Raw genomic sequence first — 72,089 nt, forward strand, 5'->3', positions numbered from 1 at the left:
TAACAAGCAAATTTTGAGGCTTTTTCTTAAGAGGTGACATCAAAATTAAAGGCAATACACTTAATTGGATCCTTCTTATAGAAAGATGATACGGGTATGACTACGTATCTAGTGTAGAAGAACTAGATAAAAACCATGAACGGAAAAGGGATTTCTAAAATTTCCTTAAACACCACTGAGAACCATCTCTTGCTAAAACCCAATTGAGATAAGGAGGCCATATCTTAACTAAATCATTGGAGATTCAAGGAAGAAGCCACTTTGTAAGATATTGATAGTAATGAAAATATTGTTCAAAGATAATTTGTGGTGTTGCAAAGAACTACATGATCAAATAAAATTGAAATTAAGATTTTGTCATGTGATTGGGTATGATGAATATTAGCTGGGTTACCAAATTCAATTCCCTACAAATAACATAATAATGAAAATTATTGTTATAAAAAAGACATGCCTATAAATACTTTTATATTAATACTCACAAAATTTTTCTATTAATTCCCATTTTTTTAAATTAAAAATATTCGTATTTACTAATAAACTTAAAACATAATAATAAAATTTTATAATTACTCAAAAAAAATTTAAAAACCACTATTGTATTATTATTATTACTATATTTTATAATTAAAATTTAATAATATTTGTCCACATGGGGTAGCTCAAGCGGCAAGGGCCGTGGAAATGAAGTCTCACCGAACCAGAAGTTTTGGGTTCAAATCTTGGGCTACCCCTCCCCCGTAGAGGGGTACATAATGGACACGTAAATCAGAGAGTCTCGCCCCAGCTTACAAAAAAAAATTTAATAATATTTGGATCCCTTCTTTCTTCTTCGACAGAATCCTTTTCACTGGTTCCCGAAACCATGGGGTTTTCATTGGAAATAATGTAAACCCGGTCTTACTTGGTCAACGTTGTTAACAAAGATTGAGGAGTCAGGGTGCATTCTCTGCTTCTTTATATCCCCTTCCACTCTTTTGAAACCATAATGAAACAAAGGAATATGGATGAGGATAGCAGCGCAGGGCTTTCTCTAAGCCTGGGGCTCTCAAATGTGAATGGGCCTCCTCTGCAGTTAGTTTTGGGGCTTTCTGAAGGAAGTAGCAAGAGATCAGCCGGAGAACCGAGCGCTCCGAACCATCTGGTTGTAGATGCAAACATTTTGACTCTTCGTAGTGCCGAGGGGTTGGGTAATGGCTGAGCAGAAGAAGAGGGTGGTTCAAAGAAGCTTAGACTGTCCAGAGAGTAGTGTGCTCTTCTGGAAGAAAGTTTCCAAAAGAACAGGGCACCCGAACCGGTAAGTCTCTCTTCACAGTATTCACTTACATCTTGGTGCTCTATCGTTTCATGATTTCGGGTGCGGTGACTTCTTGGTGCTCTATCGTTGTTTGTGGTTGTGCAGGTGCAAAACGTAGAGTTAGCGCAGGAGCTAAATCTCCGTACTCGTCAAGTTGACGTGTGGTTCTCTCTTTGGAATTAACAGGTACATAATTTGGCCTGGAAAGTTGGAAATTAAAATTCCAGCAAATTATAATTCGAAAAAGTTTTCATCCGATCGAGATCCTATTGTATTGACAGATTTCTGTTCTGAACACTATTTTATTGACATTTTTTTGTTTTTAGGTCGAAGCTGAAGCAAACCGAAGTGGACTGCGAGGTTCTGAGGAGAGATAATGAGGCACTTGCAGACGACAAGAGAAAACTGCACATAGAGGTGGAGAAACTGAAAACTAGGATTGCGATGTGCCCCTCCTGCGCAAGAGTTTCAGCAGCTAACAATAGCAGCAGCTAATACATTCACGGCTCGACATTCATCGCCCGAAAGTAATGGCAAAGCATTAGTTGTTTAAACCGCAAGCTATGAACGAAACATTATACCATTGACTTGTTTAAACCAGTTTTGATGTGGTTGTTTAAACTAGTTTTGATATGGTTATTTTGACATAATTTAATGGTTTGAAAGTTAAAATTATTATGGTTCTTGAATTTCTATGCGCACTATAAGTAAATTTATTTATTTTGAGATAATTTAATGGTTTGAAAGTTAAGAATATTATATTCTGAAGTAGTTAAAAGTTACAAAGATTTTTGTGGAAGCTACCCGGTATTCCTCTGTATTGTTGAAATATTAATTTCAACCGCACATTTATTGCAGCGTGGTTTTGGCAAAACCACCCAGACTTCCCCGCACCACCTATTGGCAAAAGTGGTATCCGTAAGAAGGGCTCCGAACACCCCGATCAATTGACACGCGTCCAGTGTACAACTCCGAAACCACCAATTCCCCAGACATTAAACATTGTTTGGCTTGTGTGAATTTGGTGTGTGAAATGCGTCCGATCAGGTCAACGGACATAGATCTTATTCAACCTGCCAGAACATTAGTTTTTGTTTTTATCGCCGTTTTTATGTAATCTATTTAATGCAATGTCATAGTCATAGGTAAAATTTGGTAAACGTTTTTAATTTTATTGTTTTTTAAATTTACGGAAGTATGGGTAAGGTATCGTATGTGATATGTTTTGTTTTGAGGCGTTGACCTTTTAATGTAATTGCACACGGGGATGAAAAAAATATAGAGCACTGCAGTGCGAAAGAGTGTGTATTGTAACAGGGGATGAAAAGAGGGCTCGCGGCAACAAAGAAAAGAACAAGAAATCCAACGCACAACAGTGCGAATAAAATTGTGGAGCATATGCATTGAAATGCATTGAAACGAAATGTATGGTGTGGTGCATTGAAATGAAATGTATGGTGTGGCACAGTAGCGCAAATGTAATTGTTTTTTTTAATTGAATATGTAATGTGAATGATCAGCCGCTTGAATGTAATGAAAATTTCACACAGGGGTGAATGTGAAGGATTTCTTTTACAGCAGTAAATCCATGTAAATTTTTATTCTACAGCAGTAAATGTAAAAGCCCTTTTTTACAGCAGTAAAATGTGAATGAAGATTTTACACAGCAGTGTAAAAATCATTTGTAAAAGAGAGACAGAGTATTTTGTTTTTGGTGAAAATTTTTGGTGAATCCCTCTGAGAAAGAGGAAGAAATTTGTATCAGGCCTTTTATAAATTAATACAAGTTTATTATGGGTGTGAAAAATCTCTGTTCTCAGAAATTTTATTAGCTTCCGTGCGTTAAAAATCATGTGGCAGAAAAACAGAGCATTGCTCTGTGTTCAGTTAATTTGTGTTTGAAATTACCAGAAATTTCCAACATGGTGTCAGAGCAAATCCAGGCTCTTTGAAGGTGTAAAGAAGCTGAAGGAAGGTTCCTTTTGTTGCAGCAGTAAATCCTCTCCAGCAAAGTGAAGTCTCAGGCAAAAGGATCCAGGTATTTCTCAGACCAGTTTTTGTGTTACTGCTGAAGAAACAGTCAGTTTTTTTTAATATACAGTCAAGGATTTAGAAGCATAGCTGAGAATGCAAGGAATGGCTAGCACAAGCATTAGCATGGGCATGTTTAATACTCAACTCCCACAGTTTAATGGGAAAAACTATGATTACTGGGCAATAACCATGAGAGCCCTGTTTGTCTCACAAGATCTATGGGAACTTGTTGAAGATGGTTTTGAAGAACCAGTAGATGAAAATTAGTTTAATAGATTAACTCAGGCAAAGAAGGATCTATTGAAGAGAAATAGGAAGAAGGATTCAAAAACCCGTGTGTTTTTGTATCAAGCAGTGGACCAGAGTGTGTTTCCAAGGATAGCAGCAGCTAAGACATCCAAAGAAGCATGGAAAACCCTCAAGACAGCCTATCAAGGCATGGAGAAAGTGAAGATAGCAAAACTACAGTTGCTGAGCAAAGATTTTGAGAATCTAAACATGAAGGAGTCAGACAATATTGAATCATTCTTCACACATGTGATTGGTCTGGTCACACAGATCAGGACTCATGGAGAAACTCTTGAAGACAGGAGGATTGTAGAGAAAATATTAAGGGTCCTACCCTCAAAGTTTGATGTGATTGTCACCACCATAGAAGAGACAAAGGATCTCTCAAACTTTTCAGTTGATGAACTCCATGCATCATTGATAACACATGAGTAGAGGTTGAGCAGAAATGAAAACTCATCTCTAGAGCAAGCCTTCAAGACCCAGATGTCCTTTGGAAGAGGAAGAGGTCAAGGCAGAGGAAACAAGAGAGGAAGAGGCAGAAGCCAGAACAGAGGTGGAAGGAATAGTTCAGCAAATGCTCAAGGAAGAAGCAGCAATCCAAATCAGAACCAAGGCCAAGGCAGCAGCCAACAAAGAGGACAATATCATGCTTAAGGACAAAGGTATGAAAAATCCAATGTCCAATGTTATTATTGTAAAAAATATGGGCATTATGCAAATGAATGTAGGAAAAAGCAGCATGATATGAGTAATAGACCAAATGAAAATATTACTAGAGAAAACATCAGTCAAGATAATGCGTTGTTAGCTTGTAACATGGCTGAAACAAACAGTGAAGACATATGGTTTTTAGACTCAGGTTGCAGCAACCATATGACAGGAAACTTAGCCCTGTTTTCTTCTTTAGATCAGAATGTAAAATCATAAGTCACACTAGGAACTGATAGAAAACTTTCTGTTATGGGAAAAGGATAAGTTAAAATATTTACAAAGAAAGGTGAAAGGAAAACCATAGCAGATGTCTATTATGTTCCTCGAATGAGATGTAACCTCTTGAGTATTGGACAGCTTGTTCAAAAGGGTTACAATGTTTTCTTTGAGAATGATGTATGCACCATCATGGATAGAGCACCCAGCAAAAGATGTATTGCTAAAGTGAAGATGACAAGGAACAGGATGTTCCCTCTCAGAATAAGGGCAGATTTGAAAAACAAAGAAGTAATTGCAACAGTTACCCAAGAGGCTTTCCAAAGTGTACCAAAGGATGAAAATTGGTTATGGCACTTGAGATTTGGACATCTCAACTTTGGAGGCCTTAACCTGTTGAGTAGGAAAGGAATGGTAAGAGGATTACCATTGATAGAGAAACCGGACAGCCTTTGTGAAGGTTGCATATTGGGGAAACAACACAGAGAAAGTTTTCCATCAGGGAAAAGCATAAGGGCAAAGGCACCCTTAGAGATTGTCCACTCAGATTTATGTGGACCGATGCAAACTCCATCACTAGCAGGCAGCCAATATTTTCTAACATTCATTGATGATTTCACCAGAAAGACTTGGGCTTATTTTCTAAAGAACAAAAGTGAAGTGTTTGAAAAATTCCGAAATTTTAAAGAACTTGTAGAAAACCAAAGTGGGCTGCATATCAAAGTTCTAAGAACTGACAGAGGAGGTGAGTATATCTCCAAGGAGTTTCTACGTTTTTGTAGAGAAAATGGAATACACAAGCAGTTTACAGCTAGGTACAACCCGTAGCAAAATGGAGTTGCTGAAAGGAAGAACAGGACAATTATGGATATGGCGAGGAGCATGTTGAAGGCAAAGCATTTTCCAAATGATTATTGGGCTAAAGCTATACATTGTGCAGTATATATCTTGAATAGGTGTCCTACAAAAGCAGTGATGAACAAAGTGCCGGAAGAAGCATGGAGTGGGAGAAGGCAAGGAGTCACCCACATGAAAATTTTTGGATGTGTGGCCTACACACACATTCCAGATCAGCTAAGGAGGAAGTTGGACAGCAAAGGGGAGAAATGTACTTTCATTGGATACAGTGAGGAATCCAAAGCCTACAAGTTGTATATCCCATCCACCAAGAAGTTTTTTGTGAGCAGAGATGTTCAGTTCATTGAGGAGGAAGCTTAGGATGGAAGCATAGAGAAAACAGTGAACATTAAAAGCTGTTTGTCTCATGATGAAGATGATGAGGAGATAGCTGAAATACATCCCCAAACAGCAGCGCCAACACAAGGACAGCAAGAGACACCCTTGAGGAGAAATGAGAGTGCTTCTCCAAGCACACCACAAGGAGGAAATTCAAGTGCATCTTCAAGCACTTGCACACCAAATGAAAGAGGTAAGAAATTCAGAAATTTAAGTGATATTTATGATGAAGGAATGAATTCCTTGTTTGTTTTGTATTGTCATGTTGATGACCCTATTCATTTCGAGGATGAAATTAAAAATAGGAAATGGATAGAAGCTATGGATGAGGAGATGAATGCCATAGAGAGAAACAAGACATGGAATTTGGTTGAGCTACCAAAAGGTAAAGAAGTCATTGGAGTCAAATGGGTCTACAAGACCAAGAGTAATGCTAAAGGAAAAATAGAAAGGCACAAGGCAAGACTTGTTGTCAAAGGGTACAAGCAGCAGTATGGGAGAGATTATGAGGAGACTTTCACACCGGTTGCAAGAATGGAAACCGTGAGAGAAGTGCTGTCTATAGCAGCACAAAACAAGTGGAAAGTTTACCAAATGGACGTGAAGTCAGCATTCCTAAATGGAGTGTTAATGGAAGAGGTTTACATTGAACAACCTCTAGGCTATGAGAAGAAAGGCCAAGAGCACAAAGTGTGCCGATTGAAGAAAGCTCTTTATGGGCTGAAGCAAGCACCAAGAGCGTGGTACAGTAGGATAGATTCCTATCTACTGGAGAATGGATTTGACAAATGTGAGGGAGAACCCACTGTCTACGTCAAAGAAAAGGATGGTAAATTGCTAATTGTTGTGTTATATGTTGATGATGTGATTTTTACAGGTAATGATGACTACCTCATTGAACAATTCAAAACAGTCATGAAAGAAGAATTTGAAATGACTGACATGGGTTTGCTGAGATACTTCTTAGGAATAGAAGTAGATCAAAATAAAAATGGAATTTTTATCTCACAGGCAAAATATGTAAATGAAGTGTTGGAAAGATTCCATATGCAAGAGTGCAAGGCAGCAATCACTCCCACAATAATGGGATTAAAACTCAGCAAAGAGGACAACAGCAAGGATTTTGATCCTAGCTTGTACAAGAGCATAGTTGGCAGCCTTATGTATTTAACTGCAACTAGGCTTGACATAATGTATGCTGTTAGTTTAATTTCCAGATTCATGGAGAGGCCAAAGGAAGCACATTGGCAGGCAGCAAAAAGAATTCTGAGGTATGTTAAAGGTACTAAAAGATTTGGGATTTTATATACTACTTCAGAATGTTCAAATTTGGTTGGATACATTGATAGTGATTGGGCTGGAAGTGTAGATGATCGGAAAAGCACTTCCGGTTATGTTTTTCACATGGGTTCAGGAGCCATTTCATGGGCTTCTAAGAAGCAGTCCATTGTAGCATTGTCTACAGTAGAGGCAGAATATGTGGCAGCTACAGCAGCAGCATGTCAAGCAGTTTGGATGAGAAGAATGTTGAGGAGCTTAGGCCAAGAGCAGACAAAAGCAACAGTGATTTTTTGTGACAATAGCTCAGCTATTGCATTATCCAAGAATTCGGTGTTTCATAAGAGAACGAAACACATCGACACAAGGTTTCACTACATCAAAGAATTGGTGAGCAATGGAGAAATTGTTCTACAACATTGCAGGACTCAGGAACAGGTTGCAGACATTTTGACAAAGCCATTGGACCAGAAAAGCTTTGAATTTTTGAGGAAATGTCTGGGTATGACTGATAACCCAACAGTTGAAATTAAAGGGGAGTGTTGAAATATTAATTTCAACCGCACATTTATTGCAGCGTGGTTTTGGCAAAACCACCCAGACTTCCCCGCACCACCTATTGGCAAAAGCGGTATCCGTAAGAAGGGCTCCGAACACCCCGATCAATTGACACGCGTCCAGTGTACAACTCCGAAACCACCAATTCCCCGGACATTAAACATCGTTTGGCTTGTGTGAGTTTGGTGTGCGAAATGCGTCCGATCAGGTCAACGGACATAGATCTTATTCAACCTGCCAGAACATTAGTTTTTGTTTTTACCGCCATTTTTATTTAATGTATTTAATGCACTGTCATAGTCATAGGTAAAAGTTGGTAAACGTTTTTAATTTTATTGTTTTTTAAATTTACGGAAGTATGGGTAAGGTATCGTATGTGATATGTTTTGTTTTGAGGCGTTGACCTTTTAATGTAATTGCACACGGGGATGAAAAAAATATAGAGCAATGCAGTGCAAAAGAGTGTGTATTGTAACAGGGGATGAAAAGAGGGCTCGCGACAACAAAGAAAAGAACAAGAAATCCAACGCACAGCAGTGCGAATAAAATTGTGGAGCATATGCATTGAAATGCATTGAAACGAAATGTATGGTGTGGCGCAGTAGCGCAAATGTAATTGTTTTTTTTAATTGAATATGTAATGTGAATGATCAGCCGCTTGAATGTAATGAAAATTTCACACAGGGGTGAATGTGAAGGATTTCTTTTACAACAGTAAATCCATGTAAATTTTTATTCTACAGCAATAAATGTAAAATCCGTTTTTTACAGTAGTAAAATGTGAATGAAGATTTTACACAGCAGTGTAAAAATCATTTGTAAAAGAGAGACAGAGTATTTTGTTTTGGTGAAAGTTCTTGGTGAATCCCTCTAGAAGAGGAAGAAATTTGTATCAGGTCTTTTATAAATTAATACAAGTTTATTATGGGTGTGAAAAATCTCTGTTCTCAGAAATTTTATTAGCTTCCCTGTGTTAAAGATCCTATGGCAGAAAAACAGAGCATTGCTCTATGTTCAGTTAATTTGTGTTTGAAATTACCAGAAATTTCCAACATGTATGGCGGTGAAAATATCAATGCTTGGATTTAGTACCGCAGACTCTGTATGACTATGTTTTAGGGCTGTTTGTTTGAAACGTGCACAAAGAGATTCAGAGTGACAATAGAATAGCGATGCGTTCAACTTATACACAAATTTTGTAAAAGAAAACCCATTTTCGACGTAATGGCCATCTATTTTCACCCCGCATGGTTGGGCCACATATTCTGTTTGAAAGCCATCTTCGTCCCTAAGAAGCCTAAGGATCTCATATTGAATGGAGTGCACATCCCGCTGAGGGACCCATATCCACGCCACAAGGCTAAGGAAATTAGGGACATAAGGCCGTCTATGAAAGGAAACCGGCATTGGATAAATTATTGATTGGATCAAAGACAATGTGTGCAATGTAATGAGCCGCTCTCGGTGGAACATTTGGAACAAACTGACTTGAACGCGCTGAGGTGTTGAGCCAAAACGCATTGGTGGATTGTCACAACCGTCTGAACTGCTCCCAGTCGCTCAACCAGAATGGTCTGTGTGAGGGGCTTTGAGAGCATTTCTATGTACCATTGAATCAGGCGGCCACCATTTCCACAGAAAACGTACAACATGACTATGAGTAACAAATGAACCTAGAGGGATTGATTAAGACGCAAATTTTTGAAGGATGTAAAAATTGAAGAAAGACTTGCACCATAATAGGTTTGATCCGTTTGGGTCCTTGATAGATCTCTAGTTAAGGTGGATCTACGCAATTCAATATATTGCATTTTTTAATAGTTTCAAATCCTTAAAAATTTCATGGTTACTTGGATTGCCTAGCCTAGATGGCTTAAAATCGTAATTCTAATTCCAAGAAATATTTGTTGGATTTTCAGGCAGTTGTTATAATGGCTACTACAAAACCGTTGAAAATTTTTTCTTTTGTTTCTAGATTAGAAAAAAAAAAAAAAAAACAATAGCAGCAGCTAATACATTCACAGCTCGACCTTCATTGCCCGAATGTAATGGCAAAGCATTAGTTGTTTAAACCACAAGCTATGAACGAAACATTATACCATTGACTTGTTTAAACCAGTTTTGAACCAGTTTTGATGTGGCTGTTTAAACCAGTTTTGAACCAGTTTTTAAACAACTTTTGATATGGTTATTTTGAGATAATTTAATGGTTTAAAAGTTAAAATTATTATTGTTCTTGAATTCCTATGCGCACTATAAGTAAATTTATTTATTTTGAGATAATTTAATGGTTTGAAAATTAAAATTATTATATTTTGAAGTAGTTAAAAGTTACGAAGATTTTTGTGGAAGCTACCCGGTATTCCTCTGTATGGCGGTGAAAATATCAATGTTTGGATTTAGTACTGCAAACTCTATATGACTATATTTTAGGGTTGTTTGTTTGAAACATGAACAAAGCGATTCAGAGTGATAGATTTTCGACATAATAGCCATCTATTTTCACCCCGCATGGTTGGGCCACATATTGTTGGATCTCATATTGAATGGAGTGCACATCCCGCAGAGGGTCCCATATCTATGAAAGGAAATAAACACTTTGCAACCCCTTAAGCGACTGAACAGCACAATCCTATCAAATAGACAATGATTGACCAAGTGAATGACACAATCCTTCACTGACAGCCAAACTGCATAATCCACTTAGCGAGTGAACTACCCAATCCTTTGTCAGTAGGAATTTTACAGTCCTTTCCCCTAGTGGACTGCATAGTCTCCCACAATAAATAAATTACACAGCCCTAGAAAATAGGGAGTATGCATTTCTCTTTGAACATGTGGCACAAGTTTCTACTTTTTTTATCTATGGATTGTTCTGAGGCTTTAGAAACGTACTCCCATTGTTCCTTGGATAAACTTTGTTGAGTTTACCTCCTTCGACACATAAAAGAAAAAGACAAAACAGACGTACAAATCCATGCAAATCACTCCGACACAGCTCTGCACTAATTTGTATACAAAAAAATAAAATTTGGCATCTCTTCCATCTTATTGGGTCTTTTCTTGGGCACTTTCTTGAGGGCGTTAGAGTTAAGTCTATATGGGCTCTCATACAAACAAGAAATACAAACAAGAAAAATAGATGGACGAACAGACATGCTTACTCAAATATCAATTAGTATGTTTTCACAAAAACAAATTACAAGGCACATAAAAAGTGGTTATGCGATCGGACAGTTTTTAAGACATGAGAATATGGTTGAGAAAATCTCTCAAAAGACTTTAAAGAGTAACAAACAAAAATTTTCTACATTCTAATGTAAGCATTATTCCAGGTTCATCTACACTATTTTCAAAAACAATGTCTACGTTCTCAATATCATTAAAGCTACTACAGGACTAGAATTTTAAGTTCTATGGAACATTTTTTTGCTTTCTAAAAGTATTTGACGTTAAACAAAAATTTTGACTTTTCAAACTATAGATTTTAATTTTAATTATTTAGGGTTCCCATCATAAATATGTAGAAATATTGTCATTCTTTAGATCCACATTGTTGATATACATTTCATAAATTATTTACCTTTTTAACAACAATTATAGAATTGCGAAAGTGCTCCCTATTCATTTTTATTAAAAATAAGAATTTATTGTATATGTGTACCTTCAATAACAATAGTTGATTTCTCTCCAACCATTATATCCCGAGTAAGAACATTCACAACTTGTAAGTGAAAGAGTTATGGGTGATCCTAGATTGCATTCTTAAGGTTTAGAAAAATTATTTCCCATTTAGGAATTGATAGTTGTATATGTGAAATAAACAATTATACATAACCAACCTTGCGGAAAATGGCATCCAAATATGCAAAAATTAAGTTATATAATTACATATTTTTAAGATAGACATTACTTAAGCGTTTAACATATGTTTGATGTTACTCTATAGTGTTTAGCTGCAAATGAAGCCTTGATGTAAAATAAAATCTCATTCATCATATTTTTATTTTTACGTGTTGTTCTCTAATTTAGAAAACATTGTATTCGGAGAGTCACTTTTACTTAGTTGTGCTTTTCAAGAATTACTTGAATCACTATATATATATTTAATTCTATAGAGCCTTACTATTGAGTTATTATTATTTCTTCTTTATAAGGTGACTACCATAAGTGTAGCTCTCAATGGTTATACAAGATTTGCTTATAACAAAAAAAATTAATACTCACAAACTACTTAAAACATAAAAGGACCGACACAAAAAATAAATAGTCGTCATCAAATTTCCAATCGACACTTAATATAAATTTCAAATTCCTTTCTTGAGAAAGTATACACAGTACTTTATGTATAGTGTTTGTCCAATATAGAGTGTATTTCAAATTCCTTTCTTGAGTAAGTACACACAGTACTTTGTATATAGTGCTTGTCCAATATAGAGTATAGTGTAATCATCGATGCTCAATATCATCAAGGCTATAAAATGAAGAGCCAAAAAAAAAATTGGAGTGAATATTTGGATGTAATTTGATTGTAGATTTAAGAATATTTTGGAAATATAATTAACAAATATGGACAAATGTTATAAAATTTATTTGATTTGGATTTATAAGTATTTTAAAAATCTCATAATAAATCTTTGTCATAAATTTTTGGATATTTACTTCGACATGACCAAAATAAATAGTTTTATCAAAGCATTTCCACAAAGACATAACCAAATTCAATACAATTGATGGAAGAATCTCCACAAGAATCATAATCTGATTTCTTATAAAGGAACCTTTATTGTCACAAGAAAATTAAGCATAAGAAGGTTTGTAGATGTATGTTACAAGCTCATTGATAACAATTTGCTTGCAAAAGTAATGAATAGTTTTTGTTATGAGCATAATATTAAGAAAATTGTACATCTTATGTATTGTGAAAGAAATAGTTATGATGAATGTATTAAAAAAATATTTTAGTTACAGTATTAGTTATTATTAAATCCTACAAGCGGTAATAGTTTATCCATAGAACTATGGGATATAATGACTAACATAAATTTATCTTAATCATGGATCTAATAAGAACCTAGAGGGATTGATTAAGACACAAATTTTTTAAGGATGTAAAAATTGAAGAAAGACTTACACCATAAGAGGTTTGATCCATTTTGGTCCTTGATAGATCTATCGTGAAGGTGGATCTACACAATTCAATATATTGCATTTTTTAATGCATAAATGGTTTCAAATCTTTGAAAATTTCATGGTTACTTGGATTGCATAGCCTAGACAACTTAAAATTGTAATTCTAATTCCAAGAAATATTTTTTGGATTTTCAGACAATTGTTATAATGGCTACTAGAAAACCCCTCCAAAATTTTTCCTATGATTCAATTTTGGAGCCTAACTTTTATCTATAAGAAATATTATTTTCAATGTCATCAACTATTCCTCATGATTACAATGACTTATGCTTTTATGAAATTCTTATGTGATGTCTTAATTAGGTTGTTTTGATGATGATTGAGTCTTGTCAATGACAGTTGAACAACTCCTGATGAAAATTAAACTCCCTTTTCAACACAAGCCAACTCCTGTAATAATCTAGCATTTATTGATGGCCTTGCCTCTAGGAACTACACAGTCCTCTACCACTAGACACTGTGCAACCCCTTAAGGCACTAAACAACACAATCCTATTAGATAGACAATGATTAAACAAGTGAATGACAAAATGTTAAATTATGATATGTTCTATGCTTAGAGCAATTTACTTATTTTTCATTTTATTAGCCCCAGATTAGCAATCACATATACATTAAGTAAAGTGCAGATAGAACATTAAATGATCAATCGAAAACAAGCAAAGACAAGAGACATAAGATGCAGTAGCTAGCCATGGACAAACCCCAAATTGGGGAAACCCTTCGATCAAATCTTCTTTTATCTTCAATAGTTCAGTAGAGAGAAATAATACAAAATTTGCATTCTATAATTTTATATCAGAAACAACAAAACCTGGATCAACAAAGTCAAACTTGTGCAAACTAGATGAAACTGACCTCTAAAATACTTGGTCAATCTCTGGTCAACTTGTCCTTGAACAACCTAAAGAAACAACCCTACAACAACCTTAAAAATTAAGTCAAAGTGCAAATTTCTGAAGTCAACTGTAGCCCTAAACTAGGGCAGTCAATACCGGTGAAACTAGAGGTCAGATCACCTCAATTTTTGTGTCAAAAATTGCAACCTACCTAGGAGAGGTAACCACACCCAATCTGCACTTCTTGAAAGGTCAACATTGGTCAATGCTAGTCAAAGATGATTTGTTGTTCTTTTTCTGCGTCCTCTTTGCCCTAGGACATCTTCCTTTTAGCCGCACGCCTGAGAGAGAGAGACTCTTTCTGCGTAGGAGAGAGAGCAAGATGTGTGTGAGAGTGAAGTGTCCAAATGGGAGAATGCTCCTTGCATTAATATGCAAAACGTTGAGGTTGAATAGACATGACTGTTGGGCCTCTGAGCTTACATAAGTTGCTGGCCAACTTGGCAATTTATCCATAATCAAAATAAATTCATATCTTCATAAATACTTATCAGAATCAGATGATATTTAGATTAATCCTACACCTCTCGATGAGGAGAATCTAGGAAAAATATCAGCAGCCATAAATAAGGTGACCCACATGGAGTTTGGCCCTAGTTGCCAATTTTAACATTCCCTCTCAAGTAGGGAGAACTTCATCTGCAATCTGTCAGACCGTCATTGCTATCCATCCATCAAATGCATTCTCCTGTATAGTTTGACCCCACTCTCTCTGCTCTACCTGAACTATGAAGAAGAAGAAATGATCAAGGATGTATCATACCATCCTGCACTAACCCGAATTCAGTCTTAGAGTGTGTACCACTCTAACTAATCCCAGAACAGTATCATTGATCCCAGATAAATGGAGGTCATCCTAGCATAGGGAGTACAGTAGATACAATAATGCGTCCATCGATAGAACTATTATGGTCCCTATCCTCATTTCCCTTCTCATTGATTAGATGAGAGGTAATTCCCATGAGTCCCATACTGTATGGGTAAGATGCCTCGACAACAGAACTAATCATCCTGTCCACAAGAGAACGTCATCCTTTCCAGTGGATGCCATGGAGAACTAATCATCCTATCCTATAGAAGAATGAATCATCCTGCTTCACAGTTGCCACGGAGAACGAATCATCTTGGCCCAAAGGAGAACTAATCATCTTGTTCCACAGTCACCACGGTGTGTCACAAGGGAAGGTTGAACCTTTAGCTTGTACATAGTGCACCACCAGGGGATGGTGAGTCACCCTGTGGTTACATGTCACTCCAAGAAGTACCCCGCGCCCCTCTCGAGCTCCCAGAGCTCAATACATCATAATCGACTCTCATAAGAGGGTCTCTGAATGACACCAAGTCGTTCTCAGAAAGTCAGGAATTTGACCTTTCCTAGTGGCTTTGTTAGAATGTCAGCGACCTGTTCATCTGTATCAATATGTTGGAGCCTTATTGGTCCTCGGTGCACCATATCTTGAATATAGTGGTACCTGATATAGATATGCTTGGAGCGATCATGAAATATGGGATTTTCTGATAAACAGATCCCGCTCTGGTTGTCACATAGAACCACAATTGTATCTAATGTAAATCCAAGTAGCTCATTGAAGAGCTTTCGCAACTAGGCTGCCTCACAGGAGGCCATGCTAGCAGCAATGTACTCTACCTCCATGGTGTTTAAAGCCATGGACTTCTGCTTCCTTCTCATCCAGTATATCGAGGCAGATCCCAAAGACAAACAACACCGCGAAGTGCTCTTTTGGTCCACCACAATGCCTGCCCAATCAGCATCAGTATACCCAAGTAGTCTCACATCTCCGGTAGTGTATCTCAACCCATGAGTGATTATGCCACGAAGATACCTCAACAGGTTCTTGGCACCAATCCAATGTAAGTGGTGAGGCTAAACCATATGTTGACTCAATGTGTTGACTGCAAAGCATATATCTGGATAGGAGTTCACCAAGAACATTAATGCTCTGACGAGTTGATGATACTCGGTAGCATTTCGTATAACAGGTCAGGCAGCACTACCGCTTAACTTCTTCAAGTCAAGCTCCATCGGGGTAATTACGGGTTTGCAGTCCACCATGCCAAATCTTTCCAATATCTTCGCCACATATTTTCCTTGAGATAGGAAAATCTCCACTGGTTTCTGCCAGACTTCCAGTCCTAGGAAGTAGTGCACGAGTCTTAGGTCTTTCATCTCGAATTCATAAGCTAGCTCCCTCTTAAATTCATGAATGAGAGGGTCTGCACCTGTTAGAAAGAGCTTGTCAACATAAAGCACCAGTATGAAAGGCTTGTCATCTATAACCTTAAAGTAAAGCTTAGGGTCGGCTTCATTTCTAGTGAATCCCAACTTCATCAAGTAGCTATCCATTCTCTCATACCATGCTCGGGGTGCTTGATTTAGCCCATAGAGGGCCTTATTCAACCTGGACACATGAGATTCTTGATCATAAATCTCAAATCCTGGGGTTTGGGGACCACATCGCATAAATCATTTTTCATAATGGACTCATATCCCTTATCCATAGCATCCTTTCATACTTGATGCTTAATGACATCTGTGAATGATGAAGGCTCATTTTGGATGATCGTGCTCATGATGGTCAGGTATCCCTGATACCTATTCTGCCTCTTATTTTCACGGAAGGTTCCTTGAGGTGTAATGTATCCTTCAGCATCATCAATTGTCCCCTTAAGCCATGAAGGCCTCTTTATAGAAGAGGAAGGCTCTTGCGAAGGAGGATCAATAGGATTCATAGTTTCTTCCACATCATGAATTGTCTCATCTTCCTTTTCCTCCAGTTTCCTAGTGTCAGCTCTTTAGATCCTCTTAGAGTAGGAAGATTGTCTACTTTGCTAAGATCCATATCTTCGTCAAAAGTGACATCATGGCTAATCTCGATTTCTCTTTGACCAGCCACATAGACTCTATAGCCCTTAGTATTTTTGCTATAGCCCATGAAGATTCCTTTCTTTCTAGATGCACCCAATTTATTCCTTTTCTCCTTCAACACATGAAAATATATAGGGCTTCCAAAAATTCTAAAATGAAATACAGTAGGTTTCTTACTAGTGAACAACTCTTCGGGAGTCTTGTAGCCCAATGCTTGATGAGGGCATCAGTTTTGTACATATACGGTGGTGTTTACAGCTTCGGCCCATAAAAACTTCGGAAGTCTCTGATCATGGAGCATAGTACAGATAGCTTCCACAATCATATGGTTCTTCCTTTCTGCCACAATATTCTACTCAGGAGTATATGGTGTAGTAGTCTCCCTCTTAATGCCAGCCTCATTGAAAACATCACGAAACTCATTAGATTCATATTCAGTTCCATTATTAGTCCGGAAGGTCTTGATATTCTTCTCGGTTTGATTATTTATCAAGTCTTTGAAGTGTCGAAACCAGGAGAACACTTCATCCTTCTTTCTCAAGAAGTATATCCAAGTCTTGCGAGAATAATCATCTATAAAAGTGAGGTAATATGAATATCCTCCCAAGGAGATCATAGACATCATACCAGATATGTCTGAGTGAACCAACTGCAGTATATTGGAGGTCTTACTTTGCCTTGAGGGGAATGGTCCCATTTTAAGCTTTCCTTTGGCACATTCGGGACATACACCTTCTTGTTCTTCTTGGAATTCAGGCATCCTTGTCACCATTTGTCTCACATCAAGTAGAGCTTTATAATGAAGGTAAGCAAATCTCTGATGCCATAGTTCGGACTGAAGAGATGTGTCACAAGACATGACACCTAGCGGACTTCCTCTGACCTGATATAATGAATCAACTCAAAACCCAAGAGTGAAGGCATCTTTAATATTCCTTTTCGACACACGTACCTTGCCATCGTTGAAGGCTGCCTTGTAGCCTTTGTCTTCCATAGCCAAAATGGACACAAATTTCTTTTGAGATCAAGTACATACAATACATCTCGTAGGTGGATTTTATTACCCTAATTCAATTGAAGAGTGACATTTCCAATACCTTTGATGGGATATTTTGAATTATCTCCAAGAACAATATCAAGTTTGGTTTCCTTCTCTATCAGATTATAGAGAGCTTATTTGTAACCAGTGAAGTTCCTTGACGCACCACTATCAATAAGCCAATTTCCCAGCGAGTCTGGGGGAGCAGAGGTAGATAGAGTTGTAGGTAAATAATATTCATCTTGCTTATTATTAACGGTGTTAGATTCATACCTGGAATTTCTTGCCTTCTTGAATGGTTGTCCTCTTCCTTGATTTCCGACATTTCTTTTACCTTTGCCATTTGACCTACCATTCCTTTGATTGCCTTGAGAGGGATTTTGATCATCGTCCCTATGTGGGTACCTTTTATCATGTCACTCCCTTACATAGTGACATGTTTATTGCACTTGTAACATCATCCTTTTCTTCCACCTTTTGGTACAGCCTTTCGAATTTAGCCCCAGAATCGTTTCTTCTTTTAGCATGAGAAGAAAAAGCAGTAGGATGACCTTTAAGTATGGGAGTTTCTTGCTCTTCCATCCTTATTTCTTCTTGAATGCATCTCGTCGTTAATTCCTCAAATGCAGGAATTACATTATTGTTGAGAAGAGTAGTCCAAAATATATACCATTTAGATGGTAGTCCTCCAAGAGTTGTGAATGTCATTTCCCTGTCAGGAATTACTTCCCCAATATATAGGAGATCATTCTTGATCCTGGTGGTCCTTAAGAAATATGCTTGCATACTTTCATCTTTCCCCTTCTTAATTTCCTGCAGCTTATTTCTAAGAAGCAAGACTTGATTTACATCATTAACTTGAAATCAACTCACCAGTCTATCATAGATTTCCTTGGAGGTGTTTAGCTCAGAAAAATAGGCCACCAAGCATTTGGCGATAGAGTCCCGGATGATCTTCCTTGCTTGGAATTCTCCCTTGGTCCATTTGTTCCTAGTAGTAGCGAATGCATTTGATGGAGGCTCAATAATTCTACCTCTCACATGGTCCAATACTTCCTACTCTTCTAATGTTAGAATGAGAGACATCTTCCATCCGTGATAGTCATATTTCTCATGGAGTTTGTCTTTAGCACGAGGTGTGTTGAGGACCCATGTTTTAAGACTATCTGCCAATCCTTCTCTTCGGTGATTGCTCTTGCTCTTGCTTGGGCTTTGTCTTCACCTCAACTCTGATACCATGCTAGATTATGGTATGTTCTATGCTTAAAGAAATTTACTTATTTTTCTTTTTATTAGCCACAGATTAGCAATCACATATATGTTAAGTAAAGTGAAGATAGAACATTAAATGATCAATCGAAAACAAGCCAAGATAAGAGACACAAGATGTGGTAACTAGCCAAGGACAAACCCCAAATTGGGGAAACCCTTTGATCAAATCTTCTTTTATCTTCAATAGTTCAGCAAAGAGAAATAGTACAAAATCTAAATTCTATAATTTTATATCAGCAACAACAAACCCTAGATCAGCAAAGTCAAACTTGTTCAAACTAGCTGAAATTGACCTCTAAAATACATGGTCAATTTTTGGTCAACTTTTCCTTGAACAACCTGAAGAAACAACCCTAGAACAGCCTCAAAAGTTCAGTCAAAGTGCATATTTCTGAAGTCAACTACAACCCTAAACTAGTACAGTCAATACCAGTCAAACTAGAGGTTAGATCATCTCGATTTCTGTGCCAACTTGCCTAGGAGAGGTAACCACACCCAATCTGCACTTCTTGAAAGGTCAACGTTGGTCAACATTAGTAAAGGATGACTTGCTGTCCTTTTTCTGCGTCCTCTTTGCCCTAGGGCGTCTTCCTTTCAGCCACACATTTGAGAGAGGGAGAGAGAGAGACTCTTTCTGCGGATGAGAGAGAGAGAGATGTGTGTGAGAGTGAAGTGTCCAAATGAGGAGAATGCTCCTTGTATTCATATGCAAAATGTTGAGGTTGAATTGACATGTCTGTTGGGCTTCTGAGCCTACATAAGTTGTTGGCCGACTTGACAATTTTTCCATAATCAAAATAAATTCATATCTTCATAAATACTTATCAGAAATCGGATGATCTTTAGATCAATCTTGCATGTCTCAATGAGGGGAATCTAGGAAAAATATCAGCAGCCATAAATAAGGTGACCGACATGGAGTTTGGCCCTAGTTGCCAATTTTAACTTCCTTCACCGTGAGACAAAATTACATAATCCACTTAGCCAGTGAACTACCCAATCCTTTGTCACTAGGAATATCACAGTCCTTTTTGCTAGTGGACTATGTAGTCTCCCAAAATAAGTATATTGCACATCCCTATAAAATAGGGAGTATGAATTTCTCTTTGTACATGTAGCACAAGTTTCTATTTTTTTATCTATGGATACGTGCTACTTTGTCATTAATTTTAAGCATGTGTTTCATAAACCCTAACCCTAATACTATTGGGGAAAATATAGATAATAGAGGCTTTTAGATATCACTTTCACATTCAATATTGGATCTCTCACCATCCTCATGATTTCAAGGAGATTTGGATTTGGTTTGCAATGCTTTTACGGGTAGGTTTCGAAATTGTCACCTTTTACTGCTTTTCCCATCGCTTTTTTCGCTTTTTGGTTTGCAACTATTGATTTTCTTGTTTCTTCTTGTAGTTACTGCCAATTTTACTATTACTACCTTGTAAAAGTGTTGTTTTAGTCTCTCAAGTCATATTATGCATGCATGTTCTTCCCTTCACATGATATTTTATGGTCGATACTAATTATTGATCTAACTCATTCAGAGGTGAATATACACCTGCCTCTTCTTCAGTTCTAGATCTAAATATTTGCTCTCTCCTTCATTGAATTGAAGCATCCTTAAGGCTTGTTGGCTCCTCCCACTATCCATTGTGGAATCCCAAGCAACAATCTACCTCCCTGCCAACTAAAGTTGTGCAATGCGTAGTCATTGGCCCCCTCCAGCTACGCATTATTTAATCCCAATGAGAAGTAGCCTAGCCTAGCCACAGATACTATGAAATGTACGATCCTCCTCCTCTTCTACCAATTGATATTGTGCATTGCATGGATTTACCCCTCTATCCATCGCTTTTCAGTCAAGACCGCACAATCTCCTCTCACACTGTGCACTGCACAATTATAGAGCCTAATTTATACGCTTGCTTCCCAGTATTCTGCAACGTCTCACCTGAGTCAGTGTCTTTTTCTTTATGATTGATTGTTGAATTGATCTGCTAGAGCTAACTAGTGTTTTCCATGACTTCATATCTTGCCATAGGTACTGTTGGTCTTAAGCATACTTCTCTCTCATCAACATATAACATCATGCCTCCCAAGAGATCAGCATCAAAGGAGCCTAAAGGGAGAATTATCGAGGAAGTTGTTGAAATTCCATCAACATTAGTTCCCATTCTATTTGATACGATGTTTTACATTGTAGGACTTTGATATCATGTGGAATACTACTTAGGATGTATTCACTTTAAAATTTAAAACAAATTTGGAGGATAGATAGGTTTAAGTGAACATCCAATGATCAAAGATTAACATATTTGCTTGTAGATGCATAATATTACCATGTGCATATGTCATTATATTGATTCTGTAAGGAATGGATACCAAGATCATGCTGCTAAACAATGCTAGTGGGTAGTAGCTTTCCTCCCACCAACCACATAATATCCACTTTACTTACGACTTTCCTAATAATAAGCAACATATGGATTCTCATTTCTCTGTAGTAATAGGCTATCTAAACACTAAGGAATTCATAAACATGTGGGTAAATAAATTGTCAAAGTGTCACTAGACACCATGTAATAATTAGAAGACCAAATCACTCAAAATGTTGTTTCAATAATTCATAGTGTTGTTCTGCCAATTTCATGGACAGAAAAAATACTGAATCCTTCTAAGAAGGATGGGTTTACATGCTATAATAGACAATGATTGACCAAGTGAATGACACAATCCTTCACTAAGAGCCAAAACTACATAATCCACTTAGCGAGTGCACTACCCAATCCTTTTTCACTAGGAATTTCACAGTACTTTTTGCCAGTGGACTCCATAGTCTCCCACAATAAGTAAATTGCATAGCCCTAGAAAATAGGAAGTATGCATTTCTCTTTGAACATGTGGCACAAGTTTCTATTTGATCCGGATTTAAGCAGGAATGTAATAGATTACAGAGATAACCATAAATATAGAGATGCGATAACCATAAAAACAGAGATGCAGCGGAAATAATACTTCATTTCATTAATGGAGAATACTGAAATATGCTTACAAATAGAAATAACCCAGCTAGGGCGATGGTAGCTTATCTCTGAGAAGAGATGTAAAAGCTACATGCCTCTGAACTGTTTCGAACTGTGTTTACAATGAGGCTCAAAGGCCTATTTATTATTGAGAAACAATGGAAAACCCTTAACATTCCAAAACCTAACCCTAGAAGATGAAACGCCAAACTATGGGCCCCGTTCGGGTAAATTGGTACATCAACTTCCCGGGGTCGTAACTTTGGCATACGATCTCCGTTTGACGTGCATGATAGCCCGTTGGAAAGATCTCTCCGAGGAATACAATGGAAATATGACTTTTTATCTAAAAAAATTTCGTTTAGGGCCTCAAAACAGCTCCGGAAGTTTAGGACCAGAAAAATTGCTAAAAATAGTAAACTGCGCTATAATTAAGGAAACTGAAAAATTGAAAGAGACAGTTGTGGGGGTCCAAATGGGATAGGTGGGTGGCCACCAAAATCTACCTGGATCACTATTTTTTTTATCTATGGATTATTCTTAGGCTTTGGAAATATATTCCCGTTGTTCCTTGGATAAACTTTGTTGAGTTTACCTTCTTCGGCACATAAAAGAAAAAGACAAAACAAACGTACATATCCATGCAAATCACTCCGACAAAACACTACACTAATTTGTATACAAAAAACAAAATTTGGCATCTCTTCCATCTTATTGGGCCTTTTCTTGGGCCCTTTCTTGAGGGAGTTAGAGTTAACTCTTTATGGGCTCTCATACAAAGAAGAAAAATAGATGGAGGAACAGACATGCTTACTCAAATATCAATAAGAATGTTTTCACAAAAAAAAATAGTGCTTATGTGATCCGATAGTTTCTAAGACATAAGAATATGGTTGAGAAAATCTCTTAAAAGACTTTAAAGAGTAACAAAAAAAAAATCCTACATTCTAATGTAAGCATTATTCCAAGTTCATATACACTATTTTTCAAAATCAATGTCTACGTTACAATAATCAATTCTCAATATCATTAAGGCTACTACAGGACTAGAATTTGAAGTTCTATGGAACATTTTTTTTCTTTGTAAAAGTATTTGACATTAAACAAAAATTTTGAAATTTCAAACTATAGATTTTAATTTTAACTATTTAGGGTGCCCATCATAAACAACATTAAGGAGTAGTTTACTAATAACTAATTTACATACAAAGACTCACTCAATCAAAGTTGTATAAACACATGATAATACATAGAAATATTGTAGTGTCATGCTTTAGATGCACATTGTTGATATACATTTCATAAATTAGTTACCTTTTTAACAACAATTATAGAATTGTGAAAGTGCTCCCTATTAATTTTTATTAAAAATAGGAATTTATTTTATATGTGTACCTTCAATAACAATAGTTGTGATGCGACCAACCATTTTAGCTTCTGGATTAACAATACTTAAGTGATGATTAACAATCGGATAAAGTCAATGCAATTATGATTATCCTTAAATAGATGATTAACACAGATATTTTGGTTTTGGCTTGATGGCTCAGTTAATTTCTAGGTATGGTGGTAGGTGTGAGGAGACACATGTCCTTGCCCTCAGTTTTCACCCTCCCACGCTTCGACTATACTCCTCCACTCCGCATTCACTTATCACTTTGGCACTGGGCCTTGCTCTGCTCATGGTGAGGGTTTTGTTGAAGGTTTGTCTACGATTGTATTGAGGAAACGATGGTGTTTTTGCGACTGTGTGTGGGTTCTTTTGCAGGTGACTTGGTAGCTCTGCCTGCCCTTCCTGCTATGCTGTCAGGTTGTTCTCACCTGGGCATTGCCTTGATGGCTCTGTCATTTTCGTTAGAGGGTTCTCTTTATCCTGAAGCTCAATGGTTCTCTGTGTGCCTTCACTGTATAATTGTTTGTCTTCTTGCTTGTATATGCTTCTGGTTAACCAATTCATTGTTCTCTTGTAGGTTGCAGTCGCAAGGGATCGACTCCTTGGCTCTGCTTAGCAAGGTAAGCTCTCTATCCCTACTACATTCATTTTCCTCAATTTTCCATTTTTACTAAGGGTAGCCGCTCCTTGTGAGCAGGGGTTCCCTCCTGCAGCTGCGACCTGGCTGGGAATTCTTCACACCAGCACCGTCCACTCCTCTGGTGAGTTTACAAAACCCTCTCTCCTAGTGTTGCTCACTCTTTCATTTTCAGTTTCATATGCTCCATTTCTAACACACTCCTGTTGACTGTAACTATAGGTGGGTGGTGGCTTGGGATGGCCGCTTCCATGACTGCTGTTGTCTGGTGAACCTGGTAGGGTTGCTCCTCATCACTGATATATGTTTCGTTTTTATTTTGGTTGTGGTTCTAGCACTTTGGTTTCTGGTAGTTGTTTGGTTTTGAGAGCCTCGACTCTTTGGTTGCTGTTGGCCGCCTTTGGCTACACCCTTTTTGTATATTATTTATGTTGTCTTGGCAGTCTTGAATATTTTAAGGGTCTTCAAACCCTGGGTCTATCATGGGCTATCTCTAATGAGACTCATCCCACCTTGGCTATGGCTATTCTAGTACATTTTTGTAACTTATCTTCCTACTCGTCTATTATTTAAAAGAAAAAAAGACTTTTGTTTGTATGGCTATGGGTTACCTTAATATACAATGTAGTCATTTTTAAGCTAAAACTATTGATTTCTACAGTGGCTCCTCCATGCTGTTTGTCTGTATTGGAATTAGCTATTGGCTGGAACTATAATTTCACTCTTTTCTTTTCAAATGTCTTCAAATGCTATTGTTTCCATACTTGAGACTTTTTGTTGCTAGATAACTGGTAGAACTAGTTGTTTGGAAAAGGAAAGTAAAATACTTTGTTATGTTCATTGTCAATGCACACAGTAATTGTAACTAAATGGATTAATGGTTAGTTGTAAACAAAATTCATTTATCTATCTTGATCAATACACAGTATTTAAATGGAAAGAGATTAAGAGAGGCTGTAAATGGTTACAGATGTTTTGCACAGAAATGAAATTCTTATTTTTTATTTCCTTCTGTTTCGTGTCTCGTAATTGGACCTCTACAAAATATGATATGCTTGTTTTTGTACTATTTCAAGACAGTTTCTCACAACTGCTCATAGCTACATTGGTAGTTACATAGTTGTGAAAACTATTTCTTTGTTTTCTTGCTTTGTTGGAAAGTATATTTTTTTGTATGAAGACAACTGTTAATTAAAAAAGAAAAAAAAAAAGAGAAAGGTGGCTATAACAACCTCCCTCTAACCATGATGTTCCTAATTACCATTTAACTAAATAATTAAAAATGCAAGTCCTTAAATGTTGTGTTAACCAACAAATGGAAATGAAACTAAACAATGAGTGTGAACCTGTTCTTCCTAGCTGAGACAAAACACCCCAACCATGATACCCTCAGCTTGATGCTCTTGCATCAGGCTCCAGGGGTAAGAAAAATTCATGGCTCTGGTCCATTAGCTCCCCGAATGAATAGCCTGCCCACTGGATTTGTCCAACGTCAAGCTAAGAACTATCCTCAATGGGATGGTTCTTCCACTTGGCAAGGTATTGTAGGTACTCCTTCCGCCAAGTTCACCTGGCTACTTGAGCGTCAAGGATCCGCTCAATCTCAAGGGGTTGAGCTGAAGGCATTTGCCTCATCCAAGTGTCTCTTCCTTCCTGTGTCTCCAATGTAGGCCATGTTGTACTGTCGTCTTCAAGATTGGCAGTATATGGAAACAAGTCTGCCACGTTGAAGATGGTCGATATGCCTATCCCTAGAGGCAGTTGTAATTCATAATCATTGGTTGAAAATTTATGCAGAATTTTTCTAGGGTTGGTCTTTTCGTATTTCAGTTTATTGTATTCACCCTTAGGAAGTTGTTCTCTGTGCAATTGTGTGAGGACTTCATCCCCCACATTAAACTATACCTCTTGTCGTTGCAAATCTACCCACTGCTTATACTTTTGACTGCTGTCCTGCAACTTCGTCTTTACCTGCTCGTGTAGGTCATTCATTGCTTTGGCGAAATCTTCCCCATCCATACTTCATCTTTCCTATTGTCTTAGATCTTGTAACTCATTCACTTCACGAGGATGCATGCCATATAATATTTGAAAATCACTGTATCCCATGCTACGATTTGGTGAGTCGTTGTAAGCGAACTCCGCTTGGGCAAGTACCTGATCCCACATCCATGAATCTTCTCTAATCAAGCTTCGTAGCAGGTTTCCCAAGTTCCTATTTACCACCTCTCTTTTTCTGTCGGTTTGTGGGTGATAAGCAGAGCTGACACATAACTATGTGTCCATATTCTTCTACATGGTGCACCAAAAGTATCCTGTAAATTTCATGTCCCTGTTGGAAACTATGGATTTAGGCAGGTCATGTAGCATGACTACCTCCATGAAGAACAAGTGGGCCATGTGAGTGGCATCGCTGGTTTTTTTACAAGGGATGAAATGTGTCATTTTCGAGAATCGATCTACTATCACCATCACATAATCGTAACCCTGCTGCGTTATTGGTAGTCCCAAGACAAAGTCCAAGCTGATCGAGTCTCACGATCTACTCAAAATAGGTAGTGGTGTGTAGATTTTCGTATTCTGACTGTGTCCTTTCGCCAAATGACACACTTTGCATCTGGCTACAAATTGCTGCACATCCCTTCGCATCTTTGGCCAGTAATAAAAATGGCTTAGCTAGTCTAGGGTCTTATCAATGCCCAAATGTCCAGCTAGACCTCCGCTGTGCTTCTCCCTGATGATGTTCTACCTCATCAAACAATCGAGAATGCGTAGCTGTCCCCCTTTAAACAACAGCTTCTCCTGTAAATTATAGTCCAGTCATGAACTGTTGTTCCTCAACAAAAGATTTTGGTAGGCTTTGTAAGCCTCCTTGAAATCTGCATCTGTATGATACAAGTCTGCCAAGTGCTCGAAACCCAATACTTGTATCATACTCTCCTGTAAGAGCTGAGCTCTTCTAGTTAATGCATTTGCTACCTTGTTGGCCTGTCCACTAATATGCTTCAAGACATACATGAAACTCTGCAAGTACTCAACCCATTTTGCATGCTTGTGGTTCATCTTATGCTGCTGCATAACGTACTGCAATGCAGAATTATTAGAAAACAAAACAAATTCATTCCCCAACAAATACTGTCTCCAATGCTTCAATGCTTCGATGACAACATAGAACTCCTTATCGTAAGAAGAGTACTTCTACTTGCTTTCGTTCAATTTTTTGCTGAAATAAGCAACAGGTTTGTCTTCCTGGCTGAGTACGGCCCCAATGGTTGTACCACTGGCATCACAGTGAACCTGAAAAAGCTTGTTAGAATATGCCAATCTCAGGATTGGTCTTTCAGTAATCTTCTTCTTCAGCAGTTGAAAGCTTTTCTCTACTATCTCAAACCAATAGAAAGGCTGACTTGCTTTTTCTATAGTATCCAACATAGCTACGCAAATCTCACTAAAATTTCTTATCAACTTACGATAAAAACTTTCCAACTCATGAAAACTGCGTACCTCAAAACAAACCTTTTGGGGATGGCCAGCTAATGATTGTTGCAATCTTCTCTGGGTCCATCTTCATCTCATTTTCGGTAATCACAAAACCGAAATAAACTAATACCCTCTGAAGAAAAGAACATTTTTTTCAGATTTAATAGCAACTTGTTTTTCTATAACTTCTCCAGCACACTTCGAACGTGTCGAAAATGGTCTCCTCTTGTTTTACTAAAAATCAATATATCATCAAGATATACAATCACGAACTTTCAAAATAATTCTTTTAACATCTCATTCATTAAGCACATAAAGGTACTAGGGGCATTGCTTAACCCGAATGGCATCACTAGCCACACATATAATCCTTCATTGGTCTTAAAGGTTGTCTTCCATTCGTCTCCTTCCCTGATTCGAATCTGGTGGTATCCACTCTCTAGATAGATTTTCGAAAAATATCCTGCCTTGCTCAAATAGTCCATCATGTCATCCATCTGCAGAAGTGGAAACCTATACCTGATGGTAATCTTATTGATGGCTCTGAATCGGTGCACATTCGCCACTCTCCTATTTTTTTTGGAGCTAAAACTGTTGGAACTGCACAGGGACTTAAACTCTCCCTTATCAACCCTTTATCCAACAATTCATGTACCTGTTTCCTAATCTCCTCATTGTGATTAGGACTCATTCGGTACGTTACCTTGTTCGGTAAACTAGCTTCGTGTATAAAGTCTATGTGATGATTGATACTCCTCTTAGGAAGCAATTTATCCGGCAAATCGTCTACTACAATGTCACTGAACTCCTACAACATGTTCTGAATTTCTTCAGGCAAATCTATAATTTTAGTGTGCAACAATATTGTTTTTGGCCTCCTCACAACAACATATTTTTCTCACTGTCTTTGATCTGGTTCAAAAATTCCTTTCCTCCCACCAGTAACACTTTGATTCCGCTAGTTTCTGTTGCTTCCTCCTCCTCGATGGGTACAAGTGTGTGCTTAATCCCATCCTTGACAAACTTGTTGTTATCACAAAATCACTACTGAGGGCTGCAACCAAGCAAGATTTCATGTAACTCTTTCAACCTAACTTTAGATCAAAGATTAGCCTCTTTGATCAGAGAGGGCTCTCTCACAAACTCTTGATAAAAATCCTTCACTACAACAGATGGCTAACTCTTTACTCATTCATGAAAACAAAAGCTGGTTGGATACACATCAAACTGGTCCTCATTAGGCTATGGAGTCTCATACACTAAGTAAACAAGAAAAACATAGTCATTTCATGGAAGTCAAGGCTCTTTGCATTACATGTCAAACATACTCCATCAAAACCACAGCTTGCCAAACACACAGGAAGTCAGAGCATAAGATTATGAATTCTGAGTGATTGTGTTACAACAAGGCTGTAAAAGAACATAAAATATAAAACACCATCATTATATTTGAACACAATAATCCATCGAGAATCTTGAGAAGAAATCAACACTGTTTTACTATTACTGTCACAAGTCTTACAATGGCCCAAAACAACTCTGTTTTTGTATAAAATGTCCAACCTTTTTTACATCAGAGTCATTTCTATATATAGCAAACCAAAATACTACTACCTGAGACTCCTCAACAAGCATGAAGGGAGCTCGGAATTCTATCATTAATTACCTTATCTATATCTTAAACAAACTAATTAATTACAAAAGGTATTGTGCTACGAAAACAGAGGATTCCATTCCATTGAAACTTCAAGTCTATCTCCTCGTGTACATTGATGCGTTCTTGAAACTTGACACCTGTAGCACTTCAATAATAGCCAAACCAAACTGGAAACACATTCACTGGATGGGCAGCTTCGGATGCCTGATATGTGGATGATTCATCAACAAATAAGAATCTGTGCCCTATGTTCACGGTCTCTGTCTCCCATTAGTGTTCATGCATTTAAGATCATGTTTCAAGCCATTTAATCCTCTAATAGTCACGTATGATGGAAGAAATCTTATGATCTGGCCATCTCATAAACTGAACAAGTGTACCACTCAACACCTCGGCAACCCTACCAGAACCCTAAAAATTCGGACATAAAGTGAAAACTTTAACAAAAGACAAAATTTCACCTTTTCCTTGAATACTTACACCTGGCACCTTTTTAAACATCTGAATGAATTTCTATAATCCCCATGCTAGCCTAAAGTCATCCCTTTAAGATTTGCTGACCTCAACATTCAATTTTCAAATTTTTCACATAAACAATCATCTACAGCAGTTTCGTAGCGCGCTACGAAACTGCTGTAGGTAATCAAAACTAAGCATATGAACCTTAAAGCAACAATGACTTAACTCTGTGATTTCTTCAGCCATTTTACACAGGTGTCAGGACTTCAAAAAGTTTCAAAAAGTTTCAAAATGATGATAACCAAAATTTACCAAAATTTGAAAGGCAAATTTCCCCTTGAATCAATTAGCTAGTTTGCCTAGCTTCCTTTTCAAGCTGCTAACTTCTTCCTTTAACACCTTGTTTTCTGCTCTTAAGCTTGTATTCATTTGTTTCATGATTTTTGCCTGCTTCAGAGCTGGCACTGTCCACACATATGCATCAGATACTGAGTCAGCTTGACTAATCAAACTTGTTCTGCCTTTCATTACAGCCTTTTTATAATTTGTATATCTTACTGCCCTTTCCTTAGAAACATTTTTAATCTGAGGTATTTCTTCCTTTGTTGCTCCAGCTTGTTTCTTAATAGCAATAACATTTCCACTTTGACTGATGATAACCTTATTATCCTTGTTCTTGTTTTTGGCTGCTTGAACTATTCCGGTGAAAACTTCAAGTACCTCTGTCCTAGGCATTCCTAAAGGTGCCTTCTCTTTCTGAGCTTTCTCCACTTCTTTGATTTGCCTTCTTGTAACTGGTCTGCGTGGCTTAAAAGCATATTCTTTACTTGGCTCTTCAAATTTCAACCTTTTAGAAGCCCTTGATTTTTTAGAACTTTCAGGTGAGGACTGAGTGAGATCAATATGCATTGGCTGCACCGAGTGAACTTGCTCAAATTCTAGTGGTTCAATTTGTATTGGCTGATCTTGCTCTAGTTCAATGGCTTCAAGTAAGTCATTTAAACTACCTTTTGAAATAGGACTTTCTTCCACAGGGACTGACTTTCCTTTCTCCTTGTTTAGTTGACCTCTAGTTCTCACCCTTGAAATCTTTTCAACTTCACTGGATTTAGCTTCATCCTTCCTTTTCTGAGTCTTCTGCTTTGATGACTGAGGTGTTTCCTTTGATGATGACTTAGGGGTTTCCTCCACTGATGCTTCAGGTGTCTCTTTAACTGCCACAGACTTTTCTGATTTCCTTGATTTAGTTTTAGGCTTCTTATGGTCTGTCACTTCTCTTCTAAGTTCAGCCAAAGTGGGTTCTTCACTCCTTTCTTCTCTTTCTCTCACAGGTAATGGAGTGAGGCCTGTTTTGCTTGGGAAACCGGCCATAAACACAAATGAATCCCAATCTTTGCCAATTTTTTGTAAACTATCCAACACCAGCAACTTTACTAGACCATGATGAAAAAGGGATGTTTCACAACCATCTTTCTTTAACTGAATTTTATCACTCATTTTGCTAATGCTCCTGAACAAATAGAAAGGTATGTCTATTGAAACCTTACCTGTGAAATGTAACAGAAGTTTGAAGTGGTAGGAGTAAACTTTATTGTACCTACCCTCACATGTCAGGTACTTCTGGATGCATGTGAGGAGCATAGCATAATTCTCTTTTATATAACTCCTTGGCACCGCTTTGGTGAGGTCTTCATCTACATAAGGTTCCTTCAAAAACTCTTTGCAGGGACTCATGTCGAACTTGAAGTTTTTGAACCATTCTTGGCCACCCCTCGGAATTTCAGTGACAGTGGAAATAACTTCAGGAGACACCGGAAACTCTAACATTGCCACTTTCGAATTCAGTCCAGTGAAATTTAATGCGAAAGCCTTTGTCACTTCTGCATGTCCTCCCTTCAATTTTTCGCAAAACCGCCAGCAGCCAGCGTTTTGAAAGGCTCTTGCTACAACTTCATTCTTGAGAGTAACATCTAACCCCTCCGGCTCTGTCCTCACACACTTACCAGATCGGTGTTCCTTCCTTTCCATGCTGCTTTGAATATTTTCACACAGGAAACTAATGGTAGCTTGTAAGACGAAAACAAACTTCGGCTTTGGAGTGCAGGCTCGCTTGCAATGGTCCCTTTAAATAAAAACTTGGGCTTCTCATACAGCAAACATGTTTACACATTATGAAAAACCCATTATGATATAACCATCCCTTGTAAAATCCTTTAAACTGACACTCAAATGCATGACTCTGGACCTTATGGCGAAATGATGGTTTATCAAGACCTGGAGAGGACGTAAACTGACAAACATGACCGGACCTATGACTCACCCGTCCCGGATTTGACATTGCAAGAGAAAACGCTACAAACACCCCGAAACCCCGATTTCGTAGCGCGGACAGTTCAAATTTAACAAAACGCGCTACGAAATGGCTGTTGACAATACGCTGCGAAAAGACAGAATCATCATTGCGCAGCTAAATGGACCAAACAAACATGCGCTGCGAAACTGCGCAAAGTACTAATGACATGACAGGCTTTAACTAACGATGATGGAGGCTATCTAATGATCTTTTCTTTACACGAATTCACATCAATACCTTTTGAAATTCAAATTTCAAATTGACATACACCAATAAACCTATTCACAAGACTTAAAACCTTTATATGAAACTTATGGACAACCTTATATACATGAACTATAGTTCTGAGTGATAACACTTGTAATGGTTTGTCTTTCCATCATGAACTACCTTCCTGTCATACTGCCATGGCCTTCCTAGCAGTATATGACATACGTCCATAGGCATAATATCACAAATAACCTTGTCATTATACCTCCCAATATGGAACTCAACTTCACACTATTCGTCAACCAACAACTGATGGCCTTTCTGCAACCATGAAACCTTATATGGAGTGGGGTGCTTCAGCCACTTCCAACTCAACTTCTCCACCATCTCTGTGGCAACAAGATTAGCTGTACTCCCACTATCGATAATCAGCTTGCAAATTTTTCCGTGTGACTTACAAACTATCTAGAATAATGTCGTCCTTTGAGTTTGTTCAGCTGTCTCCTTTACTGGCTTCAATAACTTACTTTATTCAAAATTAAGGCTTCCCCTATTTTCGGCACATTCTCTACTTCCTGGGTGGTGCCTCTGCTTCCTCTGGCTGGGTAACATATGCTCCTCTCTGACCAGCCTGTTCCCTTTTAGGACACTCAAAAGACCTGTGACCCCACTTGTGGCACTTGTAGTACTAGTAGGCATCTCCTCTACCTCTGCCATTTCCCCTTCCTCTTTAATATGGCCTTCCTCCTCTAGTGTTGTCTCCTTTCTCTGCTATCCTTAAGGTCTTGGAACTGCTGCCCTCTTCACTATTGTTGGCAATTCATCCTCTGCCATAGGATTGTCCTTTTCCCCTGCCAGTTCCTCGTCCTCTCTTGGAATTCTGTTTTCTTGTGATCTTCTCCTCTACTTTTATGGCACTTTGGTATGCTTCTTCTATGTTCCTTGGAGAGAGAATACTTATCTCATCCAATATCTCTAGCCTTAGGCCATTCACAAACCTTGCTATTTTTTCTGGGTGTCCTCCATGTAACCAGCTCTCAAATTCAGCCGGTATAATTCTTCAATATATTCTTTCACCGTCATTCCTCTCTACTTCAAATTCTATACTTGTCGATGCATGGAACTCTAGTAATCTTTGGCAAAAATCTGCCCTTCATCTTGGCCACCATTCTCGACCATTTGTTAATTGGAAACTTATTCATCCTTCTTCTCTCTGCTTGGACATTGTCCCACCACAAGGCCGCATGTCCTTTCAGCTTGGTTGTAGCAAATTTAACTCTTCGATCTTTGTTGACCTCTTCACATTCGAAATATTTTTCCAACTCGCTGATCCAGTCCAACAAAACTTTTGTGGACAAGCTGCCATCGTAATTTGGAAACTCTCGCTTTGGCTTACTGCTAGCCAATAGAACTGACCTCAACAACCTGATTTCAGGTCCTTCCTCATCCGATCCATCTGTCACAACTACAACTTCTTCTTCAATGTCATCTATTACCTCCGAATCCCTTCTCCTTCTTGCTTATACTTCCACCAAATGGGCATTAAGGATCCTGATCTCTTCCCGTAGTCCTTCCTCTACTACTCTACAAACACCTCTCCCATGACCTCATCTTCCAACTTCCATTTCTTAAGAAAGCTCAAAACCTGCTCTGATACCACAATATGATGGGACCAACCCTTTTAGCTTGTCGATTAACAATAATTAAGCGGTGATTAACAATCGGATAAAGTCAATGCAATTATGATTATCCCTAAATAGATGATTGACACAGATATTTTAGTTTTGGCTTGATGGCTCAGATAATTGCTGGGTATAGTGGTAGATGTGAGGAGACACCTGTCCTTTCCCTCATTTTTCACCCTCCCACGCTTCGACTATACTCCTCCACTCCACATTCACTTGTCACTTTGGCACTGGGCCTTGCTCTGCTCACGGTGAGGGTTTTGTTGAAGGTTTTTCTACGACTGGGTTGGGGGTTAACGATGGTGTTTCTGCGACTGGGTGTGGGTTCCTCTGCCGGTGACTTGGCAGATCTACCTACCCTTCCTGCTATGCTATCTGGTTGCTCTCACCTGGGCATTATGTTGATGGATCTGTCGTTTTCATTAGAAGGTTCTATCTATCCTGAAGCTTAATGGTTTTCTGTGTGCCTTCACTATATAATTGTTTGTCTACTTTCTTGTTCATGCTTTTGGTTAACTGGTTCATTGTTCCCTTATAGGTTGCAGTCACAAGGCATTGGTTCCTCAGCTCTGCTTAGCAAGGTAAGCTCTTTTTCCTTGCTACATTCCTTTTCCTCAAATTTCCATTTTTACTAAGGGTAGCCACTCCTTGTGAGTAGGGGTTCCCTCCTGTGGCTGTGACCTAGTTGGGGATTCTTCACGCCAGCACCATCCACTCCTCTGGTGAGTTTACAAAACCCTCTCTCCTGTTGTTGCTCACTCTGTCATTTTTAGTTTCATATGCTCCATTTCTAACACACTCCTATTGACTGTAACTACAAGTGAGTGGTGGCTTGGGATGGTTGCTTCCATGACTATAGTTGTCTAGTGAACCTGGTGGGGTCGCTCCTCATCACTGATATATGTTTTGTTTTTATTTTGGTTGTGGTTCTAGCACTTGGGATTCTGGTAGCTGTTTGGTTCTGAGAGCCTTGGCTCTTTGGTTGCTATTGGCCACCTTTGTCTATGCCCGTTTTTGTATATTATTTATGTTTCTTGACAATCTTGAATATTTTAAGGGTTTTCAAACCCTGTTTCTGTCGTGGGCTATCTCTAATGAGACTCGTCCCACCTTGGCTATGGCTATTCTGGTATCTTTTGTAACTTATCTTCCTGCTCGTATATTGTTTAAAAGAAAAAAAGACTTTTGTTTGTATGGCTATGTGTTACCTGAATATACAATGTAGTTGTTTTGTTGTTTTCAAGTTAAGACTATTGATTTCTGTAGTGGCTCCTCCATGTCGTTTGTCTGTCTTGGAATTGGTTGTTTGCTGGAACTATAATTTCGCTCTCTACTTTTCAAATGTCTTCAAATGTTGGTGTTTCCATCATTTAGACTCTTTGTTGCTAGATAACTGGTAGAACTAGTTCTTTGGAAAAGGAAAAGAAAATACTTCATACTGTTCTTTGTCAATGCACATAGTAATTGTAACGAAAAGGATTAATGGTTAGTTGTAAACAAAATTAATCTCTCTAGCTTGATCAATACACAGTAGTTAAATGGAAAGAGATTAATAGAGGTTGTAAATGGTTACAGATGTTCTACACTGAAATGAAATTCCTACTTTTTATTTCCTTCTGTTCTGTCTCTCATAATTGAACCTCTGCAAAATATGATATGCTTGTTTTTGTACTATTTCAAAATAGTTTCTCACAATTGCTTGCAGTTACATCAGTAGTTACATAGTTGTGAAAACTATTTCTTTGTTTTCTTGCTCTATTGGAAAATATATATATTTTTTTACGAAGACAACTGTTGATTAAAAAAGAAGAAAAAAAGAAAAGAAAAAGGTGGCTATAGTAGCCTCCCTCTAACCATGATGTTCCTAATTACCATTTAACTAAATAATTAAAGATGCAAGTCCTTAAATGTTGTGTTAACCAACAAATGGAAATGAAAGTAAACGATGAGTGTGAACCTGTTCCTCCTAGCTAAGACCATACACCCCAGCCATGATACCCTCAGCTAAATGCTCCTGCATCAAGTTGATTTCTCTCCAACCATTATCTCGCGAGTAAGAAACTTCACAACTTGTAAGTGAAAGAGGTATGGGTGATCCTAGATTGCATTCTTAAGGTTTAGAAAAATTATTTCCCATTTAGGAATTGATAGTTGTATATGTGAAATAAACAATTATACATAACCAACCTTTCTTAAAATGGCATACAAATATGCAAAAATTAAGTTATATAATTACATACTTTTAAGATAGACATTACATAAGGTTTTAACATATTTTTGATATTAATCTATAGTGTTTAGCTGCAAAAATTAAGTTATATAATTACATAATTTTAAGATAGACATTACTTAAGGTTTTAACATATTTTTGATATTACTCTATAGTGTTTAGTTGCAAATGAAGTCTTGACATAAAATAAAATCTCATTCATCATATTTTTATTTTTACATGTTGTTCTTCTCTAATTCGTGTTGTTCTACTCTCATTTAGAAAACATTGTATTCGGAGAATCACTTTTACTTAGTTGTGCTTTTCAAGAATTACTTGAATCGCAATATATTTTTTGTTATTATTCTTTCTTCTTTTAAAGGTGACTACCATAAGTGTAGCTCTCAATTTTTATACAAGATTATCTTATAACAAAAAAGATTAATGCTCACAAATCTACTTAAAACATAAAAGGATAGACACAAAAAATAAATAGCCATCATCAAATTTCCATTCAACACCTAATATAAATTTCAAATTCCTCTCTTGAGCAAGTAAACATAGTACTTTGTGTATAGTGCTTGTCCAATATAGAGTGTATTTCAAATTCCGTTCTTGAGTAAGTACACACAGTACTTTGTGTATAGTGTTTGTCCAATATAGAGTGTATTTCAAATTCCTTTCTTGAGTAAGTACACACAGTACTTTGTGTATAGTGTTTGTCCAATATATACTATAGTGTAATCATCGATGCTCAATATCATCAAGGCTATAAAGTGAAGAGCCAAAAAATATCTTGGAGTGAATATTTGGATGTAATTTGATTGTAGATTTAAGAATATTTTGGAAATATAATTAACAAATAGGGATAAATGTTATAAAAGTTATTTGATTTGGATTTAGAAATATTTTAAAAATCTCATAAGAAGTCTTTGTCATAAACTTTTGGATTTTTACTTCGACATGACCAAAATAAATAGTTTCATCAAAGCATTTCCACATAGACATAACCAAATTCAATACAATTTATCAAAGAATCTCCACAAGAATAATAATCCGATTTCTTATAAAGGAACCTCTATTGTCACAAGAAAATTAATCATAAGAAGGTTTGTAGATGTATGTTGACAAGCTCATTGATAACAATTTGCATGCAAAAGTAATGAATAGTTTTTGTTATGAGGATAATATTAAGAAAATTTTACATCTTTTGTATTGAGAAAGAAATAGTTATGATTAATGTATTAAAAATATATTTTAGTTACATTATTGTTGGAAATAATACTGAGAGGGGGGGTGAATCAGTATTATCAGATCAATCAAACTTTTTCAATGCTCAGAAACATATACGCTACTTCAGTTAGGTGAACCAGCGTGTACACGCTACTGTGACTAAATAAAACAGCGTATAAGAAGAAAACTCATAATTTAGTTAGCTTATTCTTCAGTTAAGTTCATTAGGACATTATTCACCACATTAACAGTAAACAGGTGCAGTATAACAGAACAGATCAAAAAGCCACACACATGAACACCAAGATGTAAGGTGGAAACCCAATGTGGGTGAAAACCACCTGCTGCAAGTTGTCTCTATCTTTCTTTAATATGAAACTTCAGTTTACAATCTTTTGTACTGGTGTAGCCTTATACCAGTACGCAGGCTACAGCCTGCAGAAGGCTACAACCTTCTCTTGTTCTCCAAACTTCCTTGGAAGGGAGCTCCAACCCCCTTTGCTCTTGTACTAGCCAAGATACTAGTACGTAGGTGCTGAGCTACAATCTTCTTTCCTTCAGGTACCACCTTTCATACATTTTCAGACTGGATAATCCTGAAGCATAACATTACAATCTGTAGACCCCAATTCATTCAACTTTCACAACAGATCATTGAAGCATAAAACAACCAATACTTGTATTATCAAACTTTGAATCACTGAACCACTGAACCCTGTCAATCACCAGTTACCAGAACACAGAGCAGACTACAGAACTCTACAATAATAGTCAGACCCCACTGTAAACCCAAAATCAAGCTTCAAAAGATATACGCTACTTCAATGAGCAAAACCCGCGTATACACGCGCTTTTACCGAAGCCAACCTGCGTACAGATCTAAAAATAAACTTTCTCAATTTGCAGCTGTACCAGACATCAATTAGACCCAGAACATAACATTGCGACAATATGCAGATCTAGAAATACGCATAATCAACCATATCATGATAGTGCATTTCAAACCATTAGATCCCGATCTATCCTTAGATCTAGTCTTCCATCAACTGATGTGATCTCTCCTTGGCTTAGATCAAGCAACCCAGATCCTGCATATCAGATCTCTTTCTCTCTTAGATATTCAAGCCTTGTTGAAAGATGATATTGCCTAATGATCTTCTTCTCCTTATATAGTCTTAGGCCTTGCTCAATACCAAGAACCAAAACCATAGTAACACAATACCATCAACTTCAAAACTAGGGATCGACACGCCCGTCGAGACACAATGGTCCGAAATCATAGGCACAACTTCCAAGGACTAACCACCATGGACCAAAGGTACTTTTCCACATACACGCGCTTTTTCTGAATCCAACTAGCGTGTACACGCGACTTGGGCTTAACGAACCTGCGTATATTAACTTCCTTGGCATGCTGTACTAAGATCTGTCTTCTGATCAAGTTGCCATCACCTGTACCAACCTCTGAGCACCTGTACCAACCTCTGAGTGAGTTGCCATCAAGGACAACACTTGAATCATAATGCCAACAATCTCCCCCTTTGGACTTGATGGCAACCACCACACCAAGTTACTCTCCCCCTTTGACATCAAGGGCAAAGGGCTGTGCTCCCCCTGAGGACATGCTAATACCTCTGCTTGGCTGTGCTGACTCATGCTCCCCCTGACAGTAGGCCAGATCTGCAAAAGATGTTCTTCAACAAGAACCAAGACTTATACACCATAAGGGACTTTCCTATCACCAAAAAAACTCAATACTTACATCCATACTCCCTACCAAGAGGGGACATATCAGAAACAACCAATTACATTACAGCATTCATCCCAGGCATAGTGGGGAAACCAACATAGGCCGTTACATGACCTTGACACCATAAAAGAGATATCACAAGAGAGATATATGACATAGAGACAACAGATCTAGACCAAGACTTATGAAAGTCATCAGCAGCATATTATAAACATCTTTTTAGATCAGCAACCAGGATTTCTTTCTGAGCTCCTTTTCTTGAAATCAACAACCAAAACATCTGAATGCCAACAATGTTTTATGAGACTTTTAAGCTGCTCCCCCTGAACCTGTGCCTGCTGCACCTCCTGAAACCGTGCCTGAAGAATTCTGACATACCCACCGCTGTTCAGAACTCCAGAGTTTGCCCTTGCTGTTCAGAACTTCATATACGCGATTCCTCCTGCATGAAACGGCGTATGGACGCGGATATAATCTCTGCAACATGCGTACACCATACACGCGACTTTCCCAGCATAAATCCGCGTGTATACGCGTATATACCTTTCGTAACTTGCGTATACCAACTTTTCTGTAGAACAGACAAGCTTCAACAGCAGGATGAAGCATCAACTACTCCCAGCTTTTGTCTGAGATATTCAAAAGTTTCCCTGGGCAGTGGTTTTGTGAGAATATCAGCAACTTGTTCCTTAGAAGGAACATACTCCAACTTGACCTTCTGCTCAAGCACTTGTTCCCGAAGAAAATGGTACTTGATTGGTATGTGCTTGGTCTTTGAGTGCATGACTGGATTCTTTGAAATGCTGATTGCACTTGTATTATCACATAAGATAGAGACGGGTGGAGTGCAAGTGATTTGAAAGTCCTGCAAGGTCTGCATCATCCAAAGAAGTTGTGTGCAACAAGATGCTGCAGCCACATATTCTGCTTCAGCTGTAGATAAGGCAATCGAACTCTGTTTTTTGCTGAACCAAGATACTAATCTGGAACCCATGAAGAAAGCACCACCACTTGTGCTTTTCCTATCATCCACACTTCCAGCCCAATCTGCATCTGTGTAAGCATGAAGAGTGAGATCTGTATTTCTAGGATACCATAAGCCATAGTTTTGGGTCCCTTGAAGATACTTGAAGATTCTTTTGACTGCCTGAAGATGAGTTTCCTTTGGGTTGGCTTGAAATCTTCCAACCATTCCTACTGCATGTGTAATATCTGGTCGAGTACCTGTCAAATAAAGCAAACTCCCAATCATGGATCTATAAGTGGGTTGGTGAACTGCTGCTGATTCATCATTTGCACTGAGGCTGCATCCTGTAACCATGGGTGTACATACTGGCTTTGACTCTTCCATGCCATACTTCTTCAAGATCTGCTTGAGGTATTTGGTTTGAGACAAGAAGATACCTCCTTCATTTTGTTGGATTTGCAATCCAAGAAAATATGTCAATTCTCCAAGAAGTGACATTTCGAATTCTTTCTGCATAACCAAGGCAAAGTTTTGACTCATAGTCTCTTCATTGCTGCCAAAAATAATATCATCTACATAAACAACAAGAATTAGCAATTTGTTATTTTCAACTTTTATATAGAGATTGCTATCTGCTGATCCTTTTGAAAAGCCTTGTTGGTGAAGATATTTGTCCAACCGATAGTACCAAGCCCTTGGAGCTTGTTTGAGTCCATAGAGTGCCTTTTTCAATCTGCATACAAGGTTTGGATCATTCCCAAGAATGAAACCATCTGGCTGCTCAATATATACTTCTTCTTCTAAGTCTCCATTCAGGAAGGCTGATTTCACGTCCATTTGAAATACCTTGAAGTTTTGAAAGCTTGAGAGAGCAAGGAACATTCAGATGGCCTCAAGTCTTGCCACAGGAGCAAAGGTCTCTTCAAAATCTATTCCTTCTTGCTGTGCATACCCTTTACAAACAAGTCTGGCCTTGTTTCTAATTACTTCTCCATTTTCATTTAATTTATTCTTGAAGACCCATTTTGTTCCTATTACATTCTTATCTTTTGGTCTAGGAACTAATTCCCAAGTGTTGTTCTTTTCGATTTGCTCAAGTTCTTCATCCATTGCTTTGACCCAACATTCATCTTTGCATGCCTCTTTCACATTTTGTGGTTCAGTGGAGGAGAGTAGTGCCAAGTAGCTTGAAGCTTCTGCAAGTGTCCTTCTTCTTTGTACTCCTGCTTCTTTCTGCGCCACAATCTGAGTTTCTGGATGATTCTTTTGAACATATCTGGATGGAGTCTTCTCTTCTATTCTTGTCTGCTCCTCTGGTTCTTCTTGAGATTCTTCTTCTTCTTGAGGTTCTTCTTCTTCATCATTTCGCCTTTGAGAGTAACCTTCATCTTCTTCAATGTCTTCATGATGAACTTGCCTAGGAATATATCCCTTCTCATCAACCACTATATCAATACTGTCAACAATTTTGCCAAGTCTTTTATTGTAGCACTTGTATGCTTTGCTATGTGGAGAATAACCAAGAAGAATGCCCTCATCTGCTCTAGGTTCAAGTTTGCCAAGTTGCTCATCAGTATTCTTAATATAACATTTGCTCCCAAAGATTTTGAAATGCTTCACGGAAGGAGTTTTACCACTCCAAAGCTCATGAGGTGTTTGAGTGCTGTTTACTCGGACATTTGTTTTGTTAAGAATAATAACAGCAGCATGTGCAGCTTCACCCCAGAAGGTTGCAGGAGTACCTGATTCATCGAGCATAGCACGAGCCATTTGTTGGATAGTTCTGTTCATTCTTTCCACAACCCCATTTTGCTGAGGAGTTCTAGCTGTAGAGAATTCTCTTCTTATCCCATGTTCATCACAGAAATCGAAAAATTCATTTGATGTGAACTCCCCACCTCTGTCAGATCTGAGGCACTTAATTTTGTGTCCTGATTCATTTTCAGCCAATGCTTTGAAGGATTTGAATTTTTCGAATGCTTCATCTTTGTGCTTCATAAGCCCTAACCAAACAAACCTTGAGAAATCATCAATGAATAATATCAGATATTCTTCTCCTCGAGGTGTCCTTTTCCTAAATGGACCACATACATCTGTATGGACTAGCTCAAGAGGCAAGCTAGCTGATCCTTCCTTCTCTGGAAAGTTAGTTCTGGTTTGCTTTCCAAACTGACAAGATTTGCATATGGTGTTGTCTGGAATTTTGATATCTGGAAGATCGCGAACTGCCTGATATTTGCATGCTTTCCTTATTTGTGAGAAGCTTAGATGTCCCAACCTTCGATGCCATAACCAGTGCTCTTCATCCTTGCTAAGATAGCATTGTTGTTGTCCTTCTTCAAATATGTACAGATTATTTGGAGTTCTTTTGCCTTTGAGAACTGTTTTACCTGTATCAAGATCACGAACAAGACATCCATTCGATCTGAAAATAACCTCGGTTTTTTGATCACACATCTGGCTGACACTTAGTAGATTATGCTTCAATCCATCAACATACAAAACATTTCCAGCCTTGACCTTTTCTTTCAAAGGAGCAATACCTTTTCCTTTTATAGTTGCAGGAGTATCATTTCCAAAAGAAACTTTCTTTCCCTTTTCTAAAGTAGAATAAGATTCAAGTTTTTCTTTATCACCTGTCATATGTTTCGAACATCCACTGTCAATGTACCATAGATTTTCCTGTCCTTCTGCATAAAAATCTATCCCACATCTTTCTGTTTGAGGTTCCTTTATTCTCCATTTTTTGGTGCTCGTGGCTTGTTCCTTTTTCTCCTGAAACCTGCTCCTGCATTCAGAGTCTTTATGACCAAAATTATTGCAAATAGAACATTCAACTTCATTTTCAAGAACCGAAAAGTTGTTATAGGTCCTCTTTATAATCCCTGTCATACTTCTTTGTTTTTGAGCTTCCCTAGTCATGATTGTTTTATATGCAACACACTGAGCTGCTTTGTGACCAAAGTTATGGCAAGAAAAGCATTGTCCATTGAAGAAGCTTCTGCGGTTATTGAATCTACCAGCCAACTGATTGTAATTTTCATCTATTCTTGAGCCAAACTGAGAAGATTTTACCTGTGGTTGGTTGTAGCTTTTGTTCACCTTTAAGAAGGATTGTCCCTGATAGTTTCTGTTTGTAATTCGTCCCTGCTTTACCTGATTATCTTCATTGTTCTTCTGCTCATTTCTTCTTGCTGCATCAAGATAACTTTTTGAGGTGGATGCTTTAGAGGTTTCTCCATTATAGCCCAAACCTGTCTTGTTTAGAGGAGACCGCTGCACATTGATAATCTCATCCAAAGTTTCAGATCCTTTGACAAACTTAAGATTAATAGCTTTTGTTTTCTCAATTTCTTTTCTGAGACCAACAATTTCACCTTCTAGTTTTTCAAGATGTTTTTCCTTTTCATCAATTTGAAATTGCAAAGTATCAATGATCACACTCTTTTCTTCTATGCATCTCTTGAGTCTAGTAATTTCATTATAGAGATTATCCACATCTACAGCATCCTCATAATCATCATCTTCAAATGCCATTAACAGCTTATATTTATTACCTTGTTCATCTTCATCACTGTTTGATAAGCCATCACTATCTTCATGGGTGTAGTAGCTTTTCTTATTTGCACTTTGTTTCTTGTTCCATCTAGCAGGTTCTTTTCCTTTATCCTTATAAGGACATTTTGCAGCATAATGACCTACTCTTCCACAAGCAAAGCATTTGAAAGGTAGCTTACCTCTGAACCTTCCAGAACCCCTTTGAAGATTTCTGACAAAATTTGATTCTTCTTCCTCTTCTTCTAGAACATGGCTTGCTTCATAGTAATCTTCTTTTCCTGATGCCTTAAAAGCAGCTTCCCTTCTATCAGATGGACCTCCCTTTCTCATTTCATAAGCAGTTAGAATTCCATGTAGCTGAGACATAGTGAGAACACGGAGATTTTCTTTTTCTTCTATTGCAGATACTTTAGATTCAAACTTGGGGGATAATGATCTTAGAATCTTTTGAACTACTATAGTCTCTTTTATTTCTTCACCCAAATTTTTCATGCAATTAACAATCTCATCTACCCGAGGAAAATAATTAGCCACACTTTCATCATTATACATCTTGAGAGTCTCATATTGAATCCTGAGAGTTTGAAGTTTAGCTTGCTTTACCTGTTCATCTCCTTCATAGCTAGTGATCATTTTGTCCCATATCTCTTTTGCTGATTTGAAGTGCATGACCTTCATGAATTCTGTTTGGGATATACTTCCTAATAGAGTACTGACTGCTTTTGCATTTGTTTCATACTGCTTTTTCTCAGCCGGATCTGTAGGAGTAGCTGAAGGAAAAGCATAGCCTGTTTCTACAATGTTCCAAACTTCTGTACCAAGAGATTGAAGATATGCAGTAACTCTTACCTTCCAATAATTGAAATTTGTCCCATCAAAAATCGGTGGCCTGATTGATGCTTCTTTCTCGTAGTTGCTCATGATGAATGATCTCCCTTCAAGCGATCAAGCTTCTCTGAAGGACCTGCTCTGATACCAATTGTTGGAAATAATACTGAGAGGGGGGGTGAATCAGTATTATCAGATCAATCAAACTTTTTCAATGCTCAGAAACATATACGCTACTTCAGTTAGGTGAACCAGCGTGTACACGCTACTGTGACTAAATAAAACAGTGTATAAGAAGAAAACTCATAATTTAGTTAGCTTATTCTTCAGTTAAGTTCATCAGGACATTATTCACCACATTAACAGTAAACAGGTGCAGTATAACAGAACAGATCAAAAAGCCACACACATGAACACCAAGATGTAAGGTGGAAACCCAATGTGGGTGAAAACCACATGCTGCAAGTTGTCTCTATCTTTCTTTAATATGAAACTTCAGTTTACAATCTTTTGTACTGGTGCAGCCTTATACCAGTACGCAGGCTACAGCCTGCAGAAGGCTACAACCTTCTCTTGTTCTCCAAACTTCCTTGGAAGGGAGCTCCAACCCCCTTTGCTCTTGTACTAGCCAAGATACTAGTACGTAGGTGCTGACCTACAATCTTCTTTCCTTCAGGTACCACCTTTCATACATTTTCAGACTGGATAATCCTGAAGCATAACATTACAATCTGTAGACCCCAATTCATTCAACTTTCACAACAGATCATTGAAGCATAAAACAACCAATACTTGTATTATCAAACTTTGAATCACTGAACCACTGAACCCTGTCAATCACCAGTTACCAGAACACAGAGCAGACTACAGAACTCTACAATAACAGTCAGACCCCACTGTAAACCCAAAATCAAGCTTCAAAAGATATACGCTACTTCAATGAGCAAAACCCGCGTATACACGCGCTTTTACCGAAGCCAACCTGCGTACAGATCTAAAAATAAACTTTCTCAATTTGCAGCTGTACCAGACATCAGTTAGACCCAGAACATAACATTGCGACAATATGCAGATCTAGAAATACGCATAATCAACCATATCATGATAGTGCATTTCAAACCATTAGATCCCGATCTATCCTTAGATCTAGTCTTCCATCAACTGATGTGATCTCTCCTTGGCTTAGATCAAGCAACCCAGAACCTGCATATCAGATCTCTTTCTCTCTTAGATATTCAAGCCTTGTCGAAAGATGATATTGCCTAATGATATTCTTCTCCTTATATAGTCTTAGGCCTTGCTCAATACCAAGAACCAAAACCATAGTAACACAATACCATCAAGTTCAAAACTAGGGATCGACACGCCCGTCGAGACACAATGGTCCGAAATCATAGGCACAACTTCCAAGGACTAACCACCATGGACCAAAGGTACTTTTCCACATACACGCGCTTTTTCTGAATCCAACTAGCGTGTACACGCGACTTGGGCTTAACGAACCTGCGTATATTAACTTCCTTGGCATGCTGTACTAAGATCTGTCTTCTGATTAAGTTGCCATCACTTGTACCAACCTCTGAGCACCTGTACCAACCTCTGAGTGAGTTGCCATCAAGGACAACACTTGAATCATAATGCCAACAATTATTAGTTATTATTAAATCTTACGAGTGGTAATAGTTTATCCATACAACTATAGGATATAATGACTAACATAAATTTATCTTAATCATGGATCTAATAAGAACCTAGAGGGATTGATTAAGACACAAATTTTTAAAGGATGTGAAAATTGAAGAAAGACTTACACCATAAGAGGTTTGATCCATTTGGGCCCTTGATAGATCTCTCGTTAAGGTGGATCTACACAATTCAATATATTGCAATTTTTAATACATAAATGGTTTTAAATACTTAAAAATTTCATGGTTACTTGGATTTCATAGCCCAGACAACTTAAAATTGTAATTTTAATTCCAAGAAATATTTGTTGGATTTTCAGACAATTGTTATAATGGCTGCTAGAAAACCCTCAAATTTTTTTCCTATGCTTCAATTTTGGAGCCTAACTTTTATTTATAAGTACTATTATTTTCAATGTCATCAATTATTCCTCGTGATTGCAATGACTTATTCTTTTATGCAATTCTGATGTGATGTCTTAATTAGGTTGTTTTGATGATGATTAAGTCTTGTCAACGACAGTTGCACAACTCCTCATGAAAATTAAACTCCCTTTTCAACAGAAGCTAACTCCTCTAATAATCTAGCATTTATTGATGGCCTTACCTCTAGGAACTACACAATCCCCTACCACTAGACACTATGCAACCCCTTAAGGGACTAAACAACACAATCCTATGAGATAGACAATGATTGAGCAAGTTAATGACAAAATGTTAAATTATGGTATGTTCTATGCTTAGAGCAATTTAGTTATTTTTCTATTTATTTTTAGAAAATTATATATTATAGAGCAGTGGAACACACATAATATTGCATAAATATAAACGCATAAAATGCATAAAACTAGAAAGACACAGATATATGTGGTTCACCCAGTTTGGGCTACATCCACCCCAAACAACCGGTCCTTCATTTTTATTATCCAATAAAATGAAGAGACACAGCCTACAGCAGATCCGTTGTAATATCCTCTGTTTTCTCACACAGTCTTGCCTCTCTGTTTCTCACTCGGAGAATACACATCTATTACACAACGTTAATACAATTCCCTCGTACAAAGAGTGGGGTTTCCTTCTAGGAAAAAAACCCCTAAACTAAACATAAGTTCTACCGTCAGATAATCTACCTAATGAACAACCCAGATTGACTAGAAATTACTATACTTTTACAAGGAAATTTTACGTCTATTTTTAGCTTCAAGGGCACTACCCCGAGACCCCTGCCGGAGGACCGCTAGCCCCCGGACTCCCCAGCCAGGGGGGATCAGCCCCCCTGAACTCCCGCAGGGGGCGTAAGTCCCCCTCACAGCCCCCCACATGGAGGGGTGTACAAACTTCCTAGGATATACATCCAACTGAAGCAAAGACCTCTAAATAATCATGCTCCACACCCAACAATCTCCCACTTGGAGAATGATTGTAGCAACTCCATCGCTGCTTCATTTGCTAGACAATGACTCCTCTTTAGACCTGAATATTTCTAATCTTCATCGTCATCCTTTAAGACCAATTGAAACTGAGCGTATTCTTAGTTTCTCCTTGGTTACAAATTTTTTTAGCATATCTACAAGATTCTAACTAGTGTGTATCTTTTCCAACTTCAACTCTCCATCTTCCAACACTGATCTTATGAAATGGTACTTGAGCTATATGTGTTTAGCCCTAAAATGAAATGCTGAGTTCTTTGAAAGATGAATGGAACTTTGGCTATCACTATATAATGTGCCCATATCATGCTTCTTACCCAATTCACCCATAAACCTTTGTAACCAAATCATTTCTTTACTAGCCTCTATAGCAGCAACATACTCTGCTTTTGTTGTTGAAAGTGCAACAACACTTTGGAATTTTGAAACCCAACTAACAACTGTTCCACCTACAGTAAATGCATATCCTGTAGTGCTCCTCCTGTTATCTCTATCACCTGCCATATCTGCATCAACATATCCCTGTAGAGAAATGTTTGAACCACCAAAGCATAATGCTTGATTTGTGGTACCTTTCAAATATCTGAGAATCCATTTCACTTTCCTTTCCTCGATTTTTCATGTACCTGCTTAAAACACCCACTGCATGTGCAATATTAGGCCTTGTGCAAACCATTGCATACATTAAGCTTCCAACTGCTGATGCATATGGAGCTTTAGACATATAATCCATGTCTTCTTGGGTCTTTGGGCACATTTCTTTACTAAGTTTGAAATGGCTAGCAAAAGGTGTACTAATTGGTTTTGCATTGTGCATATTAAATATTTTCAACACCTTTTTTATGTACTCATTCTGAGACAATGTTAATTTGCGATTTTTCCTGTCTCTAGTTATCCTCATACCAAGGATTTGTTTTGCAGCTCCCAAATCCCTCATTCCAAATGAATTTTCCAATTTTCTTTTAAGCACATTTATTTCTTGCATGTTAGACCCTGCAACAAGCATGTCATCTACATACAATAACAATATAATATAGCTACCATCATTTTGCTTTTTCAGATAAACACAATGATCAGAGTGACATCTAGTATAACCTTTTTCAGACATAAAATTGTCAAATTTTAGATACCACTTCCTTGGAGCCTGTTTTAATCCATACGAGCTCTTCTTCAACCTGCACCCTAGTTTCTCCTTCCCTTTCACCTCATATCCTTGTGGCTACTACATATATATCTCTTCCTCCAAATCCTCATGTAGAAAGGCTATCTTTACATCTAACTGCTCAAGATGCAAATCTTCAACTACTACTAGAGTTAAAATAGTTCTGATTGAAGTCATTTTAACAACAGGAGAAAATATTTCATCAAAATCAATACCTTTCTTCTATGCAAACCCCTTCACCACAAGTCTAGCTTTGTACCTTTGTTGTCCTCCATCTTCTTCCTTTAGTCTGTAAACCCATTTATTCTTCAATGTAGTTTTTCCTGCAAGCAACCTGACTAAGTCCCAAGTCTAGTTATGCATTAAGGAGTCCATCTCTTCTTCCATGGCTACCTCCCACTTCTCCCTACTTTCAACCTGCATTGCTTCTTCATAACATTCGGGTTCACCATAATTAGTCAACAATAAATAATATAATGAAGGAGAGTATCGTTCAGGGGGTATACTTATCCTGGTAGATCTTCTAACACAACTTTCAGGTGTTTGGGGTGCCTGTTGCTATTGTGGTGGTTGTTGTTGTTGTTGTGGTTGTTGATTATTATTATTTTCAGGCACCTTTACCTTTTCAGTGATTTCATCGAGGACTGCGTATTACTTGTTTTCTTTTTCCTATTTCTTTTCCTACAACTTATTCTTATACAAGACCTTTTCATTGAATATTACATCTTTGCTCCTAATGATTTTGTGATTTTCATAATCATATAATCGATAACCAAAATCATTAACACCATATCCAATAAAGGTACATTTCTTCGATTTTGCCTCAAGCTTTTTTCTATTTTCTTTATTAATATGGATAAAGGCCTCACAATCAAAAGGCTTTAAAAAGGAATAGTTTACCTTTTTTCCTGTGCATGCTTCCTCTGGAACACCACCATCCAAGGAACTTGAAGGCCCTCTATTTATTAGATAAAAAGCAGTATCTACAGCATTTGCCGAAAACTGTAAAGGCAATCCTACATGCAATCTCATGCACCTTGCACACTCCATGATTATTCTATACATCCTTTCTCACACACCATTTTCTTGTGGTGTTATTTGAACTATCTTCTCTCTGTGAATTCCATGCTCTAAACAGTACCTATCAAATTCTTTGTTGCAATATTCACCTCCATTGTATGATCTAAGACACTTCAATTTCTTTCCTGTCTCAATCTCAACCAAAGCTTTCCATTTCTTGAAAGTATCAAATACATCAGATTTATTCTTAATACAATAAATCCAAGTTTTTCTAGTTGCATCATCAATAAAAGTAACATAATAATGAGAGCCACCGAGAGATGATTCCTGAGCAGGTCCCCATACATTTGTATGCACAAGCTATAATTTTTCACTCTTCTTTTCTTTCCCAACTCTAAGAAATATAACTCTCTTCTGTTTTCCACAAATGCAATTCTCACAGAAGTCCAAATCAACATTCTTCAAACGCGGCAACAAATTTCTTGAGGGAAGGATCTTCATCCCCTTCTCACTCATGTGTCCAAGCCTATGATGCCATAATGTTGCATCTACTCCTTTGGAAGTTAAAGCATTAACAGAGTTAGAAATACCATTTCATAAATACAATGTACCAACCTTTTCACCTTTTGCTATTACCAGGGCTCCTTTGGTGACCTTCCAAGCTTTATCTGTGAAAGTTGTCACAAAACCTTCACCACCTAACTGCCCTGTTGAAATCAGATTTTTCTTCAGATCTGGAACATGCCTTACCTCCTTTAGTAGCCATTGGTTTCCATTCTGCTGTTTTACAAGAACCTTACCCATTACAGCAATCTTACAGGGTTTATCATCACCCAAATGGACTTGTTCAAAATCTCCTTGAACATAGTCATGAAAATATTTCTTATCAGGTGTGGCATGGAATGAGGCCTCTGAATCTACCACCCAGGAATCGATAATATTTTTGAAAGAAAGAATCAAAGCATCTTGTAACATCTCACTTGTCACATTTGCTTCATGATTGTTTTCTTTTTGTGCATCTCCTTCTTTTCCCTTCTGAGATCTACAATATTTCTTTAGGTGTCCTTTCTTTCCGCATTTCCAACATACTATCCCCGATCTAGACTTGGATCTGGATTTCCTTGATTTACTGCAATATCCTGAGGTCCTTCCTCTTTCCCTTTTTCTTCCCCTAGACTCTGCACTCAAAGCATTACCCGATGTCTCACCGGAGCTTTTCCATCGCATTTCCTTGCTAAGGATAGCACCAACAACATCATCAAAATTTAAAGTACTAGATCCAGACAAATAGTTACTAATGGCCATTACTAAACCATTCCAACTTTTTCGCAATGAGCACAAGAATAACAGAGCTCTAACTTCATCATCAAAGTTTACCCCTACAGAACTTAACTGACTTGTAACAGTATTAAAATCATTTAAATGGTCTGCAACAAATCCACCTTTCGACATCTTCATATTAAATAACCGTTTCATAAGAAATACCTTGTCTGAGGCTGAGGGTTTTTCATATAGTTTCGCCAATGCCTTAATCAAACCCTCTGTCATTGTTTCCTTCGAAATGTTGAAGCCAACCGACACTGTGAGGCACAACTGTACTGTTCTGAGTGCCTTTCTATCAAGAACGTTCCATTCTTCATCTGCCATAGCTGTCGACATCTTTGTTTTTCCACCCAATGGTAGGTACAAATCTTTCTGATACAGATAATATTCCATCTACATCTTCCACAGTGAGAAGTTTTGGCTATTAAATTTCTCGACCCTAAACTTACCATCTTCCGCCATTGCTCCCACTCAAACTAGGAACCCTTCTTTCCTGTGAGTTTGTCAGCCAAATAGACCTTCGGCTCTAATACCAGTTGTTAGAAAATTATATATTACATAGCAATGGAACACACACAATATTGCATAAATATAAACATAGAAAACGCATAAAAATAGAGAGACACAAATACACATGGTTCACCCAATTTGGGCTACGTCCACCCTGAACAACCAGTCCTTCCTTTTTATTATCCAGTAGGTGTTTTAGTATTTTATGGCTTTGCAGAAATTTGACTATCCATTGGAAAGTGTGTTCCTTTTTCTGTAAAGAGGTCACTGGGAAAGTGACTTTTGAAAATCCTTTGATGAACCGATGGTAGTACGTGGCCAAACCCAAGAATGACTTGATATTAGCAACATTCTTTGGAACAATCCATTCCATAATGGTTTTGATCTTTTCTGGGTCCACCACTATTCCCTCTGCTAATATAATGTGACCCAAGTACTGAACCCAACCTTCGAAAAAGTCACACTTGCTATATTGAGCATATAACTGATTTTCCCATATATTTTGCAACATTATTCTTAGATGCTCTCCATGCTCCTCCTGATTCTTGGAGTATATTAAAATGTTGTCAGTAAGAATCAGTACGAATTTATCAAGATAAGGTTAGAAAATATCGTGCATCAAACTCATAAAATTAACTGGGGTGTTTGTGAGGCCAAATGGCAACACAATGAACATGTAATGACCATAACAAGCTCAGAATGCAATATTGAAAATGTTGTTTTCCTTTATCCTTATTTGGTGGTAGCTGGACCTTAAATCAATTTTTGAGAATACTTTGGCTCCTTGCACATGATCAAATAGATCATCAATACGTGTCAAGGGATATTTATTTTTGATGGTCAGTTTATTTAACTGACGATAATCTATGCATAATCTCAAGGTTCTATATTTCTTTCGTACAAACAGTATGGGGGCTCCCTAAGGGGATGTGCTGTGATGGATATACATTTTATCTATAAGCTCCTGGAGCTGCATTTTGAGTTCTGTTAACTTCATATATGCTCATGCGATAAGGGGACCTAGATACAGGGGATGCACTCGAAATTATTTCGATGGTGAAATCAATAGCACGCATGGGTGGTAATCAAGGAATGGATTTAGAGAATACATCGGCAAATTCCTAAATAACAAGAACGTTTTCTAAGGAGGTCATTTTATTTTTGGAGTTCGTAAATCTGACCTAGACGACATATATCTGACAACCCTTCTTAATACATTTTCCTAGTTGGCTAGCAGTAATAGGAGGAAATTTGGTATTTGTCTTGATTCCTTGAAGTTCCTTCCTTTACCCTGACTCGGAGATAAAATTGACAGTTTTCTTCTTGCAATGAACTAGGGAGCAACATTTTTCCAGTCAATCCATCCCTATTAAAATGTCATATGAACCCAAAGGGCGTATATTAAGGTCAACATGAATGGGTTGTCCAAAAATTGTTATAGGACAACATTCTATTCTTGCAATTACCCTTCTTTTTGCCCCAGTGGCTAATTGAACTAACAATAGTTCTGGAAACTTACTACTATGTAGTTGATAATTTTCTACTACCTTAGGACTAACATAGCTTAGGCTAGCACTGGGATTAGATAAAATAGAGACAGGTTGCTTAGCAATCATACCATCGTTTTCGATCATGGTGGGCTGGTATTCTGCTTGATGATCATCTAGAGCAGCATTAATTATGGGCATGCTCCTCGCCACTTCTCCAACCGTGGATTCTTCTTTAACATTTTATAGTTGCTTCATCCCTACCTTATGCAGATAATTTTTGTAATAGTGGGGTTCTTCACATCGCCAACATTTTAGCAGTGGTTTTGATTGTTAGTGATTAACATATTTATTAACTCCTTCTGCCTATCTATTTTCAGAATAAGCAACTTTGGGTTGGTTCCTTGCTGGGAATTTACTTAGAGGCTTTTACTATATATTTTTTCCATTAGTAAATTTTTTTTGTCTGTTTGGGATTAGGTTTCTTCCCTTCATGTTCAATACTACTTTAGATCCCTCATTTTTTTGTTTCATTTGTTGGTAGCACATGTGGGCTTTTCGGACCGCATCATCCATTGTTCTTGGGTAATCACACTCAAGCTTCTACTTCATAAGATTTGGTGGGATAAAAATGAAACACTGAATTTTGGCCTTTTCATCTTGGATATAAGGCACATAGTGTAGTAAGGAGGTGAATCGTTTCACATATTCATCCATGCTTAAGGTTCCCAATAGTTTTAATCTTTTTAAATTCTCCTTGTAATTCAAATTTATGTCTTTTTGTCTTATGGAGGTCGAAACATTGTTTGAACGTTCTCCTTCGTCTTCCCCATGTTTTTTAGTTGACTCAACATTCTCTTCTCCATGTCGAGTCATTGGGGTTTTATCTCTATCTTAAACACTCGGGTTTAGATCTCGTTGGGTATGTTGATTTGATAATCTCTCCTATTCTAGTCATACTCATTCATTCTCTGTTCTTAAATTTGTCATCTGAGCACATAGTTTCTGAATGATTTCGAGTAGAACAACATTAGCTTGATGAGATCACTCTCTTAGTTGTATCCAAATATCAAGGTTGGCATTCACATAAGTTATTTTTGGAGGGTTTGGTTGTCCTAGGCTCCTCTGCATTCTAACCCCCATTTTGTTGATGTGGGACTCTATGTTCACATGTATATTTACCTACTTATTTTGAAGAAATTACATTTAATTCATATATATGTAGTTCCCCAAAGAGTCTCTGTGGACGAACCTGAGCTCTGATACCATTTGTAACACCATAAAAATAAATCCCATACGAAATATGCGAATGAAATGCAACAATAAAAGAAATATTATTAACTATCACCATAACAGTGGGAGATGTAGATCTTAATGGCACATTACTCTGACTTGATCATTTTAATTTATGTTACACATTGTATAAGGATTGATCTGTCTTGAATTAATTTTTCACATGGCTCCACTCAGGGTGTTAGTTTCGTAACCGGACTTCCATTTAAATACCTCTGGTATGCTGATACATGTGACATATCCATGGTTTATCCTGTTGCATGCATCCGACAGAGGGTTAACTTTACCTGCGACAGCTGGTCTAGTCCTCACCCATTGATATTTGGTGGGTGATCTGACGGTGAGGAGGGTTTAGGGATTTTCCATCTAAATACCTCACCGCGTCTGCCTAGCTGTGGAGTCATTTGATGTTAGTTGTTTGAGGTCTCTACCGCTCTATGACGAGGTTGGCCTTCGGGTTTCAGTTTGGCTCATGACCACTTCTGCTGTGTGTTATGGCAATATCTATCCACCTCTCACTGGAAGCTATCCAAAAATACTTGCCCTTGCACTCTTCCAGTTTTCTACGCATCTTGAGCTAAGTTTTAGCTTCTATATTTCATCTGGTTCAGTGTTTAATGGGTGGATTCCACCATCCAAGTGTGGCTCAATGGTTTCCCAGTTCTACGAGAGGTAGCCAGATCTAATGTTGATTTTCGGAAGGTAGGCATGTAGTTTCTTCAACTTCATAAATTCCATGGGTTTCTTCTTACATTCCTTCACAACTTTCTAGTTTTAAATTTGGCTAATTGATAATCTTTGTTGTAACGAAGGTGCACTGCCATCTATTGAAATCCTATAGGATCAGGTAATTTCGTTACCCTCTCGGCATCATTTTGCTAGTTTACTTCATAGGTTTACCTCCTAATGGATTTTGTTGGTCGATGGCATATGTTTGCAAGTATTCCACTGTATCCGTCAAGCTCTTTGCATGGTTAAGATAACATATTTTGTGGTTTTTAGAGTTTATATTCTCTGTGGTTATTTACAGGTTGGAAAGCTCACCTCTCATTCTAAAAAATTTGATTGTTATCTGGTAAACAGACTACGAAAGAACTATTTATTGGTAAAGGCTTTATGTCGGAACTTTTTGAACTCCATTTTAATTTAGATGTCTGTGTACAAATTTTAAGCTTTGCACTTGACATTAGCAAGGGTTTCTGAACTGTTGATATTAGTTTCAGTTATGAGTTTACTTGTTTATTTTTCTCTTAAAGGAAATGTTGAACAAATATTCTTTGTAATGCATATTTCTCGATAGGATTATGATCTTGAGGGTTTTGGGATTATTTATCTGCTGGACAAATTCAGGTCTTTGAGCCTGTTTTGCTATGGGGAACATGCTTATCGTTACAGTCAATATACATAATTAGTTCTTCATGCTAAAAGAATGAATGTATGGTTTAATTCATTATTATCTTATCTGTAATGTACTATAGTGGTTTATTTCAGTTTCCCCTTAAATGTAATAGGTTGGTAAACAGAAAGTCATTTTTATAGGTTAGACTTAGTTTTCCTTCTTATTCTATGTGTTCGGGATTCCTGGACCTACTATCATAAATATTATTTTTACTGTTTACCATAAAGATTAGTTCTACAGTTTATGGTAAGGATTACTTTTACAGTTTATTGAAAAGATTAGTTTTTTTACAGTTTTAAGAGTACGTGAGTATTTATTTCATAAAGGGACATACTCTTTAGTGCATTGTGTGTACATTTACTGTCCTTCATGCAGTACTTGTAACATTTACTATCTTCCCCTTCGATTGCAAATTCAATTCTGTTTTTATAGTCTTATGTATTTTCAAGGAATTTCTCTCCTTAATTTAATTTATTCTATCAATCAAACGAGTAATTTTGATAATCCAACATCATTTCTTAAAGAAAATCTGTTTTGATTATTTTTTTAGTACTTGTAAACATGTAACTCTAATCCTATATGGAAATCTCTCCTTCGAGCTGTAAGCCTAGAAATCACGACCTGGAAATCATGACCAGAGTCCCGCTCGAGCACTTTCTGTTCTACATAGTTAGACTAAATCCAGCTACAATGAGGTGCCTTAGGCCTCATTGTCTACCTCAAGTCTTTTAATATTGTCTTTGAGTATATTCCCACTGGATAGGATCCCCTCGCTGAATTCTTTCCCCATCTATATTTCCGTTCCAAGGGCAAATCAGTAATTGTTCCTTCGTAAGTGTTTCTTTTTCACTACTGCAAATAGCTTTTATTTTTATTAACATAACTCCTAATTATCGATTAATTAGGAAACCAAACCTATCGTGGCCTTCAAGCCCCAGTCATTATCATTTTAACAACATAAAGTAAGAAAACAATAAGAAATTTAATGCAGTAAAACATAAAAATAAAACTTAGTAACTACAATAATTTTTTTATGTAGCTTCAGGTGTTACAATTTTATAATTAAACATGATAAAATAATATATATATATATATATATGAGCCTTAGCCGAGCATGTAGAGGAATCCAAATCTGCATTGAAGAATCCAAAGTCATTGCGAGGGTTTATCACTTCCACCATAGGAAGCTTAGGGATGCGATTGAGATTGAGAGGCATGTTAGAAATATTAATAGGGATTATGGTTGGAAATTGAGTATGAGCTGGATTTTGACTCCCTCTTCATGATTCTGCCTCTCTTTTTCCCCTTTCTCTTTTTTATCCTTTCTCTTTTTTATTCTTTGTGATTTACCTTTATTTTCTTCTGGTTTCATCATTCATCCCCTAATTTCCTTCTTAATATTCTTTAATTTCATGTGTAGAACATAAGAAGTATATTTTTTTTAGCAGCCTCTCTTTAATTTATTTTTTTCTCTTTAACAACCCTTGTGACCCTTAGGTTTCAATTACTATTTTATTTCCCCTCTTGATATTTCTCTTTCTTAATTTATTTGTTGACATACTAGTAAATTTGTTAATATAACTAAAAAAAAAATATAACATTATGGAACCTGCTTTTTATTTTTATTTTATAGATTATTAATAATTTTCTAGTAACAATTCTTACCCTATAATTCTATATCTATATCATTTAAAATTGTTATATTTCTAATTAAGGGAAATAATCCATCATCTAACAAAAGAAATATCCTATAAAATTGACAATAGTAATACTAATAAATATTTATTAAAATATATTGAAATAAAATATTTTAAACTGAATTATTCTCGGGAATTATTCAACTAAACATATTTTTTGTTTAATAGGAATAAGTCAACCCCTAATGATTAATACTATATAAAGTGATATTATTAAAAAATTATTTTATATAAATCGATAATTTTGAAAAATAATATTTTATATCTAATTATTTCATGACAACTAGTTTTTAACTAATTATATAATATATTAATATATATTTCCCTACCACCAATTTTTAAATAATTTTTTAACTAATTACCAACCACTAATTTAACTCTGGGAAACGATGCATCCATGTTATTTATACCTACAGATCCGATTTCTTGCCTTGTCATGATGATGAACAACATCAGTTGGTTCGAACGTTGACCAAATCCTAACAATGTGATTAATCCCAAAGACACACACACACACATATATATATATATATATATATATATATATATATATATATATATATATATATATATATATATATATATATATATATATATATATATAATTTAACTTTAATGAAATTTGAATAGCTTTATTAGATCCCTATCTTCTTTGAAGAGAAATAAATTCATTTCAAAACCATGTTGTTCTTTTGGAATAATATAAACATTTTCATGGTCAACCTTTTATTGTTTTAAAAGTCAACAGTGATTGTGATAATGACTCATAAAGATTGAGGGGATGGACCTCACTTTACATCCCTTTCTATTTATAGATTCTTCAATCATTTTGAGGTTTCTCTATGATCTAGATAAGTAAATAAAAATTCTCAAGGATTCATACATTAGTACAAGTATCTAAATGATAATATACATCATAATATTCACTCTAACTTTATTACCAAGAATTATCCTTATGTGGAAAATGATATAGAAAAAAGTTGACCTTTGATAGTGGGATAAAATGTAGCTTTTCTTTGAGACTTATCCCTTCAATTATTTTTATATGATTATGAGGTTCGGTGAATTATGGAGAAATATCAAGAAAATTCAAATGCTTTTCTTAGCATATCAAGTTAAAATTAAAGAAAATACATTGTATTAGATATTCCTATTGAACATGTATCTTTCTCCATTGATCGCATAAGTATTACTAACTATATAATGTACAAGAGCAAGATAAAAATTATGAAGGAAAAAAAAAACATCCTAACATTGCCTTAAGTTCTACTGAGAAACACCTCTTCCCACCGCTTCCTCAAACTCTATTGGCATAAGGATGTCAAATCTTGACTAGACAATTAGGGATTCGGGAAGAAGCCACTTTGTAAAATATTGAGATTAATAAAAGTATTGTTCATTTGAATTAAAAATCAATTGGTGTCTTGTAAAGAATGAGAGGACCAAATAGAATTAAAATATACTAAGAAGTGGTCAAATAGGGTTTTGTCATGTGGTTACGTAGAGTGGATTTTATCTCTCCCACCAACTTCAATTCCTTGCAAGTGACATGATGATGAGAAATATTGATTTAATGAATACATGCTTATGGATATTTTTGTATTGACCCTCACTCTCTCTCAAAAGTTGAAAGGAAAAATGATTTCCCTTGAAAAATAAAAATAATACAAAGAAATTATTAATCCAAATAAAAATAAATAAAAATATTTTCAATTAAATTAATATGGAAAATAAACTCAAAAATAATTTTTAAAATAATAGCTTCAAAAAAATCATTAATCTAAAATTTAAAAATTTAAAATATTCACAATTGCTAATACAACTAATACAACTATCTAAAAACCTTTTTTCTAGTGTTAGTAAGTATGAAGAGGTTTATGGAGTAAATATAATATAATTTTATTTTATTTAGCATAGCTATGGCTTAATTATATTTTTATTTGTTTATCATAACTCTTTTATTTACTATGGTATTTTCCCCATAGTCTTGGTATATATTTAGATGTTTATTTCTAATCATATTTGATATATTACCATACCTCTTTTAACTTTATTTATTTACCATATATCTTTTAAAAATATGGTATTCGACCCATGACATTAATAATTATTTGTCCGATGCTATTTGGCCAATATTCCTCACCTAAATAAAACCTTTTTTTTTGAGTTTTCGTAAATATAAAGATGTTAATGGAGTAGATATAAAAAGGGATTTTAGTTATTTACCATACCTCTAGCTTATTTATATTTTTATTTGTTTACCCTACCTCTTTTATTCTGTTTATACATAATAATAATTACATTGATTTTTAAATAGATTCACATTAGATTAAAAATGTGAGATGCTAAATGTTATGTATTTACACATTTAAGTGTTTATGTTTTTACGTGAGATCTACCTCCATACTGGACAATAGAGTGCCTCTCGGCGTAAGATAACTACTCTATTATATTTTTATTATTTCAATGTCTCACAGGTAATTAAGAATTCTCAAAGAATCATATATTAAGAATTATTAAGGATTCATACATGAGTACAATTATCATCTTTACAACTAGAAGAATAAATGTTAAGATTAAAAAATCTAAAAAGATTATTTATGTTAATTTTCTAAATAACAATAGAACCTTGCAAGAAGTGACATCATATATGTATCTCAAAGCTAATATACATCATAACATTCACTTGAACTATATTACTACAATTCTATTATATGGTTATTATTTAATTTTGGAGGTGTTGTCGATCTTGACAAGTAATCAGGAAACCCTCGACGAAGTGACATCATATAAATATCTCAAAGTTACTCTATTATATTGCTATTATTTCGAGGTGTGTCGTGACAGGTAATTAAGAATTCTCAAAAATTTATATATTAAGAATTATTAGGGATTCATACATGAGTACAAGTATCATCTTTACACCTAGAAAAATAAATGTTACGATTAAAAAAATCTAAAAATATTATTTATGTTAATTTTCTAAATGGCAACAAAACCATGGAGGATTTGACATCATACAAGTATCTCAAAGCTAATATACATCATAATATTCACTAGAACTATATTACTACAATTCTGTTATATTGTTATTATTTCAATTTTCAAGGTGTCACCATGATATTCACAAGTAATTAGGAAACCCTGGAGGAAGTGACATCATATAAGTATCTCAAAGTTAATGTACGTCATAACATTCACTCGAACTATACTAAGAAAAGTGTAAGTTTTATGTGGAATGATTTTCTTGCCTTCAAAAACAATTGAGAAGAAAGAAGACGTTTGACTGACAAGTAATTAGGAAACCCTGGAGGAAGTGACATCATATAAGTATCTCAAAGTTAATGTACATCATAACATTCACAGGAACTATATTACTAAGAAAAGTGTAAGTTTTATGTCGAGTGATTTTCTTGCCTTCAAAAACAATTGAGAAAAAAATAGACTTTTGAGAGTGAGATAAAAGGTAACTCTTCTTTCAGACTCTTTTTACATGATTATGGGTTTTAGGGATTCAACATCTCTATATAATTATGTAGAAATACCAAACAAATTCGAAAGCTTTTCTTAACCTATAAATTTAAAATTGAAAGAAATACATTCAATGGGATACTCCAAAGGAAAAAGATTCGTTCCCCATTGAGCACATAACCACGACTAACTATTTAATGTACAAAAACAAGATAAAAATCATGAAAGAGAAAAAACATCTTAGCATTACCTTAAACTCTACTAAGAAACATCTTACAATTGTTTTAGAGATTGAATGTGTTAGTTGTTTATTATAAATATGTGTTTATTAGCTAGTTAATTTAGAAAACTATTCTACTATATTATTATGATGAGGAGGTGTCGCCATAATTCTAACAAGTAATTATCACTTTTACCATTAGAAAAATAAATATTAAATAATATATTTATATTAAATTATTATTATGTTGAGGTGTAGCCGTCATCTAAATGAGTAATTAATAATTTTTGGAGTATAATTTTGGAGAATTAATTATTTTTTCTGATTTCTTTATCTTCTTGTGGTTTCATCATTCATCCCCTAATTTCCTTTTTAATATTCTTTAATTTCATGTGTTTAACATAATAAGTATATTTTTAAGAAGCCACTCTTTAAATTATTCATTTGATCATTAGCAACCCCTTTTTTAAATTATGTTTTTTTGAGACCCCTAAGTTTTAGTTCTTATTTTATTTCCCCTCTTGATCTTCCCCTTTCTAAATTTGTTTGTTACGATATTACTAAATTTCTTAATATAACTAAAAATATAACATGGTGGAACCTCCTTTTATTTTTATTTTATAGATTATTAATATTTTCATAGTAACAATTCTTAACCTATAATTCTAGTTCTATATAATTTAACATTGTTATATTATTAATTAAGGGAAATAAGCCATCCTCTAACAAATAATGACCCTATAAACTTGATAATAACAATATTAATAAATAACTATTAAAATATAATGAAATAAAATACTTTAAATTGAATTATTCCCAGGAATTAGTTTTGAACTAAATAATTTTTTTTTATTTAAACAGAATAAGTCAAACAATAGTACTATATAAAGTGATATTATTAAATAATTAGACTATTTGTAATTATAAAAATTTTGAGGAATTGAGGTAGGTGGGTGCTCTGTTAGGAAAAACTAGGGTTCAACACAGGAAGAGATGAAGTAAGCGGATAAGCATGGAAGGGCAAGGAGGAGGGAGCTCCACTCCCTCCTACAATAATGTCGTTTCAAATAGAGGCAGAGAAGTGAACAGAAACAAGCCTCAAAACCCCTTGGAGAACAAGACAAAAATTTTTGACACCCAGAAGGTGGAGGAAAGCAAACCCCATGAAAAAAAGGGACCCACGAGGAAATCTGACAAGAGGAGAAAGCATAAGACAGAGGTCAGGTATATGAGAATAAAGCCAAGATGGGGACCTGTAAACCAAAGTCTAATATTAAACCAAGGGTAATCCTAAATGATCCAACTTTGCAGGAGCACGAAGATCACATGACAAACTATGCGATAATCTGCAAGTTTATGGGAATTTGGCCGATGGAGAAATATTTGTACACTTGGATAAAGTACACCTGGAAACCAAAATGAGAGTTAAATATACATCTTGGATCCAAAGGTTTTTCTACGGTGGTTTCGACGAACTTGGAAGACAGGGACAAAATTTTTGAAGGAGGACCATACTTCTATGTGGTTGTTGGTCTCTATATGTGACCATGGATGATGAACTTTGTTATGGAGCAAGAAACATTCACATCGGTCTTGGTATGGATCAGACTATACTCCTTACCTTTAGATTATTGGATGCTAGAATCTTTAAAAGCTATAGATAATAAATTAGGTCATTTTTTAAAGATTTCAGAGGCAACTCTCCAAGGAAGGTATACCTCCTTTGCCCACATATGTGTTGAGATGGACTTATTAGGAGCACTCCGAGATGAAGTTATCCTAGAAGTCTTTGACTATGAATGGGTTCAAGCAGTGGACTATGAACACATACCATTCAGATGTCGCAAATGTCATGAACATGGACACCTACTCAGAGACTGCCCTCTTAATAAAAGAGAGGAACATCAGAAAACTAACAAAGGGAAAGACCCCACAGGTTTGATCAAAGTGGGAGGAAAAGCGAAAGGAGGTGGAAAAAAGACCCAAAATAACCCTAGTGAAAGCAATGAAAGAAGTCATAACAGTTTTGAAATCTTAGAAGAAGTAGAAGAAGAGGAGGGAGCTCAAATGAAACCAAATGACTAGGAAGAAAGGGGGGAAGGAAAAAAGATTAGCATGGAGATCACTCAGGAACAAAATGAAGACAAAATAGACCCATTGAGTGCCATGGAAATAGAAAGAGACCATGATATGACTCAAAGTGAAAGTGGCATAGAGGACCAAGACTTACATGAGATCCTTGAGAGGGTGAACCTTGAACTAGAAAAGTTTCTACAACAAGGAGGAAGCAAGGGAATTAACTCTCTAACAGAGAAGGAAGTTGATAGGGTGTAACAACTATTCCTTAATAGGTCACATCAAAAAGCTGTAGGAGCCAAAAGAGAACATGATAATCAGGAAAACAAAGGGGTTACCTCATTGGCATTAATAATAGGAAAATCGGCAAAAAACCCAAGCAAGAAAAGAGGAAGAAAGAGACAAAAAGAATTGTTGCTAGAATGTGGAAAACTCATGACTGACTCTGGCAGGATGAAATATCCCTCCAGTTACTCCTTCACAAACCCCCCTCAATGAAGGTCACAACTTGGAACATTAGAGGACTAGGGAGTAGAAGGAAACAAAGAAATCTAAGTAATAGAATTAGAGAGGAAAATCCAGACATAGTGTTCGTCCAAGAAACAAAATGCTCAGTAGAAAATATCAGAGAGAAGCATAGCAGATGGTTAAATAGATATGATTATCTTGAGGTCAAGGCAAATAACTCAGCTGGAGGCATTCTCACTCTATGGAATCCTCATAAATTTGGTATTCTTGATGTGGAGGCATCAAGGCACCACCTTTATTTGATTATCCAACTAGTGGGTGATAGTGTTATATGATTACCAATATCTATGGACCTCAACCACTAGAAGATAAACTCCAACTCCTCACCTCTCTGGAGGAAATGAAAAAAAGACACCCAACATTACCTTGGATTCTAGGGGGAGATGTTAACATGATCAAATCTCTCAAGGAAAAAAAGGGGGATCCAGAGCAATTGGTCGAGATTTAGTTTCCTTCCAGAACTTCCTTGCCAATATGAAACTGGTGGATATGGACACTTGTAATGGAATTTTCACTTGGAACAACAAAATAGGGGTTTCTACCCAAGTAGACTCAAAACTAGACATATTCATAATCTCAGAAGAACTTCTTCTAACTGGTAGAAGCCTGACAACGTTCATCTTACCTTTCGGAGGTTTCGACCACTGGCCCATCCAAATGGAAGCTTCCTTAATAGGCAAACCAAGAAACAGACCCTTCAGGTTTGAGAATGTCTAGCTCACTCGCTCTGATTTCCTCACAAACATTGAGAAGTGGTGGAAATAAGAGCTACTCTTTCAAGGCATGAAGATGTTCCTTCTGGAGACAGAAATCTAGAGTCCAATGGATTAAGGAAGGGGAGAGATACACCAAATTCTTCACAAATCCACCATAGCTCACAGAAATATCAATAGAATTTTGAAATACACAGATCCTCAAGGAATAGAGAAAAATACAATGAGGAAATGAAAGATGTCATAGTCCAGCATTTTCAGAGAATTGCTGAAGAAATTGTAATAGACAGATCCCAATTCATGAGAATATTTACTCAGTATATTCCTAAACCAGTCTCCAGGGAAGAAAATTATAATATCAACAAACCAGTAATAGAGGAAGAGGTCGAGGAAGTTATCAAAGAAATGCATAATGGGAAAGCTCCAAGCCCTGATGGCTTCAATGTGGACTTCTCCAAAACATGCTGGAAAATTGTAAAACAAGATACTCTGGAGGTAGTGGAGGATTGAAGAAGCTCTAAATCAATATTGAGGGCACCTAAAGAATCCTTCATTGCCTTAGTCCCCAAATAGGAAAGAGACACCTCTCCAGATAGGTCCAGACCCATAACGTTATGCAATGTGGTGTACAAAATCATTTCCAAAGTCATTGCCAATAGAGTCAAGCCCCTCCTCCCAAATCCGGTGTCATTGGAGCAAACGGGTTATGTGGAAGGGAGAAAAATTCTTAATAACATAATTCAAGATCATGAAGTGGTTCATTCCCTCAAAACCAACAAGCAAGTAGGGATGATAATTCAGCTGGACATAGCGAAAGCTTATGATAAACTAAGCTGGGTTTACATAAGGGAGGTTCTAAAAGCATATCGCTTTGACCATAATTGGATAAGGTGGGTCATGACTTTTGTCACCACTACTAGTTGTTCAATTCTTCTCAATGGCTCTCCTTCCAGAACCTTCAAGCCCACAAGAGGTCTCAAACAAGCTGATCCTCTTTCCCCTTTCCTCTTCATTCTCATGATGGAAGGGTTAGGTAGAGTGATCAGACCTGCCAAGGAGGAAGGAATAATATAAGGACTGAGACTTAGTTGAGATGGAGACACGGTGACACATCAACAATTTGTGGACGATACTATGCTGCAAGAAATACCTACAGTCAAGGAAACCAAAGCATTCAAGAAAATTTTGTATGAGTTTGCAATGGCAGCTGGCACTAAGGTAAGCTTCTCAAAATCAAAGATCTTCTTTTTTAATTCTGATATTTCTATTCAGATAAATCTCTCCAAAATTTTAGGCTTTCAAAGAGATTCACTGCCCTCAAAGTATCTGGGAGTTCCCCTCACCGATAAACCATTGAGCAAGGAAATCTAGGAGTCAATAATAAACAAATTGAAAGACAAGATGAACAAGTGGACAAACAGAGCCCTCGACCTAGTAGGGAGGCTGGTCCTCACTAAGGCGATCCTCCAAACCATCCCAATCTACATGCTATCAGTCCATCTGGCACTAACAGGAGTCCTTCAACAAATTAGAAACACGCAAAGAGACTTTCTCTGGGGGAAAGGGGAAGAGAAAAAGAAATTTCCTTCGGTGGCTTGGCACGGCATATGGAAACCCAAATCCCAAGGTGGCTTGGATCTACATGACCTAGGCACTCTAACAAAGTTCTAGGAGAAAAAGTGTGGTGGAGATGGCTAAAGGAAATACGCACCCCTTGGGTGAAGCTGTGGAAACAAAAGTATGCAATGAACTGGCAAGAAATGACCCTCATAAGAATGACAAGACAAGTAAAAGGTTCTCAAATTTGGAACAGGGCCTAGGAGAATAGAGACTTAGTACAAAAACACAGTTTCTGGGAGATCAGAAGTGGAAATATGGCTTGGTTCTGGGAGGACAATTGGCAGCAGGAAGGTAATTTCAGCTATGAGGAACTAGAAAGTATCCAAATAGATACCATTAAAAAAGGATTAAAGAAGGTTAGTGACCATTGGGATAAGTCAAGGAACAATGGCAAATGGATAATATGGAAACTTCCAGATTATAATGAGCTGACCATGCTGAAAACTCAAGCTCAAGCCCTAGAAAATATTCTATTAAAAAAGAAAATCTTGACCTCAACCTCAGATGACCAATTAAGATGGGGAAGAAATAATGTGGGTCTCTTCAACCTCAAAGAAGCCAAAAGAATAGCTACAGGTCTTAACCTTTCAAACACTAACAAGACTTGGAAAGACCTTTGGAATAACCCACATTGGATGAAGATAAAATTGTTCAAGTGGTTGGTTCAACAAGACAAGATTCTCACATGGGAGAATCTCAAAAAGAGAGGTTTTGTTGGCCCCTCAAGATGTCTCCTTTGTTGTCAGAAGGAAGAAACCACAAATCATCTTCTCAATCTCTGCTTCTCCACTTCAACATTATGTAACTGGGTTGGAGACATATTCAAGCAAACAGACAGGAATGAAAATAATATCATTGTTATGCTGAAAAATTGGAGAAGAAATTTCTCACACAATGAGATAACAAACACAGCCTGGAATTTGACTCCAGGGTTCTTGATTTGGAATGTATGGAAAGAGCGCAACAACAATATTTTTAAAGATAAAAAGGGTTCAATGAGTAGCATCATAACGCTAATCCTTAAACAACTCAAGGAGACAGTCAATGCCCTTGGGGGATTCTCTACAGGAAGCACATTGGACACAAAGACGCGAGCATCCTGGGAAGTTTGGAGCTTCAGATACATATCCCTTAGAGTCCTCATTAGACTACAAAGTATACTTCAGAAGGAAAGGCTTTCTGGAAACCCGCTCCACTAGTTTTTTTAAAATTCAACATAGATGGAGCCTCTAAAGGCAATCTTGGAGATGAAGGTTATGGAGGAATCATGAGAGATGAGGACGGAAACATACAAGTAATCTTTCACAGTCATCTAGGAAAAGCCACCAACAATATGGCTGAACTCATGGCTATGGAAAAATGCTTGGAAATATTGATAGAGCACAACACATATAATGTTATCATCGAGGATGACTCAGAATTAGTCATCAATTCGATCAAGTGGATAGGCTCAAGATCAGCACTAGAAAAAATCTCAATCCACTCGAGACTTCTACAGGTCTATTACAGAATTCATTCACACCTAAGAATTCTAAGAACTCTCAGGTTTGTGCATGTTCGTAGGGAAGCTAACAAAGTAGTAGACTGGCTTGCCAATGAAAGGGTCAGATGCACACGAACCAACATGTGTTGCAGGTGGGAGGAGGTAAGAGACAGACAAATATGAAAAGGATGCTCATCTCGGGCCCACATAGATAGGGAGAAATATCAAAACAAATAGGGAAATGGAATATCACCTTTCGTCAATGAAGAATAAGAGTACATTAGAAAGTTTCATAAAGTATGGCAACTTAAGGATCTCAAAGGAAATTAGCTTCATTTGCATTAGCAGAAATGCTATTGGAATCCTGGCCAGAGGAAGTCCTCGTGCCATTGGCTATTTTCTCATGAGGAAAAAGATAGGAGGCGATAGGCTACCGATATGGATGGTGAATTTGCACAATTTGGCCATGGGAAATTCGATCAAAAGGGAGCAGATCGACGGTTATAAGTAGTCGAGTGAGTTTGGCGGTCTGGGGAACAAGAAACAGGAGTCAAAACAACTTTTTCTAAACCACCCCTATCGGGCACCCTCAAATCCTAAAGTGTTTTTCATGAAATGCAAGTGATTCCACTCAGCTACCTACACATGGCTGGGGGAGAAGAGGGAATACCGCTTTCATCGTGTGGGTATTCTTCAGGCCTCTGTGCCGCGTGATATTGATTTTGGCTGTCAGATCAGGAGGGAGAAGATCCACGACTATAGACTGTTGAGTAGGTTGGTGGGTCTAGGTGGTAGTCAGCGAAGGTCAAATCAACTTCCAGTTAACCACCCTTATTGGGTGACCTCAAATCCTTAAGTGGTTTTTTTGTTTTGCATGTGATGCCACTCAAACGTCTACACGTCGTGATGAGAGGAGAATGAATACCACCCTCATCGGGCAGGTATTCCTCAAGCTACTGCTCTGCACGATATGGATACTGTTTATTTGATCAGTAGGAGGAAAATCAATGGCTGCTGAGAGTCAAGAAAATTTGTGGGTACATGTGACAGTTGGCGGATCCAAAACCTTTTGTACATTGGTTTTATTTCTCCCTTTCGTTCTTTGGTTTTTTCACTGATTTCAAGGGTTGATTTATTTCTTCCCTTTATTGGAGAATAAGTCATCTTAATGGCCATTGAAACTTATGTAACTTATTTTCATTTCCAAGTCAATAGAGGGTTTGACTCTTGCTTTAGCAAAAAAGAAAATATATTATTCAATAATTATTTTATATAAATCTCTAATTCTAGGCAATGATGCATCCACACTATTTACAAATCGATTAATTTTTCACCTTATCATGATGATGAACCACATTATTGGTTCAAAACTTTGACCAAATCCTAATATTGTAATTAATCTGAAAAAATTATATCTATATATATATAATATATATATATATAATTTTATAATTTAAATTTAGTAAAATACATAACTTTATTAGATCTCTTTCTTCCTAGACAAGAAATAAATTCCTTTAAATGATTGTCGAAACTATGCTTTTGGAATAATATAAAACTTTTCTTACTTGTTCAACCTTTTATTATTTTAAGAGTCAAATGTGATTGTCATAATGACTTATCAAGATTGAGGGGAGAGGTTGCACTTTGCATCCATCGCCCATTCTCCACTCCTATATAACCCTTTCTATTTTATATATTCTTCAATAATTTTGAGGTGTCCTTATGATCTAGATAAATAATAAAAAAAATTGAGGTGTCGTTATGATTTGTACATTAGTACAAGTATCACTTATACAATTAGAAGAATAAATGCTAATATTAAAATATTGACAATGATAATTTAAGTTAATTTTCTAAATGACAACAAAACCATGGAGAAAGTGACATCATATAAGTATCTAAAAGATAATATACATCATAATATTCTCTTTAACTTTATTACCAAGAAATTGGGTGGAATTATTACTTTTGCGTGGAAAAGGATAGAGAAAAAAATATACCTTTCACAGTGGGATAAAATGTAACTTTTCATTGAGACTTATCTCTATGTGATTATGGGGCTCAGAGAATTATGGAGAAATATTAAGCAAATTCTAATGCTTTTCTTAAAACATATAAAGTTAAAATTAAAGAAAATACATTGCTTTAGATACTCCTATTGAAAATGTGTCTTTCTCCATTGATGACATAAATATTATTAACTATCTAATGTACAAGAGTAAGATAAAAAACCATGACCAAAAAAAAAAACATCTTCTCCATTGATGACATAAGTATTACTAACTATCTAATGTACAAGAGAAAGATAAAAACAAAGAAAGGAAAAAGAAAAAAAAACATCTTAACGTTACCTTAAGCTCTACTGAGAAACACATCTTCCCTCCTCTTCCTAAAACTCTATTGGCATAAAGATGTCAAATATTGACTAGAAATCATTAGGGATTCAAGGAAGAAGTCACTTTGTACAATATTGAGATTAATAAAAATATTGTTCATTTAAATTAAAGATCAAATGGTGTCTTGTAAAGAATTAGAGGATCAAATAGAATAAAAATATTAGTAAGAGGTGGTCAAATAGGGTTTTGTCATGTTGTTAGGTAAAATAGATTTTATATCTCCCACCAACTTCAATTCCCTGCAAGTGATATGATGATGAGAAATATTGATATAATGAAGACATGCTTATGAATATTTTTGTATTAACCCTCCATCTTCCCAAAATTGAAAGAGAAAATGATTTCCCTTGAAAAATAAAAATAATACAAAGAAATTATTAATCCAAATAAAAATAAATAAAAATAATTTTAATTAAATTAATATGGAAAAGCAACTCAACATTTAATTTTAATTTCCAAATAATTTTTAAAATAATAAGTCAAAAAAATTATTAATCCCAAATTTAAAAGCTAAAAATATTCAATACAACTTAAAACAAACTATTAAAATTAAAAATAAAACAAATAGTCCGCTTCAAATTTAATGAACAAAAAATAATCTTACTAAAAATTAACCACCACTATGTTATTAATAATGATTTAAATTATAATTAAACTTAGTAAAATATTAAATTAATATATAAAATAAAATATTAATAATTCGGTGTTTTAAAATTAAATTTAATAATTATTGGACAGTTTTACTAGATCTTCACGGACAAGAATGAAATTCTGTTGATTAATTGACCAAAACCATGCGGTTTCTTTTCTGGAATAATGTAATACTTGGCAAATCACTCCGACACCACTCTACACTAATTTGAAGACAAAAAATAAAATTTGGCATCTCTTCCATCTTATTGGGCCTTTTCAGAGAGTTAGAGTTAAGTATATATGGGCTCTCATACAAACAAGAAAAATAGATGGAGGAACAGACATGGTTACTCAAATATCAATTAGTATGTTTTCACAAAAACAAATTACAAGGCACATAAATAGTGGTTATGCTATCTGACAACTTTTAAGACATGAGAAAATGGTTGAGAAAATCTCTTAAAAGTTGTTAAAGAGTAACAAACAAAATTTTCCAACATTCTAATGTAAGCATTATTCAAGGTTCATCTACACTGTTTTTCAAAAACAATGTCTATGTTATAATGATCAGTTCTCAATATCATTAAGGCTACTACAGGACTAGAATTCGAAGTTCTATTGAACATTTATTTTCTTTCTAAAAGTATTTGACATTAAACAAAAATTTTGAAATCTCAAACTATAGATTTTAATTTTAATTATTTAGGTTGCCCATCATAAACAATATTAAGGAGTAGTTTACTAATAACTAATTTACATACAAAGACTCACTCAATCAAAGTTGTATAAACATGGGATAATATGTAGAAATATTGTAGTGTCATGCTTTAGATCCACATTGTTGATATACATTTCATAAATTATTTACCTTTTTAACAACAACTATAGAATCGTGAAAGTGCTCCCAATTCATTTTTATTAAAAATAAGAATTTATTGTATATGTGTACCTTCAATAACAATAGTTTATTTCTCACCAACCATTATCTCCCGAGAAAGAACCTTCACAACTTGTAAGTGAAAGAGGATGGGTGATCCTAGATTACATTCTTAAGATTTAGAAAAATTATTTCCCATTTAGGCATTGATAGCTTTATATGTGAAATAAACAATTATACATAACCAACCTTGCTTAAAATGGCATACAAATATGCAAAAATTAAGTTATATAATTACATATTTTTAAGATAGACATTACTTAAGCATTTAACATATATTTGATATTACTCTATAATGTTTAGCTGCAAATGAAGTCTTGATTTAAAATAAAATCTCATTCATCGTATTTTAATTTTTGCGTGTTGTTCTCCTCTAATTTAGAAAACATTGTATTCTGAGAGTCACTTTTATATCTTAAGAAAATTTTACATCTTATGTATTGTGAAAGAAATAGTTATGATGAATGTATTAAAAAAATATTTTAGTTACATTATTAGTTATTATTAAATCTTACAAGTGGTAATAGTTTATCAATAGAACTACAGAATATAATGACTAACATAAATTTATCTTAATCATGGATCTAATAAGAACCTAGAGGTATTGATTAAGACGCAAATTTTTTAAGGACGTAAAAATTGAAGAA

At 36.3% G+C, this 72,089-nt stretch overlaps 2 protein-coding genes across 2 annotated transcripts; one reads left to right on the forward strand and one right to left on the reverse strand.

The window, feature by feature from the left end:
- The first annotated feature begins 1,003 nt into the window (after window positions 1-1,003).
- On the forward strand, window positions 1,004-1,792 carry LOC149241897 (homeobox-leucine zipper protein HAT3-like). The gene is made up of 4 exons (XM_089370716.1): window positions 1,004-1,185; window positions 1,285-1,297; window positions 1,403-1,461; window positions 1,624-1,792. Exons 1-4 carry the CDS (start codon window positions 1,004-1,006, stop codon window positions 1,790-1,792), a joined length of 423 nt encoding a protein of 140 aa, XP_089226842.1.
- A 24,995-nt stretch (window positions 1,793-26,787) lies between these two features.
- Window positions 26,788-27,399, reverse strand: LOC149241898 (uncharacterized). The gene is made up of 2 exons (XM_089370717.1): window positions 27,205-27,399; window positions 26,788-27,051 (listed from the first exon to the last, which is right to left on the reverse strand). The coding sequence occupies exons 1-2, from the start codon at window positions 27,397-27,399 to the stop codon at window positions 26,788-26,790; spliced, it is 459 nt and encodes a 152-aa protein (XP_089226843.1).
- Window positions 27,400-72,089: the final 44,690 nt, after the last annotated feature.

The sequence above is a fragment of the Pinus tabuliformis genome, chromosome 8, assembly GCF_031772625.1.
Source record: "Pinus tabuliformis cultivar Carrire ecotype Pingquan chromosome 8, CPIR1, whole genome shotgun sequence".
Lineage (NCBI taxonomy): Eukaryota > Viridiplantae > Streptophyta > Pinopsida > Pinales > Pinaceae > Pinus > Pinus tabuliformis.

What these genes read in the sequence shown, in the direction of transcription:
- LOC149241897 (XM_089370716.1), top strand. Translation starts at nt 1,004, where the DNA reads ATGGATGAGGATAGCAGCGCAGGGCTTTCTCTAAGCCTGGGGCTCTCA. An exon ending in ACTCGTCAAGTTGACGTGTG is followed by an intron (nt 1,462 to 1,623) that starts GTTCTCTCTTTG and finishes TTTTGTTTTTAG; the next exon opens with GTCGAAGCTGAAGCAAACCG.
- LOC149241898 (XM_089370717.1), bottom strand. Translation starts at nt 27,399, where the DNA reads ATGTTGGATACTATAGAAAAAGCAAGTCAGCCTTTCTATTGGTTTGAG. An exon ending in TCAGCCAGGAAGACAAACCT is followed by an intron (nt 27,052 to 27,204) that starts GTTGCTTATTTC and finishes TCTGCATTGCAG; the next exon opens with TACGTTATGCAGCAGCATAA.